Here is a 61,827-nt window from a genome sequence, read left to right as displayed (position 1 = left end):
TTGTAGAATTGTGGACAAATGATGACGTTGATAATCATCTGTAATGCAGGAAGTGAGTAAGAACCCGGACGTGGTTAACTTGTGAGTTTATTAGATAATGAAATCTCTTGTTTTATAGGAAATGGAAGGATACTAATCAACTGAGTAAGCTTTCCAGGAGTGGGACTAATCAACCGAGCAATTCTCAATCTTTGTTAGGCTTGACCGGTTCGTTACAAGCATGTACCAAAAATTTCCCGACCTCAGGCGGCATCTTACCACTGAACTGGTTGCAAGAAAAATGCAATCCGACTTACCAATTTTAGGAAGTGTATCACTTCATGAGAAATCCAAACCTTCTCTCTGTTGGGACTCCACAGTCGACATCGTATGGAACTTCCAACCTGTCAAGTTCACCTTACCAGTGAATTCCCTGGAGAAATCCATTGAACCCTTGCAACAAGTTTATGGCCCAAAAAGATTGATTTGAAAAAGAGCAATCACCTTTAGAAGTTTCAAGCGGCAGAGTTGCTTGGTACTTCCATAGGTTTGTAGCGATTCTGTCCGGAAGTCGGTCTGCAGCTCCGGTGCACAGTGATTTAACGGGCGCGATTCAACGTCAGGCTCCGCAGATTCAGAGACGAACATTCTATTCTATGGCAGGGTATTGGTACAGATCCTTAGGAAAACCACGCCCCAGAAGCGGGAAAGAGCTGAACACCACGTAATGGTAATCCTCGCACTGGAGTCTCACACCATGATCCAAGTCCTCGTACCTTGCAATTAGGATCGTAATAAGGTGTGGACTCCCTATGATAATGTTCAGAAGAGGCAGTTACGCCGGTTGTCCCCCTCTTACCCTTAAGTTCTTTTGGCCAAAAATTTGTCTGTGTTAGGGGGCAAATTCCCCCAAAAAAAAAAAAAACCCTCAAACTTTAATCTCAAATCTGCTGCATCAGCCCTAAAAAAATCATCACTAGTTGTCCCTAATTTTTATATCCTAGAATGGTTTCATTTTGTATAATCTCTTTATTGGGGGTGGATTTAATATCCACGTAAAAATGACACGTCGGTCCGTACCTATCGCCACATTACTTTGCTAATGTGGATTTTTTTTATCGATGTGAAAAGGTCACGTCAAATTGAGACCGGACCATGGGGATAGATTTGAAAATAAATTAAAAATTTGTGACTTTGTTAAAGACAAAACAAAATTCGGGACAAATTTGGGATTACACCTAAAGCTTGGGGTTTTTTTTGAGATAAAAAAAATTTCGAGACAGATTTGGGACTTGAACTAAAGTTAGGAGTTTTTTCTGAGACAAAAAAAAAAACTGGAATAAATTTTAGATTAGACCTAAAATTGAGGTTCTCTCGAAAATTAGGCCCCATCTTAAGGGTATCCAAGGGTATCAATGGGAGTTTGAAGAGTCGTGTGAAGTGAGTTATGGCTCCATGGGGTAAATTTGAAAATAACTTGAAAATTTGTTACTTTTTTTTAAGACAAAACAAAATTCGCAACAGATTTGAGACTACACCTAAAGCTTGGGATTTTCTTCGAAACAAAAAAAAGTTCGAGACAGATTTAGAACTGAAATTGTCAAAATGGCCTATCTTAAGGGTATCCATGGCCAAAATACCCCTGATAAAGCACTGCTGTCAATGGGAGTGAAGGAAGGGTTAGGCCTTGTAAAGAAGTTCAGGCCAGTCAGCGATGCCCCTCAACTTTCTACATGTTTTTAAATTTAACTAAGGATGATAAGTTATAGGGTAAGTATATTCCTAATAAAAAGTTTAGAACTTATTCTATCGGAATCGGTTCTTCCAGGAACTGACGTGGAACCAAATCGACATGTTCCTTCAAGGCGATTCTAGGATGGATCTAAAAATTGGACCTTACTTTAAGTAATACTTGTGTTATTTCAAAAATATATACCATGTGAACAACTAGTGACTTGGTGACTTAGGCATCGATAGATTTTCTAATTTTTCGAAGTTGGGAACTCATCTCCATCATATCAATCGGTTGAAAATTGATTCAACTTTAAAGAGGGGAAACAAATTCACATATCAATCTCTAAGTAGATGTGTTTTTGGTCCAATGAATGGATGTGCCAGTAATGACTCACTCTCTCTCTCTCTCTCTCTCTCTCTCTCTCTCTCTCTATCTCTATATATATATCCCTATCCAAATACAGCACCAAAGCCGAATAGTATTTAAATTAAGTGATAAGTGCACTATAAGTCCTAAAATTTGTTACAAATGTGCAATTGAATCATAAAACTTGCAAAAAGTGCAATTAAATTTTAAAACTTGTCAAATTGATGCAATCGTGTCCTTTTGTTAATCCCGTTCAATTTAGCTAACAGAAAATACTAGCGTGGCTTTTTTTTTTCCCTATGTCCTATATGGCACTAATGTGGCTAGAATAACATCATTTTTGTCCAAATCTAAATTAAAAATAATTAAAAATAAGCAAAAATTTAAAAAAATCGCCACCGCCCCACCATCCTCGGTGTATTTTTTTTTTTGGGAAAAGAACCTCAGTGTATTTTTTTGTACTTTTTTTTTATAATTTTTTTTATTTTTAATATAATTTAAATAAAAAATTGGAATTAAATATTATATGTAGGTCAAAACGACGTCATTTTAGCCACGTCAGCGTTTTTCGATAGGTAGAGATAACGCAAGCACCGATTACACCGATATGAAAAATCTTAAAACTTGGTTGCACATTTTCTAAGTTTTGAGATTCAATGATAAATTTTAGAGTTTTTGGTGCACTTATCTTAAATTAATGCTATTTCGTCTTTACATGCCGAAGTGCAAATCCCATGTGACAAACCCAACGTCGTCTCGCTCTGGGAAAGAGAAAGAAAAGACTCACCCGTCTTCCAAAGTCTTGCTCATCAAGCAAAGGCGTCGCCTTTTACCTCAATCTCACACCCCGTACTACAAAAGTCTCGGTCTTTCAATTTCTCTCTCAATTCTCTTTCTCTCTTCCTCACCCGCTCTTCAATCGCAAGCCAGAGCTCTTCGCCCTTCTCTCGCTCAGGATCCTTCGTCCTCCCGATCAATGGCGAAGCTGAAGGTGGCCGGCACGTGGTCCGGCGCTATAGAGGTCGAGCTGGACGTCTGGACGGTCCCGATGCTGCGGGAGGAGGTCGCGAGGCGATCGAACCTGAGCCCGGACTCGATCAACCTTATTTGCGCGGGCATGGTGCTCAAGGGAACCGACGGGACGGCGAAATTGAGCGACCTCGGCCTCAAGAGCAACGCCAAGATACTCTCGACCCGCGTCTCCGCTGACCAGGGCAAGTCGCTGAAGGAAGAGGCCATGGCCGAGGACGAGCGGTCTCGCAGGCTCGCTCGGGTCAAGTGAGTGTTTGTTTATGTGCAGGTTTTGTGCAGCCATTTCAAGTTCTGTACGCACTTGTTCCAGTGTGTGCGAGTGTGTGATTGTTAAATTTACCCTTTAATTTGACTGCGTCATAGGTGTACTAATTGATTGGTCCAACAAAGTTGTTGACTTTCCTTGCCTAGTGGATTCGTTGCATTCTTTTTATGGTGAATTTATCAAGAACTTGTCTCTTTGTTTGCTGTTTCTGGTTTTCTACTATGTTCGTTGTCTGAAAAAGTTGGATACTTGTCATTGGATCATACACCTTGTTGGACTGGTCTCGTAAAAGATAATGTCGTGAATGGTAGCTCGCCTCTTGAAAGCAGGCTTCTGCTGCTCTCTATCTCTATTATTCTTTCCCTTCTCTTTGTTAATCGGTTGGTGGTTTTGATAAATCGTGCTTGGCGTGATTAAAGTGGGTTCATGTCGATGAGGCTAAGAATTGTCAACATTCAGTGTATCAATTTCACCTCCCTTTCTCTTTTACTGATGGGAGCGAGCTCTGTATTTTTGTTTTAGGTGAAGGAATTCAAAATGCCTCACCTTTTCTAGAACAGGTCCTAGTCAAATAGCAATGAAATTTGTGGTTTTCGGATGGGGGTGTCCAAGTCCAAGAGATGTCTTCCTTGGTTAATAATGCTTGGTCTGAAGCTTTTGGGGTTCCTGTGATGCAGAAGTTTTTAAGTAGCTTTGATGCATCGGAAAATGCTTTCTCCTCATTCCAAGCTCCATTAACTCTTAGTGGCCACCACCAAATCAATCCTTTATCATGCATTCCGCATGCATATTTGTTTTTGTTTTTCCCCCTTTTTTGCAACTTTCGCATATTGACTCGTTGTACTAATCAGCATTCTTAGTGCGGTGTATGTTACTTAACTCATGAGGCAATGCATCTTGATACTTAAAGAAGCATTCAGCTCTGAGCAGGGCATCTTATTATCATTCAAAAGACTTCCCTGAGCAATGTCTTGATAGAGAGACATTTTTATAGTCATGTCATACAATTTCTATGCTTGGCCAGAAGCATCTTGCCATCTGGATATAGATACCTACAGATGTCATCTACATAGACATGCTTTTCTGTTTTTGTGGTACACTTTTGGCTACTCTGTGTGTGTATGTACACATCCACTCATATAATTATATGTATATGTCCTTCTAAATACAGAGCAGCTGCCACTGCACTGGCTAAGAGACATGCAGATGGGTCATTGCCACTTGAAGACTTCAACATAGAACTTGAAGATCAGAGTGGAAAGAAAGTAAATATGGGATCTGAAACTGATCAGAGGTTCGGAATTAGACTAATTTTCTTTTTAAGAAATCCTTTCTCAGGCAATCTTTTCTCACAACCTGCTGTTTAGCTGCTAATGTTTTGACTTTTGTATTTGATTAAACCTCTTGGATTTTCTCTAGGGCTGTGATGATGGGCTTGATGCTTCACTCAAATGCAAAGCAACTTATAAGGAGGCAAAAGTATGGAGATGCATTGGAAGTTCTTGCTATGGGTGAGGTCAGTTACTGGTGCTCTGTGGTAACTTTTAGTAATCTAAGCTTTTTTGGCCTTATCCAGTAGCATGCTTCATTGCTTTTTGTTCTGTAACATGCATAATGGGGCAATTGAGATCAGTAGTTGGGTGCCCTGCTCAGAGCTTTGTTAAAGAGACCTCACCCAAAGGACTTGTCATTTTAATATCATAAAAGATATTCAATATGATTTAGCACATGACTAAGCTTACGAAGGCAGCACCACTATTAGTTTTAAGTGCAAATAAAATATATATCAGGATGACTAAGCATAACTACCATGTACTGCATGCTAGACCAACTGGTAATATATTGCCTGGACATTCTCCAATGCATGTCTTGTCTACATTTGGATCTAAACCATCAGTTTTTTATTAAGATAGATTGTCATGACCAATGTTCTTATAACAGAATGCATGTCCTAAAAACTGCTTGTCAAAGCTGCATCTTTTGTATGTGCCTAAAAACCACCATAAAGTGTTGCAGTAATTTCTTACTACAAAAAAGGAGTCCAGCTCTTTTTTCTCTTGCTTGTGAGTATAGGTTCATGATTATGTAGTTGTTTTCTATTGCTTTGATTGAAATACCTCCTGTTTACTTTTCCATCAATTTTACTTTAACCATTCTTTCTTCCCCATGCAGGAGTCATTCTCTCTCTGCAATCCCCAGTTCATTGAGGTCAGTGATACTCTCCCAATTTATTAAGTCTGCATTTGTTCAGCTGGGAAATTTATCTCATATTGGCTGTGCTCATTCTTCTATTTTATTATTGTATATTGAATGATATGATAGCGCAGAAGCTTCTGATAATATAGTGGATGTTTGGCACTCTAGAATCTTAAGGATGATAGCCACTCATGTGGAAAATGTTTTTCCGAATATTCGCTCTTTGTTTGCGTTGTCACTATTTCTTAGCCTGTCCTTTCTCATTTTGATTCACAGCTCTTTCACTTCACATATAATTGACTGAATGCACCAAATTTTCTTGTTGGTCCGGGAATTATGAACTATTCTAAGGTCACTTGAACTCAGTTGAATGTGGCTTGTGGCCTGGATTTCATGAATTCCTGTTTTGCTTTTTCTTTGGGAAGGCGGTATGGTAGTATTTTGATGTGCCTACAGAGAGATTATGGATGTGTGATTTTTTTTGCTTCGTGTTCTTTGGTTTCAGATGGTTGATAATGTTCCTATAATGCAAATAGACATGGTATGGTGCTATTTCATGCTTCAAGACATCTCATCACTCTCTGTGGCTGGAATTCGACTACAAAAGGCCAGAGAAGGGATCGAACGTGCCCATGGAAAGGATTACTCTCGTGTTAGACTCCTTCAAGGAGGTCGCTATCCAGAGATTGCTTTGTGAGCATCAGTTTTGCAATTTTTCTTCCAGCATTCTTGCAATGTGTGTAGACAACTTTTTTCTCCTGAAGTATTGGCTTCGGACTAATGAATTGGAATAATTAACTTCCAGGCATTTGCGGTTAGAGCTGTTGGAAGGAGTGGTAGCTTATCACAGTGGTCATTTCGATAAGTCACGAAAAGCATTGACATCTGCACAAGAAAAGTTTTTAAAGGTTAGGCATGAAGTCTTATCGATTTATCATTCAGTTATTCAGGTGCTCAGCTCCATTTATGCTTGTGTTGAATTCTTCTGAAGTAGTTAAGAAAACAAATTGTTTTTTTTTTAATTTAGTTTTTGGGATTATTTTGCTTGTGTTTGTTCTGTAATTCTTTGAGGTAATGCTAGGTATTTATTTTTACCTTGCATTCCTATCATTCAAGAGTTCCAGCATATTTAGAGTATTATTTCCTTTGCATTTATCTCATTTTATTTAAGCTGTTTCCTTGAATCTCTCTTGGTCAGCCAGACTAATTATTATGATCAACTAGTAGTTCTCTCTCATTTAGAAGGCACGATTAAGGAGCTAGGACTGTAATTTTGTTGCAGCACTGAAAGAAATTTTGTAATTCCAGAACTCGCAGCAAGTAAATTTCTGGATGTCTTGTTTAAATGAGAAAAAAATTGACCCTAAAGTTGATGGTAGGGTAGGTCTAACTCTTCTGCTTAAGAACTTTTTCAAAGTTGGTTAGCTTGAGGAATTTCCTATTGTTTCAGAAAAAGGTTTTGGCATGTAGTGTTGTTTTGTATTGAAAAAGCCTGTTTTCATAGATTGACTCAATTGCTTTGTCAACAAGTCGATCATCAAAAGATTCTGGTGGTGTTGTATGGATTTCATGCTTAATGCCTTCTCATCTGACTGTCCCTGTGTTTTCGAGTCTTCTCTTATTTCCTCGTAGTTACCTTGACTCTTTCCCTTTTCCAAGCTGATAAATCGATTCTGGTTATTTCAGTTGCAGGTGCCAGATGAATCTTTATCACTAGTAATGAGCATGGGCTTCAAGGAACGTGATGCCAGGAGGGCACTACGCATGACCAACCAAGATGTTGGGAGTGCCATTGATTTTCTAATCGAGGAAAAGTCTAAGAGGTCACAGAAACGTGAGGAGGATATGAAGCGAAAACAGGAAATCAGGTGGGTTTCATAGTGCCCCTATATCTTGTCTTCTTATGCGTGGAAATATCTATGGGTAGCATGAAATATCTAATAAATTTGCAGGGAGCAAAAGTCTTATGGAGTGACACCCGCAAAGAAACCTGTGGACCTCCAAAGATTAAATGAACTGGTCTCCATTGGGTAAGGAACTTTTGCATAATCAAAGGAATTTCCTGGAATTATTTTGTGAAGGTCTTTCTTTAGAATCTGCGTTGGAGATTTGCTATCTATAGTTTGTTTGTGAGAAATCTTTTGTGGATAGTTGCTTATGATTTCAATGTCACTTCATTTTATATTGAAATATTAAAGCTCCATTTGTTTCTCGTAAAATGAATGATTTGGAAAATATTTTTCTGAAAATGACCACCCGTATCATTTGAAATAATTAGTCAATGGAAAATGTTTTAATTATCAATAACAATTTATGTTTAAACATTTTATAGATAATGAAAATATTTTTCGTTTGTTCATTTTTGTCAGCTATACAAACAATCATTTTTGGGAAAATATTTGCGAAATAAATGGAGCCTAAATCACATTTCTATTTTAATAGTTTAAGCTTTTAAAACGGTTAGCACTAATCCCACAAAACTTTCAGATGGTATTAGAGCCGAAGGTGCTGAATTCAAATGTTTTCAGACAACTTTATTGGCCTGCCCCAGTATATATTTCCGTACCTTAATCTTAGGCCAAAATTCAACCTGCACTCGAGGGGGGAGATTTAGAGTATTTAATATTAAATAATGCTTTCTATCAAAACTTATACTTTTTGAACAGCTAGCATTAGTTCCACGAAAAATTTCACAAATTCATTGCACTGCTCTTTAGATGTTCATGAATATTGGTAGTAGTAAACATTTATCTTTTCCCCCGCTTTGTGGTCTAGATAAGTCTTTATTGAGCGCAAGTGATATGGCATGGCAGGTTTGAGAAGGCACTTGCTGCTGAAGCCCTTCGGAGAAATGAAAATGACACTCAGAAGGCACTGGATGATTTGACTAACTTTGAAACTAATGCTACCATTCAGGTTCATTACATATTTCCTACAATATTCTTGGTTTCCATTCAGTAGAGTTTCATCAACAACATATTACAATCCTTTTATATCATGTAGAATGACATAGAATCGAGAAAAAGAAAGAGACAGCAGAAAGCAGATGAAGCAGCAATCGAGCAGCTTGTATCAATGGGCTTTGATAGATCAAGAGGTACATATTCGATGATTGTGTTTTTGTTGCATTTGGTTCTTTCATGTTTGCATGGACTAGCATTATTTAGCATTTTGGATATGGGAACAAGTTTGGGATCAACTATTTGAATATTTCCCTTTTAGCGACTGAATCTAATCATCTTCTACTAATATGAAGTGGGATCATAGTGTTGCAACTGCTTGTTGCATAGTCGTAAGCTTCACATACAGAGCGAATTGTACTTCATCTCTTCCCACTTACTTAGCAATATGTCATTCTACTCGATGGTAGACTCAGTTCTGTGACAAGAAGACCTGAGGGATTTCTTAGTTTTCCAAATGATCAAAAAGAGTTTCACATTGCATTTACGTTGTTTTCTTGGTACATTCAATTGAATCTCGCTGTTGATTAAGATCTCTTAGCAGTTCTATCTTTCGTTTTTCTTTTGGATTTCTGTAGCGGTTGAAGCGGTTAGTGGTGGTCACACTGTGGAGCAAGCAATGCAAAAACTACTTGTGCAGCCTCAGGGTCTTCCAAACCAACCTGAGAATGCCAATCCTGTGACTGCTACTCCTGCAACTACTTCTGCCTTATCAATTAACAATGAGGTTTCAGGTAGTATGAACAATATTGATGAGGTGGGAGATGCATCTGCACATGCTGGAATGGATGACCGGGATGTAGAGATGGAGGAAGAACTTGCGGATGAGTTGGCTCAAGCTGATGCTTTTTCAGACTATGATATTGAAGTCACGAAGGAAGGAGAAGCCATAGAGGAGTACCTTTCTCTGCTCGCTTCAGGGGGTGGCAGTAGCAGTGCAACTCAACCTCGGTAGGGTATGAATATCACTGCCTTGTAGATAAGTTGTTAGATAATGCATCAGATCAGGCAGTGTGTAAATGTGCAATCTGATTACCAGAGAAAAAACCTAACTGCGTACTATGTTGCAGAGGAACTCACACTACTGATTCAGTTTCATCAAAATAAGGTTTGGACGACTTCTTTGCTTGCGTATTTGGCTTTCCGGCTTCAACTTTTGACTTGCTTTTGTTAGATTTTTTTGCAATCGTTTCTTCTGAAGTTGTCGTTTCTATGGCTTGTCCCTTGAAGGATGATACATACATAGATACATACATAATTGTGGATTTTTTCTTTTCTTTTCTCTATTTTAGCTTCATGTTTCGTACTTGGTAGCTGCAGATTTCTTGAATTCTGTTTAAAAAGCAAACGTCCATCTTGAGTCCGAGTCTTTCAATTTTAGAGTCTAATTTCATGGCAGCCGATGCCATCATCAACTCTAATCCAACACCATCACCATAATCACCATAATGTCACCTCAACCACCAACGCGACCATTCACTTCACCACGAGCACATGTAATCTGCCATTTTATCACCATCTAGCTCTACTCGACCGTGAGCAACCTCTCTTGCGTGCCATTTATTATTCAGCACCCTCTGAATAAACTATGCGACTTGCGTATAAAGCGACTTTTGTGCTAAAAGCTTCGGGCTTATCTTTTGGTAGGCTGTGAAGTTATCAAGCAATTCCTGAATCTAGCGTTATTTCGACCAAAAGTTATAACCCACGAGACAGGGTCTTGGTACTTTTGGTAGACATTTGGAATTTTGGAGTCAGAGAGAGAGAGAGAGAGAGAGAGAGAGAGAGCGCTCGCTTAAATATATTACTTTCTTCTACATTGGCCCAATTTGATGATACCTGTTATGGTCGCAAAAGCAGGAACCGTTACGGGAGGCTGAACAAAATTAGCATGAATACATGTGAAATCCAACTGATTTAGGCATAACACAATTCACACAAGAACGTGAAACACCATATATGCACTATCAAAGGCAAAATTATTGTCAATTTTTAGTATTTTATATTTTGCTGATATTAGTTATGGATAGAGGTGATCGATTCCCGGATGCCATCGAAAAGTACGAGTATCTCACATACTTTTTTGAGTCGTCATGGTACCAAAGAAAATTTCCCCTAAGCAAGTGTGAAGAGAGGGAACTGACGCACTCTACTAATGTAATATTTTGAGGGTGTCCCTTTTCCTTTTATTATTAGAACACGCACACCTCTCTCTCTCTCTCTCTCTCTTAGCCTGCATCAAGCACCCAACGGATCCTCCATTGACGAACCTCTTTCATCTCTCTTTCACCTTGGTTTCCACATGATGAGCTTTACTTTCATCTAGCTTGGTCGTGATGGTGATTCTACTTTCGTCTAGCTTCACTGGGATGGTGGCTGTGCAAGACCAGGGTGGTGGCTGCATGAGAAAGGGAGGTGAGAAACCGAGGTCTAAAGGAGAGAGAAAGAGCTCAAATCTTAATTTAGGGTTATCTTCCATCGGTTCAGTCCGGTTCCACACAAGGAACCGGAAACCCAACCATTATTCCTGGGTTCCTGGTTGTGGAACCGGGAACCACCTAGAATTGGCCAATTCGATCAAGTTAGATTCAGCTCCCAGGTTGGATCGGAAAAGAAGACTGCCATGCCTAATGGAGGACTAATTTATGATCAGCTGAAAAAAGAAAACCAACACCATTGAATAGAGGTAAGTAGAACCATACCGACCAAACTGGGAAAAGGAAAAAAGACAAACCTTTCAGCTAAACAGTTATTTTCATGGTGTACACGTTGGTAGCAGAGGATGTAATATAATGTTTCCTCTGATTGTACAGATAAAAAGTACAAGGCCTAACGCCCTTGGAACAAGCAAATTCCAAATTCCAGGACTGGATAACCAGGATGCCGTCACTACCATTATATACCACCTTGAAAAGAACTAAGAGAAAGCTACTTTTTTCCCGCAAAATCAATTCAATTACAGAATCTAGTTAGATGTACAATACAATATATGGCATTTTCTGCCATGAAAACTAGAGTAACATCATGAGGCCACAACCGACCGTGCACCACTCCGTCCAAGACCAAGACCCAAGCCCAATGGCACATTATCACTTTTGGTCTTACCATGGTTGTGACTGCAGTGTGATGAGTGAACATGTCCGTGATGACTGTTAGAACTAGTACCACCGACATTTATAGCGATATGGCCATTTTCAGCAGGTTGATGAGAATGCATGTTGCCATTCTGCAAATTCAAGGCCCTTACCATGTGCGTCATGCCAATGCCCTCAGAATGAGCTGAGTCCTCAACATATTCCACATCTTCATTATAACCATTGATCAAGAAATCAGAACAATTCTTCTTGAAACCATGATCATAAGGATTTCTGAACCTGCCACCTGGACCCTTGAGATAGCTATAACGCATTGCATTTGCCATCTCATTTGTCGTGATGTTGCGCGATATCTGATGACCAACAAAAGGCAACTCAGCTTTACATTGTCAGTCAGAAGGGATGCAGAAAATAAAATACCATGCTCTCAAATAGACACGCAGATTATACGATAGCGAAGTGCCAATCTTCCCTGAACAAGAAAACAGCAGAGTTCTGGCAGAGAGACAGTGGAATAGCATTATTTACCCTCTTTTTGGCATCAAATAGCATCTACGGCCTCACTTATCATACATGATCAATAGACCCTGACTCAAAATTGTATGAGAGCATGTGGGACAGAATAAGCTACTAGATCAGTGCAAACACTTTAATCTGGGCAACCAAAAGGGGAAAAAATAATGTTGACTAAGGAATGTGCAGGAACTGACTAATGACATTTGCATTATAATTGAGATGCCAATGCATAAATAAATGTCAACTTGCAAAGGAACAGCTACCGGGCTTGTGGCTTGCACATGGATATTAAATTAGGAAGAAGAAACTATCAACTTTCAATTCTATTTTTTCTTTCTATCTATAACTTCCAATATATAATGTCAAACTTGCCAATGCAATATGCTTCTGTGCACGAAAGAAACAATGGGCATGAGAAATTCAAGCGATGAAACCTCTAATATCAAATGTAGAACAGCGACAAATGTAATTAAAGAGTTGATTAATGGCTAATAAATTAGATCCGAACATACCTGAGACGCTTGAACAGCAGTCAGCGATGCAACGCCAAAGAAGATAAAAAAATCTACTATGAAGAATGATAAAGCGCCAATATGTTGGGTTCCAGCATGACTCAACCAGGCCCCAAAGGAAGATGGAGCCGACGGATCTGTCGAAACTCCTGCATACAAAAATTGTGGACTCTTGATAAAGTTCATCTCCAAAGGTAGAAATACATCAAAATTAAAAGTAGCGGACTCACTTATGAGAGTAACTGCACCCGTAATCAGCATAGCTGCGACCTCCAGAACAAGAAACACAAAGAAGTCCCATTTGTTTTTCTGTATCCGGATAAGTCAGATAATAAGTTGACCACTTAACAGCATATACTATGTTGATCATAGCATATGACATTTTCTTAATTACATAAAAGATGAGGAAGAATCCTGTATTTAGCAAAGTTGAATCCATGAGGCTACCTTGCCAACACAGTTGGATACCCATGGACAATGATGGTCAAACTGTTCGACACAGCGATCACAAGTAGAACAATGTTTTGCACGAAGAGGCCTGACAATCTGTATGATGAGATAGAAGAATAAGATATTACAAAACAACGAAATTGAACCAGAAATAGGCCACGAACTCAGCAACTAACATCACCTTGCATGTTGCACAGAGTTGCGACCAGTTCCCAGCTAGCAAAGCAGGATTATTTATCTCAATCTTCAAAAGGGGTTCCTGGAAAATGATTAAGAAAGCATAAGATCAGAAATAAGTAACATAGATCATTTCACTTCCATAAGAAGGGGATAATGGCTAATTGCCACCATAAATAAGTACAATAATGCTAACAACTAGATCATATTACAGCATGAGTCGACAACATTGGTATAGGTTATGCAGTCCAATCACTGAGCAGAGGCAGAAGGAAATGGAAGAAATTTCATGGCAAAGGGCATGCATGGGGAGAATTTTGAGCTCACGTCATCTTTCATATTTTGTGGATCATGCACATTCATCCTGATGTAACCTGGATCCCTTCTGCACGGAAGAGGAAAGAAGGGCCAAAAAGAGCAATGAAAATCAAAACACAATAACCAGGTGCCATGAAAGAAGTATCAAGTGACTGCTTGCAACTACATGCAACAGGAAATTTGTCTTAACATGAAATGAAACGAAGATAACTACAAGGAGTGTTTAAGCATCAACACGAACAAATTAATCAAAAACAATATGCATAAAGGAAATTCATCATAAGACGGTTGACACTCAAGCAAAAACTTCACAATGATGCTTAATAATTGCATGGCTAATCACAAACAAGTAAACTGTCAAACAGCCAAAAGAAACTCAACTAATATGCGAAGTTCTTGAAGAGAGAGAGAAAGAGAAGGGGAAAAAAAAGCACGAAGCATTTAAGTGGTAAAACCAGAGCAAAATAGTTGCATCCTAAGAATGACAGCAGCTAATCTTTCTATTTTCCAGCAACATTGACTACAAGAAATATGTGAAAAGAAGTGCTCTCAATAGATCAAACACCAAGTGAAAATTTGACTAAGTTGGTTAACCATTTGTCGGTGTATATGGTACCAAAAAAGAATTATGATTAAAGCACCCAACAATTCTCTCAACAAAATTAGATGACAAAATAACCATACATTGAAGTTAGATGCACAAATCAACTAGATGAAGAGAAAACATGACAATCATGTATCACATAAAAGGAACATGTATCAACCTACTTGCTACAAGGAACATAAAAACTAATCAAACGAAGAGAGAATGTGATGATCATGGATCAAAATAATGCAAGTGTTGATTAAAATAATGAAACTGCTGATCAGGAAATTAACAGTAGAAATTTTAAAAAGTACCAAACTACTTGCTATAAGGAACATTAAAAACTAAGTTAACCGACAGCCTTCCCCAACCTGAGTGATACTGCGCCTACGGCCATTTCCAAATTTACAAATGGCATTCCAAGAATATTGCTGCTTAAACTTTGTACTCAAGGTGCAAGATATGTGATAGCATAACTCCAGAAGTACCAAAAACAGCCTCATGTTCAATTGAAGTATAGAAAGCCTAGCTCGTTACCTGCTACACCGGTAAAACAGTGCTAGCCCCGCACTAGCTAGAAAAACACCTGACCATGCGAGAAGGCCAAAACCAGCTGTTAACTTTGGCAGATTTCGTGCTGCAGCCAAATCCACAAATAGAGTGTGTGATTAGGATAAGAACACAATCGAAAGGAATGTCAACATCAAAGATTTGAGTGTCACAGATATACCCATGATGACCGAATTTATATAGATAAGCAGCAGCAGAATGATTACAAAACACAAAACAGGGGCCAGTCCTAACTTGGAGAGCTTTCCTAAGCGGCTATTCCCATCACAACGCTTATCAAGCAACCTTCTAGCATTACCCTGCAGCACCAGATTTATCAATCACATTGAAACTCCAAGTAGAACAACCCTCGGTACTCTGGCACTCTAATATGAAATCGCTTTTAAAAAGATAAGTAGAACTTCTTCAGATGAAAAAGAAACCAAATATTGTAAATACCTAAGGTTTCAAGTATAACTGATAGCAGAACGCAATAATATTCAGATTCAAAAGACAAATAATAAAGAAATAATGCATGTCATGTGAATATACATACTCACATGGTTACATGACACTAGGTGATATTAGAGCATAAGGACGTGTGTGATGTCTAACATTATCCATCGATCAACGAGGAGGTAAACTCTGTGTTTTAAACAAAATGAAAATAAGACCCTTCATGCCCCAGTTAAACTTTTGCAAGTATGGTTTTTCTCGCATTTTTCTGAATTTGGCACAAATATGATTATGTGTGAGTTAAATGAGTCCGAAAATCCAACTGCAGAGTCATTACCACACAAAATCTTGCCAAGATAGAGAAAGATATAAAAGATAGGCACAAAAGATTTGTTTCTATATGGCAAGAAATTTTATATGCTCCTCAACAGGGAAAATTTATATGTCATGAAATTTCTTTTTACATGACAAGCCCTAAAGTTGCTTGACATGAGAGACTGGAACTATGAAACATAGTAAAGTACAACATACTAGTTATTGAACACCTACAAGGAAAAAGGCAACTTGTCTGTGATTTTTTTCAGATGCAAGCTGTGCAGGCGTAAGGCCAGTATTGTCGGTCACCATTAAGTCCTCCTTCTTACCAGCCTGCACCAAGACTGTGCATGCCTCTAAATTACCCCTAATAGCGGCCCAGTGCAGAGGAGTGCAGCCTGAGGTCATAGACATACATGACCATTATATAGCAGTCCAATATAATTTATGAAACAAAGCATAGAACCTTCAAAGACAAGAATTCTAAATAAATTACCTTCTTTATCTTGCCGCCCGCGATAAGCATCCAAAAATAAAAGTAGACGTATGCAGTCAGCAAAACCTTTGTAAGCAGCCCTACATTTCTCCAAGAAGACAATTGAAGCATCCATCAATTATCAATTGACTGTCACCAAAAGCAAAATTATAAGTTTTCAAAATCAACAGGATATTTAAAATTCTCTCCAGAAACAACCCACTTGAAACCTATCTCTGTCCAATGTCACCACATCAATTAAAAGAATATCACTTTAGTATCAACACATTGATATCTAAGGTTCAACCCCTAAAAACTTCAGCCACTAAAGCATAGTCGCCCTTCTTTTTATTTTTTATTTTTTAGCTAGGGATAGCCACCCTCATTGACATAACATAGAATATCCCAAGTTTAATGGCGATCTACAATCATTAGACTCCATGATGTACATCCCATTCCTCCTCAAGTTTATCATGCATAAAACATCTTTACTGAAATTACCATGTTTATGCAAAATGCATACGCCTAAAGGTTAGCGGGTTCTTAGTATCCATCGGTCCCCATTCACTGCTTCAAAACTCACTCCTCTTCCAATGCTAATTCTACATTGATCCAAGTCTTCAAAAGTCCCAGTTTGACCAACCATTGAAAGATCTGAAGTTCTAAGTTCATCTGTAATTCGAAAATATAATACTCCCACTGATATGTTGTTAATTAAAAGTTTGTTATCTATTAACAACATCTTGTAGGCCTCAGTAGGCTTGTCCTTAATAGGCAAAGTGAAGTCTCAAGGCTAGAGTGGCACTGTAAGCTTCTTGTAATTGAGCATTCCTCCTGGGACCACCCTACTGTTTCTATCGAGCTACAAAACTATCACGTGTCCTCTATATCTAGAAATTACGCAACTCGTATCTCCTTCTCGAAAGCTCTCCAAAGAAATTCCCTAAGAGCCCTATAGGCCTCCCTAAGAATTAAGATTATAAAAAAAAGAATTAAAAGGATAAAGATTAAAAATAATTACAGAACCATAGGAGGAAGATTAAAATTTAAAATGCACCAATTTGCACTTATATAAGCATACTATTTTCCTCCTAGTGGCCAGAAAATGATTACCCTCCATGAGGATAAAAATGTGGAAAGAAGTCACGACAGGAAAATAATTTCAGAGAAAAATAGTATGTATTTGTTATAATAGTGGAAATAATACTATGAATTGCTCGACATATACAAAACTATGTAAACGCTTGTGTAAAAGTGATTCCTGTATACCAGTGTAAGGGGCTTCTTCCATCATTATCTGGAACATCTGGATCGGCATTCCACTTTGAAACAATGTGATAAAGGAAAGAAGTCTGACCATACTGAGCGGCAATATGTGTTGTCTGTAGATCAAGCCCAAAGTTCCATTAAAATGAAGCTTTGACTGTGATGTCAACAAGATGAAAGAATCTGGAGCCACTATATCACGTATGGTTTCATCCACAGACAAGGTTTTAAAGCACTAAAATATAAAGTGTGCGCATGCATCTTCCAACTTCACTATCAAGTAACTTACAATGACATTGATGTTATGAGAATCTACACTTGCGAAATAAGTGTGCTTTATCGACATAAGTTAGTAAGACCAAGTGACACTAATCAAAACAAATTAACTCAATTAATCTAAACTATGGATCTAGCCCTGCAAAAACACATTCTGATTGCACTATCCTTCATTAAGTCTATGCGCTATACAGTATATGTCTTTCAGATCAATCGGCATGCAACATTAGTAGATCGGTGTTATGTTCCTATTCGCAGGGAAAGGAAAAGAGATTCTGCACCTCATATCAAATTAATGATATGTCAAATATAACGAATGCAAATAACATCTTTAGTAACCAAATATTATTCACTTGAATTGAGTTACCTGATATAGCCGATGCAATTAAATTCAGTTGGAAGTGTTTGTTTGAGTCATTGAAAGTGCAATGTAAAAACAAATAACTTTAGTTGCTTTTGTTTTGATACTTCAAATAAAGTGCAACATTGACTACTTTCGACAGTGTACGGTAAGAGTATAACATATCAAGTTCTTTTTGTGATTCCAAAAGCCTAAATGAGTTACATGATGTGCTAAATTTATTCCAGAAAAAGAGCATCACAAGGGTTATTTTGATATCTCTAATTGTATATATATATATTTCAATTTGAAACAGAAGAATACACAAAAATGAAACAATCTAATAGTATTAGTAGTCATATGGGGCAAGGGGAGCTCGATAACTTTATATGAAACCCATAAGAGTCGACAATTTCAGATAACTTTAAAATCCTTCAATTAATTGGATCAATGTTACATTATCAAACTCCTGATCTACGACCAACCTGACTCAAAAGGAAAAATGGAAATAAATTGACTTTCTGGCTCCTCACCTTTTGCAAAGACACTTTCAAACTCTTACAAGGACTTAAAGATATAAGATAAGAAAAGCTAACCGACATGACTGCCCGCATAGGTTTCATTACAGGACGTTCTGATCTCAGGATCTTATCTATTGTATTACTACTGTTGAAATACAGATTTTAAGGACGATATACAGTTAAAACTTTGTACTAAACATTATAGGAAAGTATCTCTACACAGTAGCCAATATATAATAGCAAAATCCTTGCCTCAGTATGAACCATCAAAGAAATCTTGAAAAGTCATTTGTACCATTGATTATTACGTAAAAGGTGATATGGAATTACAATAATTGAATAATCCAAAATCCTCTCCCAGAAAGGGAAAAAATTCCAAATTCATTCTACGGTGTCTTAACAACAACCATATTACCATTCAATAGAATCAGTACAAATTATCTCATTTCTCATTCTTTTTACCAGCTCCGCTTTTAGCTTCTTCTTTTTTTGCCGTATATTCATTTTACTGTCTAAATTGTTGATCACTGCAGCTGGAAGTAAGGGACTGCATATATTCTTGTTAGGTTTCATTGAAAGCTCACGCGCATGCAATTTCAGTTCACGGTTAAATTCTAGTTCAAATAGCAATGACTCCTTACGACTTCTGCAAATTGACTGAGATATCGTTCACCAGGTTAACAGGAGAATGGAGGCTTGGTGAGGTTCAAACTTAGGTGTGCAAAAATAGGAATGGCTGGATAAACTGACTCTGTCCACATTGTAATACTCATGTTTGAGATAGTCATCAAGTGCTTTATAAATAAATGACCACTCCTAAGATGTTTCCCAGAAGCTGGTAGTCATTCCCGTAAAGATGGGACATCATAAAAAATAAAAACAAGGCCTTTAAATGATTATGCTCATTGATTCAAGATGTCTCATAAACAAATTGGAATTACATCATATCAAATTCTAGGTTGTTGAGGCACAGGAATGAGATTGGTCAATTTTTAACCATAAATCAGGATACTCCTACTGGAGGAAGTAAGGAACTTAAATTATTATCACTTGCCTAGCAACTTGTGGCAATTTATAAATGACGGAGAAATATTGCAACCATCATTGAAGACTTACAAAAGGTGTGCCGAAAGAAGAGTTGCAGTTTATCCTCTCCGATTAATCAGGAATCTTCTTAAGTGATTGCACTCTATTAGGATTCTAATAAGTTCCCCTTCCTATTTGGAATTGGATTCAGCAGTTTCCTTAGGTTTATTAGACATATCAGGTTTCCTATTTTGACTCGGAGTAGTACTTTAGAGAGTCTATATGTATTATTGTAATTGTTTCTTTGGAATAGAGTTGATGCAATTCTTTGCTTAGGGATCGTGTGATGCAATTCTAATCTTAGGTTTAATGTTTTACAAACCCCAAGTGTGACACTTAGGAAGCTTTGGGTGTGAAGCCTAAATATCTATTCTATGTTGAGGGACCCATCATCCCACATCACTATGACACTTCAAAAACAAATTTTTCTACGCGTACTTGTTAAAGGCCAAAATAAGAAGCTCACGTCTCAGGTGAAAGTAATCAACCATGATGCACTACTTGTGCCAGATGAACATCTTATGAAGCACTAGAGTGAAGAAGCAACAAATTCTAACCTGGTACCCACACAAATCAGCAGCGTTTACTCGGGCACCCTCTCGAAGTAGAAGCTCGGCAACCTGGATTGCACCTCGAACTGCACTCCAGTGCAATGCCGTCTGCCCAGTATGATCGGCAGCATGTATGTCTCCTCCGTGCTGGTGCAACCGGGAGGAACTTATTAGTTCGAAATCACCATATGAAGACCCAATCCAACACTCAAAGAAACAGAAAATACGGCATTACATTCTATCGAATCGAACATATAGATGAGCCAGTCCATGCTAAAAGTATAGCCTACTCTAACAAGGGGAAATTTTGGAATTAAGCCAAAGGAAATGAAAGCAACTCCAGCTGGGGTAATTCATTCACCTAAAGGGAAAAAAAGAAAGAAAGATAAGAAGTGCGACCAACGGTAGCACTACAAGAAGTTCGACAGTTACTCGATAATCTGCATACCAAGTCAGTCACACCCTCAGTAAGCTAGATGAAAATCAATGATGAAGGTACACGACAAAACAAAGATGAAAGAGAAGAAAACACAATTGCAGCCCAGTCGAAGCTCCGACTTTTATTATCTGTTGGATAAACAAACACGATCTGAAAGATTCCATGGTTAAGAACGACAAATGCAAATTACCAATCAAAAGAACCCCAAATCACCAGCATACGTATCTCCATTGCGAAGTTTACTTTGACAGACAATCCATCTAACAACCCAAGAACATTCCATTTAGCGTACGAATCGCACATTACGCAACAACAATTGACTACAACTACACGCACCCCCACATCACATAATAACCAAGACCCATTTCGAAGAGGCAAAAAGGGACCAAAAAGAAAAGAAAAGGGCAAGACCTCAATGATGTACTGAGCGGCAGCAGTCCAGTTATTGATAGCAGCCCACTGCAACGCGTAATAGCCCAAACCGTCGGGCTCGGACACCGAGCAACCCTCACTCTCCACCAACCTCCGCAGCTTCTCCATGTCCCCGTACGCGGCCGCGGTGTAGACGTCGTCCCTTAGGCTATCGTCGGCGGCGGCAGCGGCAGCAGCTCCGCTCGGGGCCCCGGCGCCGGAGGAGGAGCCCCGGTCGGCGGATTGGACCTCGTCGACGACCTCGATCTCCGACGACATTGCCGCTGAAATCGGGAAATCCTCGTGCCCCTACGGATTTTTCCTTCTCCCTATCGTGGGACGAATTTGATTTTGAGGACGAGAGAGAGAGAGAGGGGGATGGATTAGAGAATGGTTTGATCAAGGGTTGACTTAGTTTTGATCGTGCGAAACGGGGCTGTGGTTTTCACGAATTTGGGATTTGTCGAGGGTCTTTCTTGGGAAAAGCAAGAAATTGGAGAATTCGGATTTTTTTTGGGGGGCGTGGGGGGCGGGGAGGGAGGGGACCGGCGGTCCGTGTTGACTCGGGGATGGTTGCGGCGGCGATGGTGGTGGTGCTGATGGCGATATTTTCGACAGAGATGAAGCCAAATGGACGTTTGAGCTTTTTTACCCCTTTTCTTTTCCTATAGATTTCCGCAAAATGCATATTCGTCCCAAAAGAATTTTTTTTCTTTTTTTTTTTTCTCATTTGGTGCAATTCCCAAATCCATCCCCACCGTCTCTCTCTGTCCTTTCACCGCGCTCCGCCCCCACCATCGGTCAGTGTTGTTGATGCACCTCGGTGTTATCAGGAATGATCGATTTTAAGGCGGATAGATTCGAGATTTGAAACCTAAAATTTATCATGTCGGGTCAATTATTAATATTTAAAACTTGAAACCGACCTTTTAGACCTTGGAACCAATCCTAGTGGCCCGATTCGCTTCCTTTTTTTTTTTTCCTTAAAAGACTAAAATTTAGTAAAACATTTAAAGTCGAGTCAAATAACATTCACAGGAAAATAGTAAAACAACGACACCACGAGAAAGATAAAGCAATGCGGATGTGGAGATCAAGCAATCCAGCTTTAGGAAATAAGACCTTGACCGACTTATAATTTGAGGTCGACAATCGTCACAACCGCCTCAAAGAGAAAGAGAAAGAGGATAGGATTTGATTGCATGGCAATTTCTTCTTCTTTTTTTTTTTTTTGCGCTCAGCAATTTGAAATGAAAAGAATACGACAATTTTAGTAAAAAGGGGTACTTGGGACGTAAGTTTACATGCATGATAAAGTCGTAGGGTGAATGGAGGCTATACATTTATAAAGAGCGTATACGCTCTACAATCGGGATGATGTGGTGTATTTCAACGCCCTTCTCGTGTGCAAATTGGATTAGAAACGGCACATGAAATTTGACGAACCGAGTAGGTGCACACAAAGAAATAAACTGGCATGGATACCAACTTTGCCATGTGAGAATGTTGAATCCAAATTTTTATTTTTCAAAATATTCTAACGAAGAACATGGTGCTATTACGGAATTGCGATGCCCACTAGGGCCACTACTATCCCTCAATCGCATGATTAGACTTTCCAATGATTATGACTTATTTGAGATTGCAAAGTTGGTGCTGTTTTCTTCATCAACAAGCTTAGAAGTTAGGAGTGCTCTCAAAGACTTTATTAGTATTTTCGATATTGTTTGGGCTCATCTATCTTTTGGAGTTTTGGAGTAGAAAAAATACCGAAAATTACTTCTAAGTTTCACCCAAGGATGACCAACATAATTCTATTTGTGAAAAATACCACTTTCATACTAAAACAGAGAAAAAAAGCAAATTGCCTCCCGTTGAAATATCATTATCACCAAGCCTCCAAAGTCCCCAACAAATGCTATCCTTCATCATCCACATCTCCCACCTCTCCTCCGCCACCCACGTCCATCAACCCTCCGCCCCGCCGCCTCCACTCCACCACCACCGTCGACCCTCCTCCTTGCCCTCGCCATATCTCTCTCTCTCTCTCTCTCTCTCTCTAGCCACCGACGAGTTAATATGTAGCGGCGGCTCGCAACCTAGTTAAAGTCTCTTGTGGTGTTGCCGCATGTCGTGACCTCGAAAATGTTGCAAAAATGGTCTCAAAAAGCGAAATTCGATTTGTGAAATGGATACTTTCAAAAGTAAAGATGGAAAGCTAGAACTACGAGATATGTCTTTTTAATTTCTCTTTAAGTTATTATGAAAAAATGATATAATAACAATAAAGCTCGAACCCAAAGTCTATTTGGGTTAAGGGCCGGGACAAGTTTTCGGACTTTCGGACACCTATGTTCACCCCTAGAGTCTAGGTAAATCCTAGAATTGAGCAGGTCAGAGGCCTTATAGATCCCAAAATCGACAACTAAATGGGTTCTCATCTCATCAACGAAGTGGGCAGGAAACAAACCGAAGAGGCGGATCCTAAAGATTAAAGAGGACCCGATGCTTACCTCTAGGATATATGGGACGAAGTTTTGACATGGAACCCAACTTATTTTTGCAGCTGCGATCGTGTAAATAATAAGCTCACCAAGCATAAGGAATAACTGGTGTTAGGGATTTACAATGTGTTTTGAAAAGTTTAGGGAAAAGCCTTTCATAATCCATGAAATTGATTTGGGTGTCAATAAGGACTCGTTTGCATTTTTGGATTAGCTACACCATCATATGGAATTGATCCATGCATCCGGGTTTAACTCAATTTTTATCTTGTCCATCCACATGGTAACTACAACATTGCCCGACCAAAGTGCAAACAATTCCATTTTTTTTTTTTGGGTCATGCATGCGGGTTTAAATCGCGTATCATCTAATTCATGAGATTAGTAGGGTATTTCGTTACCTGACCTAAGGTGAGCTTAGAAGATACGAACACGCATGAATAAAGCATAGGCCATTAACGACCTCGATCTATCACGAAACTTACCTAATAAAACAGGCCGATGCTATTATTAGGTCATTAAAGACGTAAACAATCTTCCGTGTCTAAAAAGGGGAAACTGGGAAGAGAAGAGAGTGCCCATTTAGCAGTCATTGCTATAATGTGAATGCTTTCTGATCTTCTGAAGACTTTCAGTTCATCGAGCAAAAATTGTGGGGTTTGCCTGCTTGGTCTCTGCTCGGTTTCTAGCTGTCTCTAAAATGGTATAGCCACTTGATTCCCGTTCCGACAGGACAAGCTTAGCCCTCCATTCCATTCCTAGGTTTGTTTACGACCTTGATTTGTTCCTATTGTCTCCAAGCTAAATGAAATGACTGGAGATCACCTCTGTCATCTGGTGCATCAGACGTGAATCGAGCTCTCTTCTGGAGCTCGATAGAGAGAGAGAGAGAGATTGGGACTGTTGAACGAGCAAGCAACAAAAAATGGTTCAATGGCCACAAAATAATTTGATAAGCTTTGGAGAAGAAGACGGTAGGGAGAGTTTCTGCTCTATCTCACGTTACTTTTTATTCATCAGATAAAAAAACCTATTAAATAGGCATAGCATCCAAAACCACTTAGCAAGAAAATAGCAACAGAATAGCAATAACAAAAACCCACTAACATATCCCACTAACTAAAATATCTGAAGAAACAAACCCCTACAAACTAGGATCCCACGTAAAACAGAAAATTGACAATCCTTATCGTTTAGGATTCTGTAACAGAAAAACAAATAAACATAAATAAGCAATCCTTGATCACGATGACTCGACGTGCGGGCTGGTGTTGTTTTATTTAATAACAAAACCACCGATTAGTCTCGTGATGTTGGTTTTGTATGCAAGACTGCGTTAGGGTTTCTCTGTTGTGCCGGGTGCGCTCTCCCTCCCTCGCTCCTGCTCTCTCCTACAATATTAGGTGGATAGCAAGTTGCACGACCATCGACAAACTGTACTGTGCTTACGACTACGAATCGGACATGACCCAACAGAAAGGGTAACTGTAATTACCTTACAAACTGTATAAACAACGTAAATGTTTGTAAATGTTAGGTCTCGTGTCTGCGAAACTTTGTCATGAGCCAAGAAGAGTTCCAAGGTGATAGCACGTATGCTAACATGTAGCTCCACTTTCTACCAGAAGTCTCCCTACCTCCTTCCCTCCGTCCTTACAACTAGCTAGGCTTGGCTCGTGTTCATCTCCTCAAACCAAAAAAATGGCGCCGAGAACCATGGCAGCTTCAGTCCTGCTACGGCGGCTCAACTGCTTCAGAATGTCGGACAATGCCTGTCGTGGATCAGGAGCGTGAAAGGATGCACCCTCGAGATCGCCAAGGCCCTCTTCGACCCCCAAAGGCAGTTTCATCGGGCGCTCTTGCTGTGGAGCGATTGACGGACTGAGCGCCAGTTGTTTGCTTCTGGTCGCTGGTCTCAGCCCTCGATCCATAATCAAGAAGGGAGGAGGATCTTCGCCACCTCCAGGTACGAACGTAGCTCTTAATTGGATCAGAAATCTAGTTGGAGATACCGACCAAAAAAAACCTAGTTGGAGATAAAACATACATATTTATGCAATTATGTAATTGCCACCTTTACGTCGTCGTTCCGCTGGAAAATTAGCTAGATTCTGGTTAAAGTGCAACAATTGACCCCAAAATATTTGAAAACTTTACGTACTCAATGACTAAAATTAAAAGTTATGGACGTGGTTGAAAAATCACAGGCGATTTAGTGACTTTCGATAAACTTCACATTTATTTATGTAAATCAATGAATTATGCAAATAGACTATAACTTTTAACATTTTGCGTGTCAACTTTCTTGTGCTATTCTTGATCATCTAGACTTGTGATTGGATCAGGAATCCCGCCAATCGGAGTTAACCTGCCTTCACTGGAGGTCAAATGCATTCTAATGGAGGAGACGAGGGAACGGGGAATTCACTAGATGGCGGAAGTGCATCAAAAGGTAGGAAAGTCGTAATTAGTTATCGAAACGAACGTACCTAATGATAAAACTTAAATTAACGTTTCTATTCAAGCCGCTTGTTATTCATAAGCACTCAAGCGTAGCGGTGGCCAATATTGAACCGGGGCCCGGAACCGGCCCGTTGATTGGCCCGGAACAGGCCCGTTGACTAGACCCACGGTTCCATAATTGTTGGAACCGGCCCGGAATCGGCGGTTCCGGGCCGGTTCCGACCCGGCTTTTAAAAAAAAAAAAGAGAGAGAAGGCCCACAAAAAAAGGGTTATTGGGCCTAGGAACCGGCGGTTCCACCTTTTTCGAGAACCGGAATCGGAACCGGCGGTTCCGTTGAACCGGCCATCACTACTCAAGCGGCACTAAAACAAGATCATTGACTTGCACCATTATTAAATAATACTAATCTTTTTACTTTAAATAGGAAAACTAGAAAATAAAATAAAATGTAATAGACATTTACATCAAGGCTTTGCGATTCAAGTTTGTACAGCGTAATGATATGATTTTTGCAAAAAAGATAATTGCAAGACCATGGTTTAGAGAGGATATCATGTTATGATTATGCTAGAAGAAGTGTTGAAAATTGCTCCTTTCTTAGTGCAAAACAGAAAATGCAACTTTATTCGCTATCTGACATTATTTTTGGTAAAAGTTAAGCTCACAAAACAACATTTTTGGAGCAAAAATCCATTTGCAATGCATCTTCATTTTTCTACATCTAGAACATTTTTTTTTTACTCTAGAAATAGTATTGGAGCTACTTGAAGAAGTAAAAAAAATTGCTTCTCTTCAAACGTAGAAAAATCAACTTATTGCCAAAAGTTGATTTTTATAACAAAAGTGTTGCCATGCGCGCCAAAGTTGACAATGTTTTTTAGCTAAAAAATTATTGGTCAACCAAGACATAAATACAAATGTCTTTTAACCAACATAAAATTAAAACAAAATTGAAAAGAAGAAAATCATGAGTTGGCAGCAACTAAAAAAGCCCTTTGTACTTGTATATGCGATTATCATGAGCTATTTTTAATCAATTTGTTCCCTAACATAATAGTGATTGACCAAATAAAAGATGTAAAAAAATCTAACCAACCAATAGTAAAAACCAAAAAAAAAAAAAATTACAGATGGAAACTTGGGTAATTAAAAGAGAGAAAAGAATACAGCCGAAATAAAACATTTAATATGCTTGATTCTTATAAAAAATGTACACCTACCAAAATAAGAATAAAAAATTGAAGACAATAATATACTTCAATCATAAGCCAATTTTCAGATCATAATGCTTCATATCTATGTACGGCTCTCTCAATCACCCCTATGCATTTCCCTTACTTTTTCACAGCATGCAAAGAAAAGAAATCGGGTGATATTTGCCACTTATTGTTGCTAGGATTTGGTGCACAATTACAAAAGAAGTTAAGCTTAAAAATGAGAAAAAGAAATCGAGACACAATGTTTTTTCCTAATTCACTCTTAAAGTTGGCTATGTCCAACAGATGATCCACTATAATTAGCACCCCACGCCTCTCGTTACATCTCTTAATTACAAGAGATGCATATGTAACCTCATGCCTTTCTATTAATGAAGAGTATGAATCATACCCCAACAATAGTTATAGAAAAATTTCATATCCAACCTATTCCACAAATATTGAGGGAAAACAATAAAATCTGTTAAAGAAATACCGGGAAGATTCATGGAAAATGCTAGGTATATGCATAATTGTTAATTTGCAACATCAAACTGATTGAAACTCATTGTCTTCTCTATTTTTGTTAGGAAAAGTCATGATATTGAATGTGATTTGAATGAAGCAAGTGCATCATCCTAGTTGGAAGCAAAAATAGTGGATAACGCAAGAAATGTGTTATCAACTTCTTGCACGGCCCTTTTGAATTTATTTTTTCCTCGTGATTATTTAATCGTGTCGATCTTCACAATCCATAAAAAAATGGACTTGAAATTCGATCAGGAACTCCGCCGTCTGAAGGAAGCTCGCCTTCGCCCGGACCTACTAATGCAGGTCAAGCTCCGGCTGGTGATGGAGCAGCTGCAACTCCTGAGGCGATCGCACCAAGTCCAAGTTGAACTGAATAGCTACATTATGACTCTTGCTCTCTGAATGAGGATCGATATCAGCGGGATAGAGAAGCATTATCTGTCCTCGTCAACTTTGAAACAATCTAATAAATAAGTCAACGAGCATGTCAGCAATAAATAATTAGGATCGTTTGCTATAAATTGTTCCTTACAATTACATACTTCATTTGAATCGTCTATAACGTCCTTTTCCTTTATCTATGTGATTTAAGTTATTAATGTACATGAAAACCGTCATATTCATATGCTCGGCTAAGACAATCACTGGATATCAGGCGACGGCCTTAAGATTACTCTAAAATGAGACGTGGCTCCCGACTTTTGCGACAATTAATCTAAAACAAAAGGGATGAGAAAAAGTATAAGGAATAGTATGTTTACTCGAAAAATTATGGGGTTTTTTAAAGCAACGATATCATGGTAACGAGCGTGATTCCAAAGTTACTCTAAAAGGGGAGGTGGCCCAAAGTTTTGCAATTACTAGTTTAAGGACAGATGAAAGAAAATGGACAAGAGTATAAGATTGTAGTATGCCAATGGACTTTTAATTAATGATATTTTAGACTTGTTAGGTTCAGGGCTTGTTTATTTACATTAACCAATAAAAAGAACTTTTATGCATTCCTGCCGAAATTCAAAAGTTATGAAATAATTGTACGTGATTTCACGATTGAGGGGTGGGAAAGTTTTTGGGATAAAAAGAAAGTTAAAATGCATGAATTGCAAGTTTTTACTTACGAAGGCGAGAGCGGATCGCGTAAAAGTACATAAATCGCATCATACGAGCTAATTCAATTTCATACCAAGGAGAATAAAAAGGACCAAACACAAAATCTTTTGGATAATCTGAAAATAAGCGAGGACTCAACTCACTTTGATTCCATGTATCAAACACTGCATCACTTCTCCAATTTTAAAATCTTATCATCCTAATTTCCGGGCTCCCAGCATGGGCTAGTGTATATATTTGCATAGGTTCTTATGTACTTGCTGCCATTTTGACAAACTTGTGTACACATGCAATCTTGGAAAGGAGAAGTTATCAGTGCATCCCATGCCCCATCGAATTGACCACAATATTCTTTATAGGTCCTATTTTTAACATGGTTTTGGAATTTAAAAATTTCCGATTGCAATTCTAACCAAACACAGAAGAATAAGGTCAATGTGGGGTCCACTCTTGATTAAGATTATTTCTTACTTTTATTTTCTTTCATTTGTTGGGCTTCTTCTTTTCTTGCTTTCTTCTTCTCATTTGGAACAAAGCTGGTGTCCTTTTTTTTTATAAAAAAAAAAATACTTATACGGTGGATAACAAACTAAATGTCATTAGGGGTGAGCAAAAGAACCGGCTGAACGAGTTTCGCCCATATCAAACCTGACAGGCCGGGCCAGTTTTGGGCTGTTCCCAAGGGCGCCGATCCGTTCCATAAAATTAGAACTAGTGACAAGCGGTCCAGTTCCTGCTTCCCGAATCCTATCACCATTTCACCCGGAGAACCATTTCCTGAAGAATTCAAGTGGTTTTTCTGGTATCTGTTAAATCTTCATAACATAGCCATTGAATTTTCTACGGCTAAGATGCCTCTCATCATTGGCAAGATCATTCAAGGGGAATCAGAATACCAACATCTAGGAGAATTTCTCCCCTGGTTCAAACCCATGGGTACATGGCGATCAGTCTTTCAAGGAAAACTCAGAGCTTGCAGACCAGATCCTGAGTTACACCAACGTCCTATTTCATAGGTCATGGACATTTTTTAGCCCAGGGGAGATCTTCACAAGACACCAGCACAAGTTCGTGTGTCCACAGCGAAACCTCAACCAGCTCTAGATGAAATCTACAAGACTATCCAAGCTCGTGTTTGCCAAATTCCATGAGAATAGCAAGAACTTCAAAGAATCTTATGATAACATAACAGATTGATTCTTCTAGAGATATGGTCTCACAGTGATGTCATATGGAATCACTCTGACCCAGACATTCCTGAAGAACCAGATCCAACAAGCCCTGAGAGAATTCTATGGAGATGATCTCACTGACGACGAAGATACAGAATCTACCACTTCCTACAGAACTATAGCTAGCATCCACCACTTTCCCAGATTGGCCTTCATGGCCACACGACAGAAGAGTTTTTCCTCACCATCCAGAAAAATAAAGGATAGATGCTCCATCCACATCCATGTCAGGAATCCTTGATGACCCAGTTACTGACCAGCTCTTGTCCAATGGGAGATTAACAGCCTTATTCGAGTTTATAGGCAGCAAAAGGATGGAGACAGATCTGCAGGCAACACTGAAGAAGGATTGTATAATAAAGTAGGAATGTGATGTAAGATTGAGAATTATTTGTGTCCTTTAAAAGATGCCCGTCACATGGGTGTCGTGTATGAGTGTTAATGTGTCTACTATAAGAGATGATTGTCATTTGTATTACACCCTTTCATGCCTATATAAGGCATTGTATTGTACATGAGGAGGCAGACTTAACCCTAGAAATAAAAATCGTATTGTGCTACAACTCATGGCTTTCTAAAATTCTCCCTTTCTTCTCCTTGGATGATCTCTTCTGATTATAATTTTGTTGTTGGCGCCGTAAAGGGATATGTTCAAGTATGCTTTTCACTCGTCACAATATGGAACCTGTGGATAAGAAAAATTGAAACTTAAAGGTTCAATTTTGTGATGTAAGGTAGAAATACAAAGAGGCAGTGAGCCTGTAAAATGGCCCGATCAGACCGGATTGGACTGATCATCGTCCCCATTTGAAGACATTTGCACAAGAAATAGGATCATTTTACAATGCCAAGAGGGCCCAGCTTTGAGACAAGCTGCAAGGGACCCCTTGACCCATGCACGTGTCACGGGCTTAGAGATTCCTTGGCCACGGAATCGCCTGTGGGGCGCCTGACATGTCACGAAAGACCAGGCTGGCCCTTTTCCTATAGTCGCTCATGGAACACTCAAGCAAATATCTTTCTCATATCGAGTCATACCATGCCAAACTTATCTTGGGCGTCCTTTGTATCGAGCGGATAGCAGACTACATTATGCACGACAACTGGTTTCGGCATGCATGGCCTCATCAGGAGAGCTGCATCAGCTCCAGAGTAGTTTGTACACACGAGGCTAAACCAGCCTTCCGAGCTCCTAAATGATGTATTCTATCTAATCCTAGAACTCCTAGCATAAATCGTCTTGACACCATTCCTAGAGACCCAGTTGTCTCTTCTCCTCTGCATCGCTCATTCACTATGTTTGACACCAACAAGCATCGCTTCAAGGTTTACGAGTGTGGGAGGGTCCGACGGCACCCGTCGTTCAATCCCCATATTGTTCGAGGGACACGAAACTCTCGACCCGTATCATTCTCCCCCACTCATTTCCGCCATGCCCTCGTTGCAAGCTCTCCAATGGAGGCACGCGCTCACCCAATAGAACTATTTTTCCTCAACGTCGGTAGCTTGTTTTTCTTTTCTTTTGTTTTGCTTTGTTTTTGTTTTTTTGGTTTGGAAGGCCGTTCGAGTGGGTCACTCGTACGAATCAATGTGGCACATTGGCCAACTGCCTTTTTTGTTCAGCGACACCATTTTGTAGTCACTGTCGTTTTCATAGTGTGGCATTTTGGCCAACTGCCTTTTTTGTTCAACAGTACCATTTTTCTCCTTGGACATTTTCTTCCTCTCTCTTTTGTTTTAGCTAACCAACGGAGGGTTTTTTTCTCGTTCAAACATGGTAGAGGGCCTATCTTGAGATTCGCTGAATTCAATCCAGGAATATTTCCCATTTTAGTGTGGAGTCAGTTTCTTCTAGTGCCCCCATTGGCATCCTAGAAGCAAGTTAAGAGCCGCACATTGTCCGAGCCTTTTCTTTTCTTTTCTTTTCTTTTTTTTTTTTTGTGTTGGCTTCAGCGATTCACTCTCCGCACTCGTAGGACTAGGTAGACCACAAGTTTCATCCAATTCAACACACTTATTAGAGGGATTCCTGCTCCGATACCATTTGTCACGGGCTCAGAGATTCATTGGTTGCGGAACCGCACGTGTGGCGCCTCGCATGTCGCAGAAGACCAGGCCAACCCTTTTCCTATAGTCGCTCATGGAACACTCGAGCGAATATCTTTCTCATATCGAGTCATACCATGCCTAGCTTATCTTGGGCGTCCTTTGTATCGAGCGGATAGCGGACTATATTATGCACGACAACTGGTTTCGGCCTGCAATGGCTTCATCGGGATAGCGGCATCAATTCACGACCGGTTTGTACACGGGAGGCCAAACTCGCCTTTAGAGCTCCTAAAAAATGTATTCTATCTAATTCTAGAACTCCTAGCACAAACCGTCTTGACACCGCTCCTAAGGACCCAGTTGTCTCTTCCTCTCTGCATAGCTCATTCATTATTTTTGACACTGACAAGCATTGCTTCAAAGTTTACGAGTGTGGGAGGGTCCGACGGCACTAGTCATTCGATTCCCCGCACTGTTTGAGGGACACAAAACTCCCGGCTTGTGTGACACGACTCTTCTGTACAAGAAACAAGAGTCAACTATTCGTCTGACATTTTCACAAGCACGTTGTGGGCAAGAGAAGGCTCCAAACGGAAGAAAGAAAACAACACGCGAGGCATTGGAACAATATGATACGAGTCACGCCATGCTTCAACGTTCGATAAAACAAACTAGATGATGTCGCCACACCATCCATCAAACCTATGTGCAAATCTCGTAGCCACTCCCAAGAACCTCCCCCTCCTTAACCCTCTCTTCTCTTCGCACCCCTCCGTCCAGACTCCCATCGACGTCCGCGGCATCGGTCACTTTGGCAACGTCTCCATCTCCGCCCTCAACCTCTCCCTCGCCTAGTGGTTCGCCTCCCACCCAATCCTCCTACGACCATCCTCTCTGATTTCTTCCTTGGCTGAACCTTCGACTTGACTGACAAGCTCCGCGTCCACAGGTTCCGTTGAACCGCTAGGTAATCGATTTCCCTAATTCGATTTTCGATTTCTAAGTGAGATCGAACCAAATCGAAAACTGATCATTTTTAGTTACGCTACTTAATTGTATAGTTCTTTTTACATATTATACTAGGAAATATACTTTTTAACAACAACCTAATCATTGGAAGAAAATTTTATAATGAATACCATTTGGGATTTTTTTTTTTTTGACCCGAATATACCATTTGGGATATGGCTATGCCTATTTTTGAACAACCAAGGACTTTTCTTTTTGCCCTTTTAAGAGAGTAGAATCCGACCCGCATGCAAGCACCCTTGCAATCGCTCCCGGTAGGAGTCTTCTTCCTCCTCCCGCCACCGTAGCCGACCCCGAACGAACGGCCAACTCCGGCGACTCGGTGTTCAACTCATCTTCGCCTCGCGGAATCCGCCGCTTCACATGTATCGTCTTCTTCCCTTGGTTTTTCTGTTCAGCGGTGGAACTCAGGTTCCCGAACCTGCATTTCTTGTCCTTGTTGAATCCCTAAGGATTTCATGGGAATCGTTTTCAATAGGTCTTTCAAATCTGGACGATGATTCCTTGTGTGCGCGTGCGTCCAATGTTGGTTTTTCCTTGAAATTCTCTGATTCGTTGGTTTTGGTCGATGGAATCCAGTACGAATTCCTCAAAGCTCAGTTCGTAGTCCCTTGTCCTGTATCGTCCAAGGTAACTAGGTTCATCAGATCTTGTGGGTAGCTGCAGGTTGAATGCTATACATCAGTTGTGTGAATTACCTTAGTCCGACCATCGCCAGTGAATTCGATTCGTTCTCGCTTGTATGAACTCGTGACATACTGGGGAAATAGAAGCGACCTCGCGTCCCAAAATGATTTGTCATTTCCATCGCTGCATTAGTCCAGAATCAGTACTTCCGTTGATTAGCACTAGACTATGATTTGCGGGTCACTTCAAAAGCTAAGCTTTCATAGAACAACTTATACGAATGTTGTCTATCCTGATAACCCCCTCACTCGAAGATTAGTAGCTTGAGCAGGCCGCCGATAATCTCAAAAGGGTTTAATTTCGTTGTATTAAATAAATCAAATCTTCACACTTCTTACATTTTCTTTTAACAAGTTAAAATTTTTCTTTCTTTGTGCGTTTGTTCATTCTAAACCTGTTGTGGACATTTTCATTGTTGTTAATTTCACTGCAGAGTCCAGGTCCCTGTATGATACAGTCTGTATCACTATCACTCACAGAGAAAGAGAAAGTGTAGCTTCAAGCTCTCATCTTCCTCCTCGCTCTCAAAGTCACCATCACGATCGCTGAATTTGTGATGTGATTGCCAATCGAAGTCGGATTGGTGTTATCTCTAGCTGTCGAGGTAGGGTTTATGATTTCTATTGCGATCTTCGAATTCTCTCAATTCGTTGAGTTTCCTGATGCCATCTTCTTTCTATTGCTGTGAATACACAATATGTATTACGAGGGTCCTTGGTTGCATAGACAAGGATCACTAACGTGCCATGATATCTTCAGTTCAGGTTTCTCCCTGTTTTTGAATGTTCAAACTCACATTGTGCTCATGTTGTTCAGCGAGCTGCTGGTGATGCACGGCTTATTCAATCTAGCTGCAACATTGCTAATTTGGTGCCATAATTCCACTATGAAGGCTAGAGTAATGCTAATTATGGGACAGGTGAGTGTGCCATGAACCTCGGCAAATCAATTTAGACAGACTAGTTTACCTAACATCACTCATATAGGCCATAGCAACACTCCAACACATAAGCTTGGTGGGCGTTCGTTTGAAATATGCCATTTTCTCCAAAAGTAGTTCAATTTGTGGCTTATGTGATTGTTTCGCGTTCTTTTGGTTCAGCAGGAAAGCTTTTGAAGCTTTGTCCCATTAGGAAGTGTGTTTAGCAAGTTGAAAATGAGAATCATGGCAATATAATGTGGATAAGTTGATGAAAGTTTGCCCCCTTTTGTTGTAAATTTGTTGCAATGGAGTGTTAAAGATGTAAGTGATGAGAGGCTGATAGTGTTACTCCCTGTTGTTTTTCAGCTGTCCTTGGCAGGAGTAAGATAGATGCACTCTATCTTATGTATCTTTGTTGAGCAAAAATCAGTCACGAATCTTAAGCGAATCCAATTCGGAGCCTCTTCTTGTTGTGTTGAGATTCAGATTATTAGCATGTTGTCTCTAGACTCTTCAGCATGGACTGCAGGTTGAAACCAAATCCCAGTAGACAGAATAGGTGAACACCGGTATTGCTGTTGTAAACTTCATGACCCTATTTGAGGTAGCAAATCTAATTCGAATGCAGCATGAATTCTCAAGAAGCAGGCAGCCGTTGGAGTGTTTTTGATGGAGTCAAGAATTTCCCACCTACTACGGAAGCTCTCATGGGAGAAATTAACACCGCCATTGCGAATGTGGAATATGCTCGTGCGAGCGAATTTCTTGAATCCGTGTCATCTGTTGGATTGAGGAATAAGGGCTCCGATCAGAATGCAATGTCACAGTATGATGCTAAATTGGCAGACGAAGCATACAGGGCTGGATGTGCGGCCTTAGCTGCTGACAAGCTTGATGAGGCTCTTTATTCGCTGAATATCGCACTCTCTAAATGCCCCCCTGATAAGGCTTCCGCTGTTGCCAAGCTTCAGTCTCTTATTTCTCTCACTTCTCAGCAGCTCCAGAAATCTGCAAGCCCAAGCTAACTGTAAATTCTCATCTGGTTAATGTCAGTATCAAATTCATTGGTCATTCTATCAAGCACATAATCAAGTTGGACGTTTCGCTACGCCCATTGCCAACTGCGATCCCTCTATGACTTCAGCAGTCAGTTTGTGTACCTGGGGGTGTGTTGACACAAGAAAAATGGTGATGAAGAGGATGGAAGGAATTACCTGAGTCGACCCTGGAAGACGAGTACGGGATTAATATCCGTTGGTGGGCAGGGTCATGAATCTTTGTTACTATGCTGGCATTGTCGCCTCAGATGTCAATTTTTTCTTAGGATCTAAGAGGAAGATGCCAGTTTTCGTTTGACGTGGATAAGAGAACTTGAAGAAAGGAGAAGAAACTCAAAAGTGTGGCACACTTGGTCGAAGAATTCGGTCCGTCAGCTGGTTAATTGATTGAATTCACCTAATGACGTGTTCCTTTATACTTTCAGTTCAAAGAGATTAATTCCATTATGAATCATTTGCACTTACATAGGCCAAGATCGCCTGTTCATCACTATTCACGTCAAGAAATCCTAGGCATGTTTGGGAATCGGCGATTAGTCATATCTATAGTTATATGGGATCACAAGCATCAAGGAACCTCAGTGGCTGGACCTTCACAATCATCAATGCTTCGGCTTTCTTCGTGATTCTTGCACGTGAATTACGGCCGTTTCGGCAATTTTGGAATAGCAGAGATCATGGAGAGAGAGAGAGAGAGAGAAAGAGAGAGAGAAGCACGACTCTGATTACCATCGCCTGGAACGCCCAATTTTCATCACTATCTTTATTGTGAGCTTTCGAGATTGCCGCCCTAGCTGTGCTGTGCTTGTTTCCCGGTCTGTGGTTCCGCCGGGACACTTGTAGCCGTCATTGCTTCCCAGTTAGCACCCTATAATTTCCCGGTATGAGTATTGCGTCCAACCTGAAACTTGTGATTGGTAGTGAAACAAATCAAATTTTCAAGAATCTACCTCAGTGTTTGCATCCACTTGGTCGGAATTTACGTCCTTTGGGTAGCAGGTGCTAACGGGTAGTTATGACTTAACCCGCGCATTCCGTAGACGTGAAAATCTCGAAAAGGGTTTGCTCCACTGATTGACCCACCCCACCCATTTTACTTTTTTTTTTAATAAAAAAACTTACTTTACGAATTGATTTTGTGATTCCCATTTTATATATTTAGGCAAGTGATATATTCACTATAAGTCATGAAACTTGTCATTAAAGTGCGATTGAATGCTAAAACTTTCATAAAATGCAATCAAGTCATAAAACTTATCAAATTGATGTAATCGAGTTATTTTGTTAACTCCGTATAATTCAAATAACGGAAAATGCTGACATAGCATTTTGTTTTTATCACTTTATCTCTCCTACGTGGTGTCGATGTGGCTGCAATAAGAAAGATAAGTCCAAAACATCGTTTTGGTCAAACTTTGACTTTTTAGATAAATATTAATTAAATTAAATTTAAAAATATATACTGAATTTAAAAAAATCACCGCATTTTAGTAACATCATATTTAAGATTCTTCGTGTCATCTTTGTTGTGCTCCCACGGGAGAGCCCCTTCATCAATTGTTAGCTTCTGGGGTGAATTCTTTATGGAATCAAGAAAATTTGGTGGACTTCGCGATGAACTTATTGAAGTCTGGTTCAATCACTTATTGCACTCAACTTTCAATTGGTTGCAATCTGCATTCGTGTGTATTTGAGCAAATTTTAATGCACCGCGTCATTCCCGCACGAGCATCCTGTCGCCCTCCAACTGGACAGTTAGGTAGATTTTAATTAAAGTGCATTAATTGACCAAAGTAAAACTCAAAATTTTGGGTATTAGATGATTAAAATTAAGAGTTATAAACCTGACCCAAAAATCATTGCAGTGTAATGAATTTTGATAAAATTTTCCTTTATTTATGCAAATCATGGTAATTTCTTTTTTTCGGTCGAACATATCATGGTAATTGATTATTCACATGAATGACATCTTCAACAATACTTCATGTCGTCTTTGTTGTGTAATTCTCGATCGTCTTGACTTACGACTGGATCATAAACTGCACCTTCACCTATGATCAAGAGGATTTAGCGTCCACAGAAGAAGATCTTCGCCAATGGTGGCTCTATGGGGGTAAATTCGTTGCGGAATCCCTACAAATTGGTGAACTTTGCACATCAAGTCATTGGAATTTTGATTTCAATCAGTCGATGCACTAGACTTTCAATTTTGTTGCGATTATGCCATTTGATCAGTATCCTGAGCAATTTTCAGCAAGTTACTGACTTGGTGGGAGTGGGTGACCAACTTCTTAGATGCGACGTGATTGCCATGAGCATCGCGTTGCCATTCCGCCAAGAAATTAGGTAAATTCTTATTACAATGCATTAACTGGCATAAAAAAAATTGAAATATTCGTGGATTAGATTAGGATTAATAGCAAGAAAAATTTCAAAACTGATGCATTTATGATATATTTATTTCAAACTAATTTTTTGACCACTAAAACCTTAAACTAGGACACATATGATAAATTTATCCTCCATTAGTGTTCGTTAAATTTTACCACTAAATTGTTGAGTTGGATGACCGTGGTAGTTGATGCTCCGCTTTGTCATAAGTGTATTAATTCGCGGTTCTTCGTGATATTAGTCCAATTTAACATAAATGAACTAGGGTAAATTGTCACAGGTATATCGGTTTGAGGTTTTTGATAGTCAAAAAATTAGTTTTGAGTAAATTTATCATAGACGTGCCGGTTTGTGGCGTTTGACCATCAAAAAATTAGTCCGGGGTAAATTTGTCACAAGAGTACTAATTTAAGATTTTTCGTGGTATTAACCCATTAGATTATTAAAACTAAGAGCTATAAATGAAAATGACCTCTGTTGTGCCGACTTTTGAAAAAAAATTTACCTTTATTTATGCAAATCAAGATAATTAATTATTCAAATAAGCGACATCTTTAACATTTTGTTGGGGTGTGGTTCATAATCCCATCGACAAAGTGTGGTTCATAGTCTCATCAACAGAAAAGCACGAGGGTTATGCCAAGGCGGTTTTTATAGTTGGAGTCCATATTTTTTTTTAATGGTAGTTTGGATTTGGGCTCGTGAGCTTATATTATCTCTTTCTCTTGTAATTGAAGGATGTAACGAAATATGTGATATGCTAATTATAATGGAATCTTAGTTTAAGAGTGAACCATGATAAAATCTTGTATCTCGATTTCTCTCTCTCGCTTTCACGCTTTATTTCATTGTGATTGTATGCGGAATCCTAACACATCCTTCATGTCATTTTTGTTGCGTTGTCGTTGATCTTCTTGATGTATTACTTGATTAGAAACTGCACCTTCACCTTTACCTGTACCAACGATCCAAGAGGATTAACTCTCGAGGAGGGGAATATTCCTCAACTGTTGGCCTACGGGGTAAATTCTCTATGAAATCACCAAAATATTTGTTACAACTCTGCAGTATGATCAAAATCTGAGCAATTTTTCACAGATTACAGACTTAGCGGGGCGGTGACCAACTTTCTAGAGCCACGTGTGCATTGCGTCGTCATTTCGACGGAAGATTGGATAGATTCTGATCATAGTCCAAAAACATAGAAAATTTTAATTAATTAGATGATTAGAATTCAGAGTTATAGACCCGATTGAAAAACCAACGCAGTTTATTGACTTTCGATAAGATTTATCTTATTTATGGAGAAAATTACCAAAAAGGCCTAAATTTATTACAATTGTGATAATTCAGTCATAAGCCTTTTTTTTTGCCAATTCAGTCCTAAACATTCTGCATTTGTGGTAATTCAGTCTATGTGACCGGACAAGATCGATGTGGAGTCACCGGCGTTGACGTGGGTATGTTTTAATAGTTTTTTTTTATTTAGATTTTTAGATTATTTTTTTTCTCTTTATTTTTGTTTTTATATTCTTCACCAGCCCGTCGCCAATCTTGCCGGCCTCCGGCGAAGATCACCTTCCTTGAGCAACGTTACCCTCGCCCAGCCATTGAGCGAGGCCGACTTGGCCCAACACGGCAAGGCTCACCCTCGTCGGTGGTCGGTAGGGGTGAGCTTTGCTAGAAGTCGGTGAGGTCGACCTCTCTAGCCTTGCCAGTAGCCAGTTGCCAAGGCCGAGCTGGACATGAATTATGTGTCCTTATCAACTTTCATACGAGCTAAATAAGACAAGCATGACAGCAATCTAGAGACAAAAATAAGGACTAATTGCTATAGATTATTCCAGGAATGACTCCCTTTGATTGAATCGACTATAATTTCCTTTTCATTTGGGCTTACTCTCTCTCTCTCTCTCTCTCTCTCTCTCAAATTGCAAAGATTTACTAAATTAATAATTTGCTAGGAACCAAATTTAAACCGGTGACACGTGTAATAGCTCTACTAAAGGGTATCTGATTTACGTGATTTCACAAATGTATTAACTTGTGAAACATTTGTGCCAAGCGAAAAGTAGTATGCTATTATAGTTTTGTAAAGGTAGAAGGTTTCCTTTTGGAAGTGAAAGAAACCAAAACAAAAATGTGAAGGATGAAAAGGAAATAGCTGAAATAACAAAGGTTAACACCACGAAAAACTCAAACCGATACACCTGTTATATTTTTTTTATCCTTCATTTTTTTTTTTTGGGTTTCTTTCACTTCCAAAAGGAAACCTTCTACCTTGCAAAACTATAATAGCATACTACATTTACATTTTTTTTTGTTCTCTCCCTTTTTTCTAGAAAAGTAGATCCAATTGGATTTACATGCCTAACTGTAATTTTACATATTCAATTAATTAGATCTATCTCCAAATAATTTCGATTTGATTTACCTTAGTCATATGATACTGTAATTTATGGGAAATGCTTTTCCGACAGTATTGTTAGGAACGCTACAATTTTAACCGTAGATTTACACACTATCACCACGTGTTTTGCATAAAGCACTCATTGATTGGGAATCGTATGATTAGAAATAACTGAAATTACTTGTCAAACTATCGACTAGCAGCTTTTCGAATTTGGCATATCATATAATGGAATATCTTGTTTTTGGCTCGTGCATAGTTTAAGAAGTTGCACATGGTAGAACTAATAAGGCATTGAGCTTCTGCCGATCGCTCAAATAAGTTAAAATGCACAAGTCCAACGATATGGAAAATGGATCGAATTAAATGTCCAATGAATTCTTCTCTTTATGCAATAATCCCTGTGTGCAATGAGATAACCTCTTGTTTTCCATATCTTTGGACAGAAATAAAAGCCCAAATGGGAGCAAATGACAGATCATCAAACAAAGGAAAAGCAAAGAGAGAGGACAAAGTGAGCCATTGAAGATGCCCGTTTGATGAAAGACATTAGGAAGCTTTGTTGGCAAAACAGACAGGCGCAGAACATTGATTTTCAAACCTCAACCGAATCAAATGAAGTTCGGCTAACATCACAAACCCTAATCATATGCCCTTCAATCCGATTTTATAAGGGCTTGTCGAAAGTTATTTTTTGTTTTATATATTGGCTCCATCGTTAAAAGTAATATAGCCTCATTTATAACTGATTCGACACAAAATCAAAAGAAATTACTAACTGATAGTCTCTTCTTTTTTTTTTCATTTTTAAATCAGAATAACGGAAGTTATGATTACGATAAATAGTTTGAACGCGAATTATGTTGTTGTGTAGAGTATCTTATCATAGACTGTCATAGAAAACTCTTATGGAGAAGTGATCACATACCATGGGTAATTATTTCTGCTTTGGTCATGTCTCTATTCTTTGGATTGTAACTTAAAGTTCTCTCATGGCATGCTGCTTCCACTTACGATCGATCCGAATTTTGCTAGATCAAGCAAGACTTGATCACACCGTATACATAGAAAAATCTCGGCACGTTGCTGGTCTCAAAGGCTACCAAAGTTCATTAATTCGAGCCTCTTTCTCCTGTCATGAGTCATGTGTGACCCATACATTAATTTGAACTTGTCACGTCACTGATGTAATGTCATCTAACCAACCCATTTCAATGACATGTGAGACATTTACAAAGTCATGTGCTGGCACTTTAAAGTGTTTTCTAAAGTATAGAGGAGTTTACCATATCGAGTAAAGTCGGGTGATAAAAAAGATGACCGGCCCAAGATTTTATGACAGCCTGCCATTGATTATTCTCAATAAAACTTTACAGATATTCCAAAGTTTGTAGTTTAAAAGCTTATATGGTATCGTGGGCATCATACCAATTCCAGGGTATCCCTACATTTGCTATAATCGTCGTGATGCACTCTCAATAAACGTAGCAAAACTTGCACTCAAAACAGTGCCGCAGCATGGTACGATCCTTATGTTTAGTCATACGTCCAAAGATGTGGTGGAGAGACGCATTATCTCTAGCCAACGCTAAAGATCGAGTAGACATACCATTGACATGGAGGTGGTGTAGCGAGTGAATGGACTACACGGGGACCGTATGTTGTATGACGAAATTGGAAAAGTTAGGTTAGGTTAGAGACAAACCCTAAAGTTCCTAGCCACGCAAACGATATTTCCTCCGTCAGCATTTCGTTGGAGTACGTCTTGGTGAGTAGAAACTCACATCCGATCCCTTTGAAAAAGATGAGATTATGTCCCTATATAATCAAGAAAATCTTGGCAGTATTATCTATTACATAAATGAGATACGCAAAACGTTAGGGGTGATTCATAGGACGATTGTCTCCATCTTCTGTCTCTGCTTGTGGTGGTTTGTATTGATAACGTTGTTAATACTTAATAGATAGGACGGATGATGTATTTGCCACCTTTTTAATCTTGCTCTTTGTGTTTTTTCTCTTATTTAATACGTAATCGCAAGTTAGAGCCGAAGTATGACATGGATGGTGTTGACGGGGTGATAAAGATAAACTCAGCAAACAGTGTGTAGATTTTGAAGGGAAAATTGTCCAACAAGTCTTAAGCCTATTGTGGGGGTCAACTCAGTCATAAACTTTTCAATTTTGCTAATGGAGTCCTAAATATTTTGACACCTTACCAATTGAGTCCATTCCGTTAATTTCAACATAAAATCGCTAAATCGAACGTCCTACGTGATACAATTAGCGCCGACATGTATAATTCTTTTAATTTTTTAAAATTTTATGAGTTTTTTTTCCTTTCTTTCTTTTCTTTTTTCTCTACCAAGCCAGGCGAGGGCCGCACGGAAGAAAGAAAGAAAAAAATACAAAAATTATAAATGTTTGTAAAAAGATATAAAAAATTATCCGCCTCGGCTCCAGCCATCCTATGTGGCACATTAGTGTTCAAATTAGCGATTTTATGTTGAAATTGGCAGGATTGACTCAATTAGCAAAGTGTTAAAAATTTTAGGGCTCAATTAGCAAAATTGAAAGGTTTAGGATAGAATTTGCTAAAGTGCGATATGTTTATGATTTTTTGGATAATTTTCCCGCATTCCATACAAAGTGTTATGGATAATCAAGAGATTCTCCATTATGTATGTATTTTCATTAATTATGCATATCCCAAATTAACCGTAGTTAATTGTAATTAGTATTGTAAAATCTTTATCTTAATTAGTTATCTTATAAACCCTATGAATGCCTCGCATACTTAGTCTTCGCTATCCATGGTATACAAGGAAACTCACATATATTCTTATCTCAATATCGGACGATTACGAGGAAACGCTCATTGAGACGCTCTCCTCGGTGGTTGTAACGTCATCACTCGGGCTAGTTTTTGCTCTCTAATCGAACTTGTCGCGCTCAATTGTTGATTTCAAAATCTTGGTGCATTTGGCCACTGGACCCGCCCTCACGTGCCTTCACCGGTGAGAGGGTCGCCGCTTCAGCTTGTGGCAACCGACCCACCGCCGGTGGGGGGTTGGCGGGGGCGGCGAAGGCCAGCAAGGCCGTCGGCTCCTCCGCGAGGACCGGCGAGCTTGCCGACTAGAGGCGAGGGCCTCTGACCCTTACCAAAATAGGGAGAGGGTCGGGCCCTCTCTCGAATTTGGGAGAGGGCCGGGCGGGGATCGATGGCCCCCGCCTAGGAAAGGGCGGGGATCGATAGCCCTCACCTTGACCAAGGCAAGGGTTGCCGCTCCTCCCTTGGTTAAGGCGGGGGCCGACGACCCCTTGTCCGGATCGAGAGAGGGCCCGACCCTCTCCCTGTTTTGGCAAGGGCCAGCCTGCCCTCGTCTCGGGTTGGTGTGGTCGCCGACCCTTGCCAAGGCACCGGCGACCTTGCCGGCCTTCGCCTCCCCACCTTGGGAGGTGGGGAGACGACCAGAGGTTGCCTTTGTATGTTTTTTTTTAATTTAATTTTTTGTTAAATTTTAAATAAATAGTAAAAATAAAAATTTAATAAAAAATAAAAATAAATAAATACAGAAAAAGATCAAAATACTCTTGAAATTTGGCCTTTTTATGAAATTTTATGGCCACTTCAGGTCTTTGTTTGAAAAATTAAGAGCACTTCAGGCTTTTATTTAAAACAAGATTCACTTGAGGCCTTTATTTGATAAAATAAGAGGACTTCGAGTCTTTTTTTGGAATTTTCCCCAAAAAAGATTAGAGGATATCGAATTGTCCAATGAATAATTCTATCTTCTTTTCGCTTTCCACGTTCTTTTTTTTTTGCGTATGCGTGACGTCACCTATTGGATTGAGGTACAGAAAAAGACACGAAGTGCAAAACACTCGAACCAATCATTTAATGGGTTGGTGGTTCCGGTTCAACCCACCCACCATCGCCCCGAACCGAATCGGTGAACCCCGCCACTCACTGGGCCCCACCTGTCACGCCCTCAACAGTCTTCTCCTTCTCCTCCTCCTTCTGGTACCCGCAAGTTTATCTTTTACTGATGCGCATGCGCATGCGCTCTCTCTCTCTCTCTCTCTCTCTCTCTCCTTCTGAAGAAAGCAATGGCCCACTTCCGAACAAACATCCACATTATTCCAACCGGTAAAGTTCCAAATCCGCGAAAAAACTTCACTACTCTTCTCCCTCTCTTTCCTCTCGGCACTCTCGTTCCCGACAAAGCTACTGTTAATGCGTCCCTAATGGATCCCATCTATAACCTTCTCCAGTTGAGGAGAGAAGAACCGTTTCTTCTTCATTCATTCGCTTCCTCGGGTGGTGAGTGAATTCTCAGCCGTTGCAGAGAGAGGAAGGCTCCGACTTTGGGGTGGTAGAGACTGGGCGAGAAGATGGGTCGTCCTGTTTCGTTGATGGGTCTCTGTTTCTGGGCTTGCCTGTTCAGCTACGGCGTAGCTGGTTCCGATTCCCAGAGCTCACCTGGGGCGGGTACTGTTCAGGTGAATGTCTCCATTGGGAAAAATGCCATCGCAGAGATTGACGATGATTTCGTGTGTGCGACTATGGATTGGTGGCCTCCTGAGAAGTGTGACTATGGAGTCTGTAGTTGGCACCGTGCTTCTCTGCTCAATCTGGTAAAACAAGCTTCTCAGTTGAAATGCTTCTGAAGTTCTTATTCTTAAAAAAAAAAAAAAAGAGGAAACTTTAATAATGGAGACATAATGCCTTCAAACTGTACAATAAAATGAGAAAGTGTTTCCTTTATTATCTGCTCACTAGGTACAAGTTAGTTTATGTACTTCTTTGCTGTGATGATGAATCGGCGCTGAGTTTGCAAACTGTTTGTTTGTTGTATATAAGTTGAATGGAACTTTTTTTTTTTTTTTTTTTTTAAAAAAAAAAAAAAGAGGAAACTTTAATAGGAGACATAATGCCTTCAACCAATAGTTTTTTTTACTGCTACTAGGTATTATTTATGTCTTTGCGTGATGATTCGGCCGGTTCAACTGTTGTTTGTGTAAAACGGCTTCTGGCGAATGATACGTGTAGGCATATCGTAGGAGAGCCATTCTTTTGCTTCTTATTAAGTAAACTGAGCTCTGAATCGCTCTGCTTCATTGATGGTGCAGGACCTTAGCAACAAGATATTACTTAATGCTGTGAAGGGTAAGCTATCGATTCCATGCATTTGTGCTTTCAAGCTAATGGAGCATAATCATTCTTGATTTCTTGTTAATTGTTATTGACAGTGTGAATTTGAATTGCTGCAGCATTTTCACCATTAAAGATCAGATTGGGTGGTACTCTGCAAGACAAGGTCTTATACGGCACTCCCGATCTTAAACAACCCTGCACTTCATTTGTTTTGGACAATTCAACTATGTTTCATTTCACTGAGGGATGCCTACCCATGGCTAGGTGGGATAAACTGAATGCTTTTTTCGAGGAATCTGGGTAAGAGACATTCTATCTTGAAATTTTTTTGGAAAAAAAGAACTGTAAAAATTTCCTTGTTATTGTTGATGTTATTCTATCCTTACAGCGCAAAGATTATTTTTGGATTAAATGCTCTTAATGGACGAACAATACCGCCTCAAGGCCCTGCACTGGGCGCTTGGGACTCAACAAATGCGAAATCTTTTATCCGTTATACTGTCAGCAAAAACTACAAAATTTTCGGTTGGGAACTTGGTAAGCACATCCTTGATTCTGCTTCTGGAGCCACAACTTTTGACTTTTTCATCCCAACATTCATTTTTTGTGGTCATTTCTTTGATGTACATACCTGGGATATGGTTTTGTTAAGCTTAAATTCCAATTTTCTTACTGTGTTTGTAATATTCTATACTTTTGCCACAAGTGAATTGGAGCAAGCTACATTTTTATAGACAATTCTATTTCAATAGTTGCTTCATGAGTGAATTCCGTGAAAGTAAGTAGATGTAAAAGGTTTTCACCATCTGTGATGATGTGGCATGACATTAACATTTCCGCCCCTGCCCTTTTTGGTCAGGGAATGAACTGAGTGGGAGAGGAGTCGGTACAACTGTAACAGCAAGCCAGTACGCGTCTGACACAATCTCTTTGAAGAACTTGGTACTAGACATTTACAAGGGTGTAGAACCAAAGCCTCTAATCCTAGCGCCAGGAGGATTTGTCGACCCAGTCTGGTACAAAGAATTCCTGGACAAAACGCCAAAATCCTTGGATGTAATTACTCATCACATCTACAATCTGGGATCAGGTATCCTTTTTAGGCAACTTTGACTCCCTTAGAGAAACTAGTTAATCATCCTTTGTACCAACTTCGAGTCCCTTCTTGAAACTAGTTTATAATCCTTCATTCATACAAGTGTATGTACCACCTTTGAATGCCTTAGAGAAACTAGTTAATCATCCTTCATTCAGGCAAGTATATTTTTACTGCTTGTAGGAGCTGATCAGCACCTTGTCGAAAAGATTCTCAATCCAACTGTACTTGATAATGAAATCGAGGCATTCAGAAGTCTGCAAAGCATAATCAAAAGTTCTGCTTCAGCTACTTCGGCTGTCGCGTGGGTTGGGGAAGCAGGAGGAGCTTACAACAGTGGCCGGGATCATGTTTCAAATACTTTTTTATATAGCTTCTGGTACTTTATCTGATCGAAGAAAGACACAGCTTCCGTTTTTAGTTTTTTTGGACAATATGACAGAGACACTCTTTATATGGCAATAGGTATCTGGATGAGTTGGGAATGGCATCTACTTTTGATACAAAAACATACTGCAGACAAGCATTTATTGGTGGAAATTATGGTTTGCTCGATGCCACTTCTTTCATTCCAAATCCAGACTACTACAGGTGATTTTTCAGTGAAAGTCCTGTATCATTTTCTAAATTCCCATGCTTGGCATGTTCACGCTCTTTTCATTTTTGGGTCATTTGCTCCACGTGTTTTCGTTAATGATAAAGGATTGTGAGAAAAAGAGATGGTGCCTCTTATTTAACAGTTTATAGTTGTACCCTTGTGGTATCAGGGCCAAAGCCACAGTGTCATTTAGAGAAAACTATGTCATCCTCTAGCGAGAAAAAGCAGAAAATTGTTTTTTTTTTTTTTTCTTTGGGTTGTTGCCGTTAGAAGGATGCTGAACTGTGTAGGCATGTTCTTATAATAATAATTAGACTACCTGAACTGCGTAGGCATGTTGTTAGAATAATAATATAGACTACCCTTCTCTAGGTGTTTAGCTTTTGGAATAGCTGGTTATGCTTTTGGCAAGTATGATTGTGTTATCTGAGCCAAGAGTGTGTCATGTTTGATTCTCGATCACTTCTTTAAACGTTGTGGATTGGAATTATTTCTTCAGCTACATGTAGTGGGTTCTCCCGGAGGAGTTAGATTTTTTTCTTTTTCCTTGCGCTCTGTGTAGTGGGAGTACTAAAATATAAACTAAGACTATGGCATCCTACAGCGCTGCTACTGCTGAATTCTGTCCTCACTGTACTTCTAGGGACATTATTAGTGTGTTTCAGCTAGGGTTAGCAAAAGTCTTGGAAACTACGTTCTAGTGCAACTTGTCAATAGTCTGCTTTGCTCTGCAGTGCTCTGCTTTGGCACCGCCTCATGGGGAGAAATGTTCTAAGAGCAAGCTTATCTGGAACGGACAAGATCCGTGCTTATGCCCACTGTGCAAAAGCCTCTGTAAGTTTGTATTGCTGGGTATCTCCTTCTAGTTCTTGTTGCATTTGTTCAAGGGAAAAAAGACGTAATCTGATTCTTGGTATTCAACCTGCAGAAAGGGGTCATGTTGCTGTTCATAAATCTTGATGGCAACTCCGCAGCTGAGGTTGCAATTGTTAATAATGGAACCCCGATTCGCAATCGTATACACTACACCATAGGAAATAAGACCATTCAGTTTCCACGATATATCAATGATGAAAACGTGAGAGAAGAATACCATTTGACGCCCAAGGATGGGGATCCGCTTAGCCGAACGATGCTGCTCAATGGAAATATTTTAGCTGTGAGTCCATCTGGCGAAATTCCTGCTCTGAAGCCTAAATATGTGAATTCATCAAGTTCAATAGTAGTTGCCCCTAATGAAATTCTATTTGCTCACATGCCCTATTACGCCGTTCCTGATTGTAGTTGAGAGGAAGAAGGCGCAATTTGTTTGCTACATTCCTACCATTGATTAGGCAGGAGAAATAATAGTCAATGTTTTGAATCGCTCTGTGAATCCTACATGGGCTTTCTCTTGTTTATGACAGATTGACACAATCGAACCTTCACGAGATGACTGGCAATGCCCTAGTTGTCAGACAACTTATGTGGTTTGCTATGCCACCATAGTAAGCTGACTTCCCTATCAGCATCCATTTAGGCAAATCGATGTTCGATATCACTGTTCTCCATTTCCACACTGTTAATTGCCCATGTACCTTGTAGTTGTCCACACGAGCATGATTCTGATGAGGCTAGTCAGGTGTTTGACATAATATTTTCCGTCTCTTAGGACACAAAGAACCAGATTTAGTCTTTTTCTCCTAGCGTTGCTTGTGGAAACTAATCTTTACATTAATAAAGGAGAAAGTAAAATCTCTTAGAACAATGCAGTGGAAGACCCTCTTTTTTTTTTTTTTTTTTTAAATGTTTAAGTTTAAGTTTTCAGGAATAGCAAGCTGAGACCAAGTTGTACGGGTGGTTTAATCAAAAGACGCTCTTGAACTTGCTATGCAGAAACTCGTCTGGTACAAAAGATGAATAACCACGGATTTCGTGTCGTTTTCTCCACACTGCTTCTGAAACCATATCAAAACGACAGTTTGAGACCCTCCTTTTGTGTTAATATCTCAGTAAGCGCCAGCCTAGGCCTAAGTATGGAAAATGAGGAGGAGGATAACATACCCAAAATGCTTAAATGGATAACAACATCAAAATGAGCTGTCATTTCGACTAGGGATGAGCAATAAGGACTTACCAAACTGGCCGGTTCTATCCGGTTCCCGGGGATGCCCGTTTGGTTCCATAAAATTGGAACCGGTGATTTTTGGCCCCATTTCAAGAGGGAACTAGACCACCCAGACAGGACCAATTAATTATCTATTTATATTTCTTAATTGTAAACCTAATAATTCACTAGTTATTTTTTTATTTTTAAATGCAAAAATAATCTTAATTAATATATTCAAATTAAAGTCCATGTTGCTCACCTCTGCAAATAATTCATTGTTGCCATTGGATTGCCCGGGAATCGTATTGGACCGGCCGGTCCGAGGACCATCCGATTTTGTTCCCGATTTATGCGTGGGACTAGACCGAGAACCAATTGTCCCTAGTTTTGATACTGAGGAGTGTGCCATTTATTCTCTTTCCCTATTTTCATTTCGACTTTTCTCAGAATGGTAGTTATTTCCTTCTTAATATGATAGCAGATTCTCTTTTAATGGCTTGGGTTCTTTAGTTGGTATGTCTCATCAATATAAAGTTACCAACCATTATAAAATTTCGTCATTGTCGTAAATAAATTACCAAAACTATCGGATATTTATCAACATTCCAATGAAGTGCCATGAATTCTTTCTTTCTATCCTCCTTTTTCCTTTACTAAGGAAAGAACATCTTTCTCTCTCCAGTAAAATAGTCTCTCTTCCTCAACTCATGCACTTCTTTGGATGATATGACAGTGATCGACGAAGAGGGGGGCAGGCCAAGAGTTTAAGATCATTTGAGAAGATGAGATCTCTTGTTTCGTTGGTGGGTATTGGCCTTCTGGCTTGCATCTTCAGCTGCTACTCCATGTGTGCTGATTCACAGAGTGTACCTGGAGGTGCTACTGTTCAGCTTAACGTTTCTGTTGGTCGATCTGCCGTCGCGAATGTCGAGGATGACTTTGTTTGCGCGACTTTGGATTGGTGGCCCCCTGAGAAATGTGATTATGGAACATGCAGTTGGCATCGTGCTTCTCTGCTGAATCTGGTATGCCCATTTGGCTTCACCATGCTAGAGGAGGACTTCAGATTTTGATCGAATTATTGATACAGACAAAGTTGGGTCGTGTTCTTGCTCTAGTTAGTGGACTTTCAAACTCTATGTGGTTTTAAGTAAATCCTGGCTTCTGTTCAGTGAGTTGTGCGGGTAGTATACAACACATTATTTTTCTTTTAGTGCGGTAAACCCAGCATAGTAAACGATAATGTATCTCTTGTTATGTTTTTGTCCTCTGTGATGCAGGATCTTAGCAACAAGATGTTGTTCAACGCGATAAAGGGTGAGCTTGATTTAAAATATTCATCCTCTTACGTTGCTGGGAGAATAACATTGTCAACCTCTGCTTAGTTGTTGTTGGCAATGTGAATATGTGAGTGCGACACCATCAACTAAATGCAAATGGCGAACACTTTTTGTACTTCTGCAGCATTTTCATCATTGAAGATCAGATTGGGCGGTTCCTTACAAGACAAGGTCTTATATGCCACTGACGATCTTAAGCAACCCTGCCCTCAATTCACTAAAGACCCCAAATCAATGTTTGGATTCACTGAGGGCTGCCTGACCATGGCTAGATGGGATCAGTTGAATGCATTTTTCAAGCAAACTGGGTATAAGTTGTTACGTGCTGAAGTTATCACAAGAATTATACTGCCTTCATGCTCACGGTGATCTATTTTATCTTCATCAGCGCCAAAGTTATCTTTGGGTTAAATGCACTTAATGGGCGAACCATACAGCGACCACATGGCCCTGCAGTGGGTGCTTGGGACTCTAAGAATGCTGAATCATTTATACGATATACCGTCAGCAAGAATTACACCATTCTCGGTTGGGAATTTGGTAATTCGCGATTACATTCTTTATTCTGCTTCTAGAGCTATGTATAGTGACTACAGAAGTGCTTCATCCTCCTATTATGTTGCGACCATTCACATTATACACGTTTGAATCCACTAGGAGTAAAGTTGAAAACTTTCTTGGTACATCCTATACGTGCTTATTTCCGACGATATAATCCTGAAGTGAGCTATTGGTATTATTTCCGATTATATTTGTGAGTGAACTCAGACTTTATGCGGATGAGAGCTGGACATTTTGACCCTTGCTGTTCAGGAAATGAATTGAGTGGGAGTGGAGTCGGTACCAGAGTTGCAGCAAGCCAGTATGCATCTGATACATTACATCTGAAGAACCTGGTGTTAGACATTTACAAGAGCATTGAACCGAAGCCTCTCATCCTGGCACCAGGAGGAAGCTATGATGCACTTTGGTTCAAGGAATACTTGGACAAGACCCCAAAATCCTTGGATGCAATTACTCTTCACATCTACAATCTCGGATCAGGTACTTTCTTTAGCTACTTTTCAACTACTTAATCATCTTGGATCTGAGACAATTTATCCTGCCTGTAGGGGCTGATCAGCACCTCATTGAGAAGATTCTAAACCCAACATATCTTGATGGCATAGCTAAAACATTTAGAAAGCTGCAAAGCACAATTAAGGGTTCTGCTTCGGCTACTTCGGCAGTAGCATGGGTTGGTGAAGCAGGAGGAGCTTTCAAAAGCGGCCGCGACGGCGTTTCGAATGCGTTTGTGTACAGCTTCTGGTACTTTTACTGACACACTGATGGAACAGATACTCTCTGTCTTGTTTTGCAGAAATAGAGATGATACACGGATGCTTTTTTCTGCGAGGAAAACAGGTATCTGGATCAGATGGGCATTGCCTCTACTTTTGATACAAAAACGTACTGCAGACAATCACTGATAGGTGGAAATTATGGTTTGCTTGATGCAACTTCCAACAATCCAAATCCTGATTACTACAGGTGATTTGTAATTCCTTCATCAATCTTTAAATTTCGAAGTTCAACATTTTCAAGCTCTTGATGTCTTTTGGGTTGGTTTTGACACTAGCTGATAGATGAGGACATTTCTTTCTCACGGTTTATTTATGCGTCTTTGTTCGCTACATCTCCCTTAGAAAATCCCTAAAACCTACATATTGATGCAATTTGGTAGTACATTTAGAGACCAACTGTTAACACGAGCTTACTTGCTCAACACTCTCTCTCTGCAGCATGCTATCGTAATTAGACCTTTAGATTCTGATTTCTTCTCTGCAGCGCGCTACTTTGGCACCGACTCATGGGCAGAAAAGTCCTGGGAGCGAGCTTCTCTGGATCGAACAAGATCCGAGTCTATGCTCATTGTGCAAAAGCCTCCGTAAGTTTCCTTTTTGCATCTTACTTGGCTAAAAAAACTGTGTATCCTTGGAGTTTGCGCTTGCTATCTGCTCCAATATACCCCAATATTGCAGAAAGGGGTCACATTGCTGATGATAAACCTGGACGGCAGCTCCATTTTTGAGGTCATGGTTGAAGGTTTAAAGAACAGCGTTTCGCTTCCGAAAGGCTTAAACGACGCAAATATGAGAGAAGAATACCATCTAACGCCGCAGGATGGGAATCTGCACAGCCAGACATTGCTGCTTAATGGAAACATATTAGCCGTGAGTCCGTCTGGCGACATACCTGCTCTGGAACCGAAATACTTGAATTCGACAAGTTCAATAGTAGTCGGTCCTCACTCTATTGTGTTTGCTCACATGCCATATCATGTCATTCCGGCTTGTAATGGATAGGAGATGGAACCCCGAATTAGCTTCCTGATGAAGTTTATTGAAGAAGAGAAATAATGCAATTTGTTCTCTTTAGCAATTCCTTCGCAAATCCTAGCTCCTTGTTCTACTCCGTCGGAAGAACTAATAGGCGATCGAATATTCCTACACGTGTATCCAAAGTATTGGGGTATGGTTAATACTCTCCTACGACAAGAAAGCACGTGGGTCATGCTCATGAATAGTTACTATTATATATATTCTTTTTCGTTAGTAGTTTTGGCTTAGGCTCATGAATAGTTACTACTATAAATACTCTTTTTAGTTTGTAATTGAGTGATGTAATGAGAGGTGCGATGTGCTAATTATAGTAGAATTCTCTGCTGGACGTAGTCCTAGTTTTAGTGTAAATCAGGATAAAATCTTGTATTTTGATTTCTCTTTCTCGTTACGTTTTACTTTGTTATGATTGTGCACCGATCCTAACACAAAGAAGATGAAGAATTCCAAGAAATTATTGGCAATAATCCTGTACTGACTTTGTGACAAACCACGTTTAAGATCGGTGTGCTAAATCCTTTGACATATCTAGTTGTCGCCTTTTGAAGATAACTCGTGATGACAAACTGAAGCAATCCACTGTAGTCTAGACTCTAGACTGAGTGCCAGCAATGAAATCATCTTTTTGCTCTGTGTTCCAACGACAACCCTGACTAAAATAATCTGGAAAAGCAAATTATAGGGACTAAAAGAATAAATTATTGTGTAATTTGATCGAGAAACAGTCAAGGTGACGGCTGTGTTCTGACCCTGAAGCTTAGGAGCCGATTCATCATGTACATTTTTCCACAAGAACTCAGTTTTTTTAAAGCTTGTGTTGACTACGACAACCTCCCCAAACAGTTTTGCGAAGAAACCCAGTCTATACACGAGCTAATGTCACAAAAAATTCAAAATTGGTATATCTTCAATAAATTTACTCTAAACTCATTAACCTAAACCGATACACTTGTAATAAATTTACCCTCTATCAATTTTCGCTAAATTTTACCTTTAAATTGTCAAGTTAGATGATATGACAAGTGTACAAGTTTGAGATTTTTACCATCGCTTTGTCACAAGTGCATCAAATTGAGATTTTTCGTAGTATTAACTCAATTTAACGGAAATTAACGAATGATACATCTGTCACAAATATATCAGTTTGGGACTTTTTTTGTGATAAAAAATTAATTTAAAATAAATTTATCACAAATATATCAATTTAGAGTTTTTCGTAATATTAACCTTTTATTCACGTGCATGAATCCAAGATAATCTTGCAAGTTGGAATTGATGGGACCTCTTTGTTCCTCCACATGGGAAACAATGAGAGGGAAACATGGTACCTTGCTGGTTTGACTTCTCTGATCAAAACATGTACAAATAGGATTTTTCTTCCCAAACTCCAGCTCATTAGCAGCCCCACCAAAACTAGATTAGGATTGTGTATGGTAACATTTCTATTCTTGAAAATATATTTGGAACTAAAATATTTTTTTTGTGTTTCTGTTCCCAGCTACGATTTTCAAGAATAAAAACGCGTTTGACAAATATAAAAAAAATATTTTTTTCAACAAAAGGAAGGATCTGCAACTGGTGGCCGCCGGCGGTGACCAACGGAGTGTGGTGGCGGCCGGTGGGGGCGGAGGCCAACGGGGGCAGCCGGCGATCTATGGCCGGTGGCGGCGGCCGCTTCAACTCCTCGTCGACGATGATGGATGGTGGTGGCTTGCACAAGCTCGTTCTCAAGTTGTTTCTAAAAAGTGTTCCAAAATCTAGAAATAAGTTTTGTTTTGTTTCTCATTTTTGCTCCAAAAGTGTTTTTGTTTCTCACTTTTGGAATAATTTTTTACCATACACGTTTCTGTTATATGGAAACAGAAACACTTTTTCTGAAGTGTTACCATACACAACCTAGGTCTCTCGCTCCTCTTCCGAACCCGAACCTGAGAAGCAAGCTGGTCAATGCATATTTTTCCAACAGGAACTCAAATATTTAAGTATATATTGACCATTTCAACCTCAAACAGTTCTGCCAAGAAATCCAGTTTCTTCACTTGCATCAATCCAAGAAACAAATCCAAGATAATGTCGCAAATTATTTCTGGTGGGACCTCTTTGCTCCTCCGCACGTGAAACAACAAGAGTGAAACATGGCACTTAATATGTATACTGTGATGTCAGATATAACAGGGACAACAAGAGGATTATTAGATTTTACCTTTGAGGGTGTGAAAAATATCCGAACATATGTGAGCGATTGAACTCTTTGTTCCTCCGATTACTAAAGAATTATTTGCAGTTGGCTCTCCTCGTGGAGTAGGTAGACTAAACCATGTAAATCTCTGATGTATTTTCTATTGACATAGACAAGCTCTCAATTATTGATAATGTATTGAATCTCATGAAGTGAGAAGCATAGTGGCAATATCTGTCCACAAAAAGTTTTCCATTAAAGATTGTAATGACTGACAAAGAAATTTACATTTCTTTACATGCACCGATGAGTCCAAGATAGTGAAATCTAAGATTAGGTAGCAAATTCATGCATGGTGGGTCTCCTGCGTTCCGCCACGTATGGAACATTGAGAGTGAGAGATGGTTTCTTTTTCCAATTTGAAGTTCTCGAATAATCATTCAAGACAAGTACACGCAAGATCCTTCTCACAAATTCGTCAACTTATGCAAAGATATGAGACAACAAGCCGGCCTTGACAACTAGATGTTCGCTCAAATTTGCTTTATCGAGTTATAACTTTTCGTCACGTCTGACGCCTACTGGATGGCTGCAAAAATCTCATTCAAGGTTTTAAGTGCCTGATTTATTTTCTAGTGATGTAGACAAGCTCTCAATTTGCTGGTAGTGCTGTGAATCTAAAGATGCATGAAATGAGAAGCAAAGTGTCAATATCTGTCCCCAAAAAGTTCTCTCATTAGAGATTGTAATGATTGAGGAATAAATTAACTCCTCCTTACATGCACTATCAATCAAAGAAAATGAAATCAAGATTAGGTAGCAAATCCATGCATGGTGGGTCAACTTGTGTTACCCACACATGGAACATTGAGAGTGAGAGATGGTTTCTTTTACCGGTCTCAAGATCCTTAATGATCATTCAAGACAAGTATAAATAATCTCCGCCTCACCAACTCTTTCTCATCAAAGACCACCACTAAAGAGCAAGACCGAGATCTCTCTTTCTCTCTCTCTCTCTCTCTCTCCCTCCTCAGTGTAGAACTTACGATGGTTTGTGAAACAGATTTTGATGTTCCAGTGACATTCCCAGTGATTGACATCAGCCTTCTGTCCTCAGAAGATGAGCTTCAGAAACTCAGTTCAGTTCTTAGGTCTTGCGGATGCTTCCAGGTTTAGATTTCCCACACCTATTGCACATTATTGGCTTCCAATGGTTTTCATTTGATTGTGCAAACAGATTGTCGAGATATGTTTCCATCAATATTAGGTTTTGGCAGTTGTTTTTCCCCCATAAGGATATGCTAGAGCCTTCAAGTTGATCGGAGTTTTCTAAATTTTAGGTCATTGGTCACGGAATATCGGTTGAATTTCTTGACAAAGTGCGCGAAGTTGCTCAACAGTTCTTTGCATTGCCAGTAGAAGAGAAACAGAAATATTCACGGGCTCCGAACGAGGCTGAAGGTTATGGAGGTGACTTGGTTGTATCTGAAGACCAAGTTAAGGACTGTTGCTATCGCTTGTCTCTTAGAGTATTTCCTGAAGACCAAAGGAGGATGCATCTTTGGCCCGAAAATCCCGCCGATCTTGGGTATGTTTAAATGCAATTGCCAAATCTCTGCTTCAAGTACCCAAATTGCATTAGTATATACTCATGGAACATGAAAAGCTTCAGTTTCTCTATGGGAATTCCTTCCTAATTCAACATGATTTCCCAAGAACAGCACTATCCAAACGTATTGTTCCAAAAGAAGTGATCATGTAGTTCCATTATATTAGATATACACAGAAGAACAACCTACCCAAAAGTCTGGAGATGTAAGATGCGAAATCTGCAAGCCCTATCGTCAATAGCATGATTTGGCATGACTGCATTATTCAATTTCGATGTAAAAAACCATGATTGGAATTTGTTCATTCTTTCTTCTCTTTCTTATTGGCAGTAAAACCTTGCATGAGTATGCTCTCAAGATAAGATCGGTGATCAGTGATCTTTCTAAGGTGATGGCCAGGTTGCTCGAGTTGGAAGAGAACAGCTTCTTGAACCAGTTTGGAGACCGGCCAGCGTTGGAAGCGAAGTTCAACTTCTACCCGCCATGTTCGAGGCCTGAAGTTTTCGGTGCCAAACCTCATTTAGACAGATCGGGAATCACAGTTCTTTTGCAGGACAAAGAAGTGGAAGGCCTCCAAGTCCTTGTAGATGGCACATGGCGCACAGTTCCTGTTATTCCCCACGCTCTCGTTGTCAATCTGGGTGGTCTGATGCAGGTAGGCATTTTGCATCCATGTAAAAAAAAGCATTCATTGAAGTTACATCAGTTGTGTCTAAAAATGCAAACTTTGGCGCACAGGGAGGAATTACAATGGACATCATTTGAGCATCTACATGCTTTAATCTCTGTGGAAGTTGATTGTCCCTCTATTTATTCATTTGATTAGATATATAGGCATAGAATCTGTTAAACGATGAAACTATTAGCGGTGAGTATATATAAGCTTTGACCTAGCCTATACACATGTTGCGCAAGCTCTCTTAGATATCAGTCTTTAGCATGTTAATAGATATGATTGAGGACAAGATTTGCAGGTAATGACAAATGGGATGTTCAAGAGCCCCTTGCACAGAGTATTGACGAATGCGAGCAAGTTGAGAATGTCGGTCGCTGTGTTTGATGAGCCAGAGGCAGAGAAAGAGATCGGACCAGTCGATCACTTAGTCAACCACACGAGGCCGAGGTTATATAGAAGTGTCAGGAACTTCACTGCTTTCAACTACGAGTGCTTCCAGAAAGGAAAGAATTCGCTGGAGGAACTGAGAATTTGACTTATTCCAGAATTTGCTGTGTAGGATGCATGTTGGTGTCCATGGCATGAAACCGAGTGCTAGTTTTGTACCCTAAATAAGCAAAAAGGAGTGGAGAATGTGGACACAAGAAGCTCAATATAGTTGTGGTTTTCAAGTAGATTTAAAGATATATAGCCACATAATAATTGTTTCTGAATTGTAATGTCATCGTGAACTGATGCAGTGACACGACTTATGGGACAACATGCTGGCCTTGACAATTAGATGTTTGATAAAATTTGCCTCATAAGATTTCGTATGAATAACCCTATCGTCTAATATTGAAATTATAAATTTTGTGTCCCGTCCCGTGACTGCTAGATGTCAGCGAAAACCTCGTTCAAGGTTTTTGATCACTGATGTATTTTCTATTGATGTAGGCAAGTTCTCAATTTGCCGGTAGTGTTCCGAACCTTAAAGAAGCATGAAATGCGAAGCGACATGTCAATGTTTGTCCACAAAAAGTTCTCTCATTAAAGCTTGTAACGACTGACAAACAATTTTACGTCTCTGCACATGCACGGATGGATCCAAGACATTGAATTTATGGTTAGGGAGCAAATTCATGCATGGTGGTCCCTTGTGTTCCTCCACGTGTGGAACATTGAGAGTGCGAGATGGTTTCTTTTGCCGGTCATTCGAGACAAGTACAAATAATCTCCTTCTCACCAGCTCTTACTCCTCAAAATCCAACCCACCGAACGCAAGATCAAGCACAGATCATGATGGTTTGTGAAATAGAAAGTGAAGCTTCTTCAGTGACAATCTCAGTGATTGATATCAGCCTACTGTCCTCAGAAGATGAACTTCAGAAACTCAAATCAGTTCCCAGCTCTTGTGGATGCTTCAAGGTTTCCATCTCTGCAATCTGTATCATGCTTGTTCAGGATAGTTTTGTCTCCATGTCTATGTTTATCTCAGGTACAGAGAAGCTTGCAAGTGGGAATTGGGTCATGTTAATGATGGGTTAAAGTATATTCAATCGATTCACCCTTAAAGATCTCGGAAATATTAGTGGGCGTTGGCTTCTTTTCGTATTCGAGTCAACTATTAGGGGGTTGCTTTGAAAATGTAACGTTACCATAGATTCAATCATGGTCTTCAGTTAAATCTCATTGTCGATGAAATGGCATCTGGTAAGTTACACCACTTATACCTAAAGTGCAATTCGAAAATTATTCTTCTACGCAAGTTGTTAACCGGTAGAAAATTGCCCTAACTGCTGAAGAACTGGCATGCAGTTGAAGAATCAACTAGATTTAGATTTCCTCTTTCTGATGTTAGTTTGTTCTTTTGATTAATGATTAGTAATTTTCAGCTTATCTGTTTTTCTTTCTGTTATTTTGGTTTTCCACCATTTTGGGGTGAGTTGATCAGCTGCATATGTAGATCAATCGATTCCCCGATGATAAAACCGATTTGGCTACTACTTGTACATCGATTCATTTGTTTCCGAGACAATGATGAGATAGATAAATTTGTGCTTATGTTTAATGAGAGATTTCAATTGATCAGAGTTTGTAAATTCTCGGGCTATCGGTCACCGAATGTTGATTGGATATCTTGACAAAGCACCCGAACTTGCTAAACAGTTCTTCGCACTGCCAAACGAAGAGAAACAGAAATGTTCACAATCTTCGAATGAGGTTGAAGGATATGGCGATGATTTTGTCGTGACCGAAAACCAGATCGGAGACTCTTGCTATCGCCTGTTTCTTAGAGTGTTTCCCGAAGATCAAAGGAGGCTCGATCTTTGGCCTTAAAATCCCTCTGATTTTTCCTATACGTCTTCCTCTTAAATCTATTTTGTTATTTCGTGGACAAAAACTGCAACTCTAGATAATCAACAGTCTAATTAGCAATAGAATGATATTACATGACTATTTGGTCCATTTATGCTTTATTATTCCGTGATTTACTTATGTTCAGTCTTTTCTCTCACTATGATGGATAGTGAAATCTTCCATGAATATGCCCCGAAGGTGCAATCGATGATGAAAGATGTTTATAAAGCCATGGCGAGGTCACTCAAGTTGGAAGAGAACAGCTTCTTGAACCAGTTCGGAGACCGGCCTGTGATGCATGTGAGGTTCAACTTCTACCCGCCCCGTTAAAGGACCGAAGTCTTTGGTATGAGACCTCATTCAGACAGATCGGGAATCACGGTTGTTTTGCAAGACAAAGAAGTCGAAGGCCTCCAGGTCCTAAAAGACGGTGCTTGGTACACAGTTCCCATTATTCCTCATGGTCTTGAGGTTAATCTCGGTGATCTGATAAAGGTAAAGCAATGGACTTTGCATTCAAGATCCATACCTCTTCTCAGTTGTTTAAGACATCGGATTCTGGGAAAAGTACATTAGAAGTATCATAATTTGTGTACGGCGTTCACTTGAGTGCCATAATTTTCAAAACGTTCACTTAAGTGCCATAACTTTCAAAAATCGTTCACTTGAGTGCTACGTCAAAGCAAAATCGTTCATTTGAGTGCTACAAGAACTTTTTCGGCGTGCCACATCATCTTTCCGGCGTCTACAATAACTTTTCCGGCATGCTACAATAACTTTTCCGGCGTCTACAGTAACTTTTCCGGCTGCCACGTCAACATGGCACTCAAGTGAACGCTTTTTAAAAGTTATGGCACTTAAGTGAACGTTTTGAAAGTTATGGCACTCAAGTGAACGCCGTACAAAAATTATGGCATTTATAATGTACTTTTCCCTCGGATTCTGCATAGCTCGACACAACACGAAGAATGCATGGAAAGTTACATCAATTGAGAACAATAGCACGGACCGTACGAGACCTTCGCGTTATAAACACCGATACTCATCATGTTAAATTTATGTAGTGAATTCAAACGGAAGTAGTTCACCAATGTTTTCCGGCATTCTAGTGGAGTTTACTTGAACCAAATCCTTTCTATTAATGTCAACAACGATTAGCTGTTTACAACAGAAAGGCAAGGTCGCACTCGAGGAAGTACGTATTTGATATGGGAGCTGATCGTCTAGGATTCATGTGCTCTAAAGTCTAAATCCTGAACATGAACCGTAGTTTTGGATTCTAAGTAAAGAGGTTATTGTTCAGACAAGGCATAGTGACCAATGTGCGTGCAAGAACAACATCGCAGCATCCAAGCTTCATGCCATTCCATGGGGGTTCCGACCTGATTTGCACGAGACGAGCATCAACATCCACTTGCCCGCCGCCATTTTTTGGCTTGTTCTCACGTCGGAGATGTTGGGATACACGTAACATACATAGGCAAAAATTAAAACATAAACGCAGCGGAACTAAAACCCATACATGTATCTCCAGGGACGTTGTTCGTGCGTTTCAATCAAAAATCAAATTATACGAAGGAGGTTAAACGAATTACCTCTTGAAGCGTGCTTTAAAAAGACTTAGCTCAAATGTTCTTCAATTCAAATTCCACAAGCATTGGACCTTTAGCTCAGACACACCACTAATGGTACGACCAATGGGAGAAAGACGATGCGAATAATCACCACATCAATTGTGCTAGCAATTTCGTGAAAACAACTCTCCGAACACTCAATATTTTGGTCACAGTAATAACAAAAGTGAGAGTTTTTTTTCTTACATTCACTCTCCAAAATTGCACACTCAACCGAGAGAGAGAGAGAACTGTTTTTCTCACACGCTCATTTTGCACGAAGAAATTTTC

At 39.6% G+C, this 61,827-nt stretch overlaps 6 protein-coding genes, 1 long non-coding RNA gene and 1 pseudogene across 13 annotated transcripts; 6 read left to right on the top strand and 2 right to left on the bottom strand.

Moving 5' to 3' along the window:
• Positions 1–2,887: 2,887 nt before the first annotated feature.
• LOC115751034 (NEDD8 ultimate buster 1) lies at positions 2,888–9,658 on the top strand. Its single transcript, XM_030688718.2, has 11 exons — positions 2,888–3,358; positions 4,549–4,671; positions 4,797–4,893; positions 5,550–5,585; positions 6,079–6,266; positions 6,379–6,481; positions 7,260–7,441; positions 7,526–7,603; positions 8,387–8,489; positions 8,577–8,670; positions 9,112–9,658. Exons 1-11 carry the CDS (start codon positions 3,057–3,059, stop codon positions 9,486–9,488), a joined length of 1,683 nt encoding a protein of 560 aa, XP_030544578.2. The 5' UTR covers positions 2,888–3,056; the 3' UTR covers positions 9,489–9,658.
• A 1,740-nt stretch (positions 9,659–11,398) lies between these two features.
• Positions 11,399–21,389, bottom strand: LOC115751010 (protein S-acyltransferase 24-like). Its single transcript, XM_030688673.2, has 13 exons — positions 20,873–21,389; positions 20,029–20,169; positions 17,252–17,364; positions 16,004–16,083; positions 15,742–15,905; positions 14,918–15,056; positions 14,725–14,824; positions 13,611–13,668; positions 13,288–13,365; positions 13,104–13,202; positions 12,887–12,965; positions 12,657–12,805; positions 11,399–11,981 (listed from the first exon to the last, which is right to left on the bottom strand). The coding sequence occupies exons 1-13, from the start codon at positions 21,149–21,151 to the stop codon at positions 11,556–11,558; spliced, it is 1,905 nt and encodes a 634-aa protein (XP_030544533.1). The 5' UTR covers positions 21,152–21,389; the 3' UTR covers positions 11,399–11,555.
• Positions 21,390–33,180: 11,791 nt separating this feature from the next.
• Positions 33,181–36,102, top strand: LOC125314644. 4 transcript variants are annotated; one of them, XM_048277493.1, is made up of 4 exons: positions 33,181–33,353; positions 34,964–35,008; positions 35,051–35,156; positions 35,226–36,102. In XM_048277493.1, the coding sequence occupies exons 3-4, from the start codon at positions 35,116–35,118 to the stop codon at positions 35,620–35,622; spliced, it is 438 nt and encodes a 145-aa protein (XP_048133450.1). In that variant the 5' UTR covers positions 33,181–33,353; positions 34,964–35,008; positions 35,051–35,115; the 3' UTR covers positions 35,623–36,102. The 4 variants fall into 4 exon arrangements, with proteins under 4 accessions (XP_048133450.1, XP_048133448.1, XP_048133449.1 ...); XM_048277491.1 differs by adding an exon at positions 34,109–34,279 and having other exon boundaries at positions 34,964–35,156; XM_048277494.1 differs by adding an exon at positions 34,109–34,279 and having other exon boundaries at positions 33,182–33,353; positions 34,964–35,126.
• LOC125314645 lies at positions 36,061–41,525 on the bottom strand. The gene is made up of 3 exons (XR_007198113.1): positions 41,514–41,525; positions 36,373–36,376; positions 36,061–36,198 (listed from the first exon to the last, which is right to left on the bottom strand). It is a non-coding gene; the product is annotated as an uncharacterized LOC125314645 (long non-coding RNA).
• A 2,963-nt stretch (positions 41,526–44,488) lies between these two features.
• On the top strand, positions 44,489–48,673 carry LOC115733738 (heparanase-like protein 3). 2 transcript variants are annotated; one of them, XM_048277490.1, is made up of 10 exons: positions 44,489–44,606; positions 44,732–45,094; positions 45,590–45,626; positions 45,731–45,914; positions 46,003–46,151; positions 46,474–46,704; positions 46,894–47,089; positions 47,176–47,301; positions 48,043–48,142; positions 48,237–48,673. In XM_048277490.1, the coding sequence occupies exons 2-10, from the start codon at positions 44,852–44,854 to the stop codon at positions 48,594–48,596; spliced, it is 1,626 nt and encodes a 541-aa protein (XP_048133447.1). In that variant the 5' UTR covers positions 44,489–44,606; positions 44,732–44,851; the 3' UTR covers positions 48,597–48,673. The 2 variants fall into 2 exon arrangements, with proteins under 2 accessions (XP_048133447.1, XP_048133446.1); XM_048277489.1 differs by having other exon boundaries at positions 44,541–45,094.
• Positions 48,674–50,028: 1,355 nt separating this feature from the next.
• Positions 50,029–53,153, top strand: LOC115751025 (heparanase-like protein 3). 3 transcript variants are annotated; one of them, XM_048278254.1, is made up of 9 exons: positions 50,029–50,422; positions 50,678–50,714; positions 50,862–51,009; positions 51,126–51,277; positions 51,551–51,781; positions 51,850–52,045; positions 52,142–52,267; positions 52,565–52,664; positions 52,759–53,153. In XM_048278254.1, the coding sequence occupies exons 1-9, from the start codon at positions 50,180–50,182 to the stop codon at positions 53,080–53,082; spliced, it is 1,557 nt and encodes a 518-aa protein (XP_048134211.1). In that variant the 5' UTR covers positions 50,029–50,179; the 3' UTR covers positions 53,083–53,153. The 3 variants fall into 3 exon arrangements, with proteins under 3 accessions (XP_048134211.1, XP_030544559.2, XP_030544562.2); XM_030688699.2 differs by having other exon boundaries at positions 50,862–51,045; XM_030688702.2 differs by lacking the exon at positions 50,678–50,714 and having other exon boundaries at positions 50,256–50,422; positions 50,862–51,045.
• A 3,097-nt stretch (positions 53,154–56,250) lies between these two features.
• Positions 56,251–58,198, top strand: LOC115751026 (protein SRG1-like). The gene is made up of 4 exons (XM_030688703.2): positions 56,251–56,467; positions 56,638–56,885; positions 57,238–57,562; positions 57,882–58,198. The coding sequence occupies exons 1-4, from the start codon at positions 56,345–56,347 to the stop codon at positions 58,116–58,118; spliced, it is 933 nt and encodes a 310-aa protein (XP_030544563.2). The 5' UTR covers positions 56,251–56,344; the 3' UTR covers positions 58,119–58,198.
• A 666-nt stretch (positions 58,199–58,864) lies between these two features.
• LOC125314834 lies at positions 58,865–61,394 on the top strand (annotated as a pseudogene).
• Positions 61,395–61,827: the final 433 nt, after the last annotated feature.

The sequence above is a fragment of the Rhodamnia argentea genome, chromosome 4 (assembly GCF_020921035.1).
Source record: "Rhodamnia argentea isolate NSW1041297 chromosome 4, ASM2092103v1, whole genome shotgun sequence".
NCBI lineage: Eukaryota > Viridiplantae > Streptophyta > Magnoliopsida > Myrtales > Myrtaceae > Rhodamnia > Rhodamnia argentea.
This window is presented reverse-complemented; position numbering and strand designations above follow the sequence as displayed.

Coding starts and splice junctions, on each gene's coding strand:
- LOC115751034 (XM_030688718.2), top strand. CDS start 3,057: ATGGCGAAGCTGAAGGTGGCCGGCACGTGGTCCGGCGCTATAGAGGTC. Junction 3,359..4,548: donor CGCAGGCTCGCTCGGGTCAA/GTGAGTGTTTGT, acceptor TTCTAAATACAG/AGCAGCTGCCACTGCACTGG. Junction 7,442..7,525: donor AAGCGAAAACAGGAAATCAG/GTGGGTTTCATA, acceptor ATAAATTTGCAG/GGAGCAAAAGTCTTATGGAG.
- LOC115751010 (XM_030688673.2), bottom strand. CDS start 21,151: ATGTCGTCGGAGATCGAGGTCGTCGACGAGGTCCAATCCGCCGACCGG. Junction 20,170..20,872: donor CCGCTCAGTACATCATTGAG/GTCTTGCCCTTT, acceptor CGGTTGCACCAG/CACGGAGGAGACATACATGC. Junction 11,982..12,656: donor CTGCTGTTCAAGCGTCTCAG/GTATGTTCGGAT, acceptor GTTGGTCATCAG/ATATCGCGCAACATCACGAC.
- LOC125314644 (XM_048277493.1), top strand. CDS start 35,116: ATGGACTGCAGGTTGAAACCAAATCCCAGTAGACAGAATAG. Junction 35,157..35,225: donor AATCCCAGTAGACAGAATAG/GTGAACACCGGT, acceptor ATTCGAATGCAG/CATGAATTCTCAAGAAGCAG.
- LOC115733738 (XM_048277490.1), top strand. CDS start 44,852: ATGGGTCGTCCTGTTTCGTTGATGGGTCTCTGTTTCTGGGCTTGCCTG. Junction 45,627..45,730: donor ATTACTTAATGCTGTGAAGG/GTAAGCTATCGA, acceptor GAATTGCTGCAG/CATTTTCACCATTAAAGATC. Junction 47,090..47,175: donor ACTTTTTTATATAGCTTCTG/GTACTTTATCTG, acceptor ATATGGCAATAG/GTATCTGGATGAGTTGGGAA.
- LOC115751025 (XM_030688699.2), top strand. CDS start 50,180: ATGAGATCTCTTGTTTCGTTGGTGGGTATTGGCCTTCTGGCTTGCATC. Junction 50,423..50,677: donor GTGCTTCTCTGCTGAATCTG/GTATGCCCATTT, acceptor TCTGTGATGCAG/GATCTTAGCAACAAGATGTT. Junction 51,782..51,849: donor CATCTACAATCTCGGATCAG/GTACTTTCTTTA, acceptor TCCTGCCTGTAG/GGGCTGATCAGCACCTCATT.
- LOC115751026 (XM_030688703.2), top strand. CDS start 56,345: ATGGTTTGTGAAACAGATTTTGATGTTCCAGTGACATTCCCAGTGATT. Junction 56,468..56,637: donor GGTCTTGCGGATGCTTCCAG/GTTTAGATTTCC, acceptor TCTAAATTTTAG/GTCATTGGTCACGGAATATC. Junction 57,563..57,881: donor ATCTGGGTGGTCTGATGCAG/GTAGGCATTTTG, acceptor CAAGATTTGCAG/GTAATGACAAATGGGATGTT.